At 41.9% G+C, this 64,885-nt stretch overlaps 1 protein-coding gene, 1 long non-coding RNA gene, 13 other non-coding genes and 1 pseudogene across 15 annotated transcripts; 1 reads left to right on the forward strand and 15 right to left on the reverse strand.

Annotated features, from left to right (window-relative positions):
• Positions 1–3,670: 3,670 nt before the first annotated feature.
• Positions 3,671–3,861, reverse strand: LOC118561562. Its single transcript, XR_004930132.1, has one exon. It is a non-coding gene; the product is annotated as a U2 spliceosomal RNA (small nuclear RNA).
• Positions 3,862–4,887: 1,026 nt separating this feature from the next.
• Positions 4,888–5,078, reverse strand: LOC118561556. The gene has a single exon (XR_004930126.1). It is a non-coding gene; the product is annotated as a U2 spliceosomal RNA (small nuclear RNA).
• Positions 5,079–6,105: 1,027 nt separating this feature from the next.
• Positions 6,106–6,296, reverse strand: LOC118561566. The gene has a single exon (XR_004930135.1). It is a non-coding gene; the product is annotated as a U2 spliceosomal RNA (small nuclear RNA).
• Positions 6,297–7,320: 1,024 nt separating this feature from the next.
• LOC118561567 lies at positions 7,321–7,511 on the reverse strand. The gene has a single exon (XR_004930136.1). It is a non-coding gene; the product is annotated as a U2 spliceosomal RNA (small nuclear RNA).
• Positions 7,512–8,539: 1,028 nt separating this feature from the next.
• Positions 8,540–8,730, reverse strand: LOC118561557. The gene has a single exon (XR_004930127.1). It is a non-coding gene; the product is annotated as a U2 spliceosomal RNA (small nuclear RNA).
• Positions 8,731–9,759: 1,029 nt separating this feature from the next.
• LOC118561565 lies at positions 9,760–9,937 on the reverse strand (annotated as a pseudogene).
• A 6,421-nt stretch (positions 9,938–16,358) lies between these two features.
• LOC118561561 lies at positions 16,359–16,549 on the reverse strand. The gene has a single exon (XR_004930131.1). It is a non-coding gene; the product is annotated as a U2 spliceosomal RNA (small nuclear RNA).
• Positions 16,550–17,579: 1,030 nt separating this feature from the next.
• Positions 17,580–17,770, reverse strand: LOC118561560. The gene has a single exon (XR_004930130.1). It is a non-coding gene; the product is annotated as a U2 spliceosomal RNA (small nuclear RNA).
• Positions 17,771–18,803: 1,033 nt separating this feature from the next.
• Positions 18,804–18,994, reverse strand: LOC118561568. The gene has a single exon (XR_004930137.1). It is a non-coding gene; the product is annotated as a U2 spliceosomal RNA (small nuclear RNA).
• Positions 18,995–20,026: 1,032 nt separating this feature from the next.
• LOC118561569 lies at positions 20,027–20,217 on the reverse strand. The gene has a single exon (XR_004930138.1). It is a non-coding gene; the product is annotated as a U2 spliceosomal RNA (small nuclear RNA).
• Positions 20,218–21,248: 1,031 nt separating this feature from the next.
• On the reverse strand, positions 21,249–21,439 carry LOC118561558. The gene has a single exon (XR_004930128.1). It is a non-coding gene; the product is annotated as a U2 spliceosomal RNA (small nuclear RNA).
• Positions 21,440–22,331: 892 nt separating this feature from the next.
• LOC118561564 lies at positions 22,332–22,519 on the reverse strand. Its single transcript, XR_004930134.1, has one exon. It is a non-coding gene; the product is annotated as a U2 spliceosomal RNA (small nuclear RNA).
• Positions 22,520–26,186: 3,667 nt separating this feature from the next.
• LOC118561559 lies at positions 26,187–26,377 on the reverse strand. Its single transcript, XR_004930129.1, has one exon. It is a non-coding gene; the product is annotated as a U2 spliceosomal RNA (small nuclear RNA).
• A 1,032-nt stretch (positions 26,378–27,409) lies between these two features.
• Positions 27,410–27,591, reverse strand: LOC118561563. The gene has a single exon (XR_004930133.1). It is a non-coding gene; the product is annotated as a U2 spliceosomal RNA (small nuclear RNA).
• A 13,305-nt stretch (positions 27,592–40,896) lies between these two features.
• LOC105918859 (hydroperoxide isomerase ALOXE3) lies at positions 40,897–54,455 on the forward strand. The gene is made up of 15 exons (XM_036133723.1): positions 40,897–40,916; positions 41,010–41,183; positions 42,005–42,209; positions 42,336–42,417; positions 42,537–42,659; positions 42,743–42,846; positions 44,289–44,452; positions 44,535–44,678; positions 46,807–47,010; positions 47,203–47,289; positions 47,378–47,547; positions 50,676–50,797; positions 50,896–50,996; positions 52,772–52,942; positions 54,054–54,455. The coding sequence occupies exons 2-15, from the start codon at positions 41,034–41,036 to the stop codon at positions 54,231–54,233; spliced, it is 2,007 nt and encodes a 668-aa protein (XP_035989616.1). The 5' UTR covers positions 40,897–40,916; positions 41,010–41,033; the 3' UTR covers positions 54,234–54,455.
• Positions 44,361–51,970, reverse strand: LOC110367054. Its single transcript, XR_002427190.2, has 3 exons — positions 51,812–51,970; positions 44,613–44,762; positions 44,361–44,434 (listed from the first exon to the last, which is right to left on the reverse strand). It is a non-coding gene; the product is annotated as an uncharacterized LOC110367054 (long non-coding RNA).
• Positions 54,456–64,885: the final 10,430 nt, after the last annotated feature.

Here is a 64,885-nt window from a genome sequence, read left to right on the forward strand (position 1 = left end):
TTTCTTTGTTAAAATCCATACCTTGTTGATTTAAAAAATAATATCTTTGTAATCTTTTCTGCCCCCATCATGCGACTCTGTTCTTTTTCTTCTTATTTTTCCCGGCTTGTCTGAAGAAAGTCTGGGTCCTACCATTCACCATCTCCCACCACTGTGCTCGTGTTTTCGTACAGGTCCTTGGAGGGTCTGCCACTTCCTGGACCGCTCTCCCGTACTGGCTGACCAAAGCCGTCCTCCAGCAGGGAGCGTTGAGTTTCCACAGACCTCTCCGGTCGTCGCACCTAAAGGAGTGAAAGAGTGCAGGCAACTGAGGAGTGGTCGGAAAAGAAAACTGGTGACAATCTAGCATCAGTTAGGGTGCAATCTCTGATGAAAAGTAGTCAATGCTATGGCTTTAGAGCTATCATCACTGACCCGGTGAAGCCCTCCTCTCTAGGATGCATGGTTTTAAAACAGTCCATTAGTTTAAATCCCTGACTATCCTCTGTAATAAAAGTGATGTCGGTCTACCTTATATATTTGTCCTATTCTTTTCCTGTCTTTTCTGGTTAAAACACAATTAAATCCCCCCCAATTATTACGGTTTTCTTCCTAACATGTGGGGCTGCAGTTCCTTTCAAAAGTCATAACCTGTCGTTTATTCAGTAAAACCATAAATATTTAAGAGTTAAAATCCTGCCCATTAAAAGTCAGATTTGCTAAAAGTGCTCTTCCCTCTTTCACCACGGTGCTTTCCCTTAACCAAGATGTGAGGATTATTTATTAAAATGGCCACACCGTCGTTTCTATTTCGTTGAGCGTCCGCTCCATATTGACGGTCTCGGCCATAAATCTTGCCACCCGGGTGTAATTCTTTAAAACGGAAGTGCACATTCTTGCAATAAAAACACGTCTGACTGTACGGTGCTTAAAAAGGATAAAATACTCTGGGCTCTAACTAAAGACTTCACACTTCTAATTTTAAGTTGAGAAGGTGAGAGTCAAAAAATTGGTTAAGAACAGGCAATACATTTTAAAGGATTAAGTACATTTTAAAGGTGTGACAAGTAGGTCCTATAAAACATTATATAACGAGAGCACTTTCAAAAGTTAATTATTTCCACTGGTGCATTTCTTGCTTCACTTCACCTGGTGAAGGAGGAGGGGTGGAGCTCCATCGCCCTTCCTCCTTCTAGGCGTTGGCCTCTGTCGCAATGTTTTGTTCAACATGATTTCTTTTGGGGTTGATTGGATCGCTATATTTAAAAAGGAGACCTCATTTGGGTGAATCAATTGGGAATACTCTGGTTCCTCCTCAGATGAGCCCTCTGAGAGGTTTGCCCAGCCTTCCCCTCTTTTCTAACCCATATATATATGTCTGGGGATACTCTGATGCCGGTCTCCTTACTTGCCAGCTGGGCGTCGGGGGGTGGCATCATCGCTACTTTCAATCTGAGTTTCCTCTAATCTACTCCGCCTTCTGTTTGCGTCTCCTCCCCCTTACCAGTGCTTTGGTTTGGGGTGGAGCCTCCGTCCCCTCCCCGCTTCCCCCATCTCCTCCTCCTCTCCTCCAATCGGAGGGGTTGGGAGGAGATTTGAATTTTCTGTCCCAGCTTGCATCCACTTGCTCATTAACTTTTTCAACTGTCGTCTCTTCCCTTTTTTTAATTATTTGCAAATGATTTCGGACAGTCTCTAAACAGGTGGTCCTGTCCACCACCAATTGCATTTCCGCCCGTTTGTACATTCTTCAAAAGTGTGTCCCACCGTCCCTACATTTTCCACAAAAAATCTTATTGCATGCCTCAGCCAGATGACCGTATTCGCCACACTTTCTACATAGCTTCGGTTGTCCTTGGTAATGAATGTAGCCTCTTGTTTTCCCCCAGGACTATCATGGATGGAGATGTTTCAGGCCCTGGAAGCCTTGGGGATCTTCCCACTGTTTAATGGGGACCCGCCAAGCGCATTTCCAGATGCCGTCGGCATCCCGCACCTTCATAGCCTGGCCTTTCACAGTGCAGTATTCTACCCAGCCTACACATATGTCTTCAGCACTGACAGTCTCATTGAACATCCTGACAATCACCGTTTTCAGGGAGTTGTCAGTCAGTTTCTCAACGTCAAATGCTGAAAACTGGTTTTTCGCGCGTTTTCAAACCGAGTCCAAAAGTCTTTCGAAGTGCGGCGGAACAAAAACTCACGTCATATCCCTTGTTGAAAGGCAGGGAGAGGGATACAGTTCAGGTCTCCGGCTTAAACTTTAACGTTGCTGCAACAATTTTCTTGAAAAATCTAGCCTTGACATTACTTTCTCTTGATCATTAAAAGGAAGCGGACGCTGTGGTGCCTTCGCATGCCGGCATGGCTAGCCGCCATGGTGAAGGCACCACCCGATAAATAACTAAAACCTTTTAATAAAACCCAATAAATAACTAAAACAGTTAATAAACCACAACAATAACTAAGTAGACCAAAAATACAATAAACTTTTAAAAGGGAAGAGATATTTACACAACTTTGCGATCAATATCTCAACTAGAGACAAAAATAATCTTAACTCAAGTACAGGGGTAACAGCCAAGTCCAATGACTACCGCTATCACCACCCAGTGGAGTTGATCGCTGTCTTAGCCAAAGGCCGAGAAGCGATACCAGAAAAGGGTGGAGGAGACCGGGTCATTCAGAGGCACCTCCTTTTAACTCAGGGTAGGATAACCAGCACGGAAACGTTGACTTTTTTTTTTTTTTTTTTAGCATACAATAAAGAAGGTAACCAGGGGAATGACAATTGGCCACATTTTATGCTGTTCTGCAGCAGTAAATCAACACAAATACGCCACTTGCAGGTGAAAAGGACAGCAAAAAGTAAAGCATTTTTTGCTTGTTCCTGCTCTGGTCCAATAGGGGAGCTCAAGAAGCGATAACAAGTAAAGAAATGGGGCCATTTTCTAGATATCTGCCTGTAAATGTGAACACAAGCATTTATATATAGGCATACGATGGATTTTTTATTTTTTTTTTATTTTTACGTAACCCATAAAAGTCAAGAAAGTCCTAAGGTTAAGACAAGCCTCGGGACGGCGCGGTTGAAAAGAAGGGCTGGCAGCGGCCTCTAGTGGACGGGTAGCCTCAAACTGCAGCTCTTACTCCTTCCGCACCTCCACAGACTGGAAATGAATACGCCCACGCAAGCACAACAGACACTTTGAAAGGCATCATTGGTTTTTCCAAACAACTCTCTGACGTGACGCTTTCTCTGCGCGTTTATCCTTATGCAAGACCAGCCTTGGAGGTAGAAAAAAGCACAATTATCTACGCTAACGTAGAGACAATAACGCCCTTGTTTTATTCAGCAAAAGATGTTTCCAATAAACAGCACGTTCAGTTTGAACCATGTGGTCCGCTGAGGTGGACATCTTGCATGATGAGGTATGTTTGTGAATCAAGTCAAGGAACTGCAGCAGCTTTTCTTGGTAAATGCTTTTGTGGTAACTAGCGCGTGTTTGTGCATAATTTTTAACCCAGCGTCAGTTTTCCAAACATCGCTAGCATGGAGCAGCTGCGCGTAGCGGAGGCACAGGCTGGTTAGCTGGACTGTGCAGCCTGAGCACAGCAGCTGAGCTAAACGCTTGCGACAAGCCTGAAGGAGCCCACAACTACACAGTAATTTGTCTCTGAACAAGCATGGAGGAGGTGCACCGCTCCTGGAGGTACTGCAATACCAGGCCGATGCATGGAGCGGACGGAGCAAGCCCCTATTCCATCTCCCAGTTCCAAAAATCAATTAATATATGGTCCCCGGGTAGGGGACGTATCAGATATTAAACTGATAAGAACAGATACTACACTTGATCTTAGCCAAAAGGGCCGAGAAGCGATACCAGAAAATAGGGTGGAGGAGACCGGGTCATTCAGAGGCACCTCCTTTTAACTCAGGGTAGGATAACCAGCACGGAAACGTTGACTTTTTTTTTTTTTTTTTAGCATACAATAAAGAAGGTAACCAGGGGAAATGACAATTGGGCCACATTTTATGCTGTTCTGCAGCAGTAATCAACACAAATACGCCACTTGCAGGTGAAAAGGACAGCAAAAGTAAAGCATTTTTTTGCTTGTTCCTGCTCTGGTCCAATAGGGAGCTCAGAAGCGATAACAAGTAAAGAAATTGCCATTTTTCTAGATATCTGCCTTTAAATGTGAACACAGCATTTATATATAGGCATACGATGGATTTTTTATTTTTTTATTTTTTACGTAACCCATAAAAGTCAAGAAAGTCCTAAGGTTAAGACAAGCCTCGGACGGCGCAGGTTGAAAAGAAGGGCTGCAGCGGCCTCTAGTGGACGGTAGCCTCAACTGCAGCTCTTACTCCTTCCGCACCTGCACAGACTGGAAATGAATACGCCCACGCAAGCACAACAAACACTTTGAAAGGCATGATTGGTTTTCCAAACAACTCTCTGACGTGACGCTTTCTCTGCGCGTTTATCCTTATTCAAGACCAGCCTTGGAGGTAGAAAAAGCACAATTATCTACGCTAACGTAGAGACAATAACGCCCTTGTTTTATTTCAGCAAAAGATGTTTCCAATAAACAGCACGTTCAGTTTGACCATGTGTCCGCTGAGGTGGACATCTTGCATGATGAGGTATGTTTGTGAATCAAGTCAAGGAACTGCAGCAGCTTTTCTTTGTAAATGCTTTTGTGGTAACTACGCGTGTTTGTGCATAATTTTTAACCCAGCGTCAGTTTCCAAACATCGCCTAGCATGGAGCAGCTGCGCTTAGCGGGAGGCACAGGCTGGTTAGCTGGACTGTGCAGCCTGAGCACAGCAGCTGAGCTAACGCTTGCGACAAGCCTGAAGGAGCCCACAACTACACAGTATTTGTCTCTGAACAAGCATGGAGGAGGTGCACCGCTCCTGGAGGTACTGCAATACCAGGCCGATGCATGGAGCGGACGGAGCAAGCCCCTATTCCATCTCCCAGTTCCAAAAATCAATTTAATATATGGTCCCCGGGTAGGGGACGTATCAGATATTAAACTGATAAGAACAGATACTACACTTGATCTTAGCCAAAAGGCCGAGAAGCGATACCAGAAAAAGGGTGGAGGAGACCGGGTCATTCAGAGGCACCTCCTTTTAACTCAGGGTAGGATAACCAGCACGGAAACGTTGACTTTTTTTTTTTTTTTTTAGCATACAATAAAGAAGGTAACCAGGGGAAATGACAATTGGCCACATTTTATGCTGTTCTGCAGCAGTAAATCAACACAAATAAGCCAGTTGCAGGTGAAAAGGACAGCAAAAGTAAAGCATTTTTTTGCTTGTTCCTGCTCTGGTCCAATAGGGAGCTCAGAAGCGATAACAAGTAAAGAAATTGCCATTTTTCTAGATATCTGCCTTTAAATGTGAACACAGCATTTATATATAGGCATACGATGGATTTTTTTATTTTTTTATTTTTTACGTAACCCATAAAAGTCAAGAAAGTCCTAAGGTTAAGACAAGCCTCGGACGGCGCAGGTTGAAAAGAAGGGCTGCAGCGGCCTCTAGTGGACGGTAGCCTCAACTGCAGCTCTTACTCCTTCCGCACCTGCACAGACTGGAAATGAATACGCCCACGCAAGCACAACAAACACTTTGAAAGGCATGATTGGTTTTCCAAACAACTCTCTGACGTGACGCTTTCTCTGCGCGTTTATCCTTATTCAAGACCAGCCTTGGAGGTAGAAAAAGCACAATTATCTACGCTAACGTAGAGACAATAACGCCCTTGTTTTATTTCAGCAAAAGATGTTTCCAATAAACAGCACGTTCAGTTTGACCATGTGTCCGCTGAGGTGGACATCTTGCATGATGAGGTATGTTTGTGAATCAAGTCAAGGAACTGCAGCAGCTTTTCTTTGTAAATGCTTTTGTGGTAACTACGCGTGTTTGTGCATAATTTTTAACCCAGCGTCAGTTTCCAAACATCGCCTAGCATGGAGCAGCTGCGCTTAGCGGGAGGCACAGGCTGGTTAGCTGGACTGTGCAGCCTGAGCACAGCAGCTGAGCTAAACGCTTGCGACAAGCCTGAAGGAGCCCACAACTACACAGTATTTGTCTCTGAACAAGCATGGAGGAGGTGCACCGCTCCTGGAGGTACTGCAATACCAGGCCGATGCATGGAGCGGACGGAGCAAGCCCCTATTCCATCTCCCAGTTCCAAAAATCAATTTAATATATGGTCCCCGGGTAGGGGACGTATCAGATATTAAACTGATAAGAACAGATACTACACTTGATCTTAGCCAAAAGGCCGAGAAGCGATACCAGAAAAAGGGTGGAGGAGACCGGGTCATTCAGAGGCACCTCCTTTTAACTCAGGGTAGGATAACCAGCACGGAAACGTTGACTTTTTTTTTTTTTTAGCATACAATAAAGAAGGTAACCAGGGGAAATGACAATTGGCCACATTTTATGCTGTTCTGCAGCAGTAAATCAACACAAATAAGCCAGTTGCAGGTGAAAAGGACAGCAAAAGTAAAGCATTTTCTTGCTTGTTCCTGCTCTGGTCCAATAGGGAGCTCAGAAGCGATAAAAACTAAAGAAATTGCCATTTTTCTAGATATCTGCCTTTAAATGTGAACACAGCATTTATATATAGGCATACGATGGATTTTTTATTTTTTTTATTTTTTACGTAACCCATAAAAGTCAAGAAAGTCCTAAGGTTAAGACAAGCCTCGGACGGCGCAGGTTGAAAAGAAGGGCTGCAGCGGCCTCTAGTGGACGGTAGCCTCAACTGCAGCTCTTACTCCTTCCGCACCTGCACAGACTGGAAATGAATACGCCCACGCAAGCACAACAAACACTTTGAAAGGCATGATTGGTTTTCCAAACAACTCTCTGACGTGACGCTTTCTCTGCGCGTTTATCCTTATTCAAGACCAGCCTTGGAGGTAGAAAAAGCACAATTATCTACGCTAACGTAGAGACAATAACGCCCTTGTTTTATTTCAGCAAAAGATGTTTCCAATAAACAGCACGTTCAGTTTGACCATGTGTCCGCTGAGGTGGACATCTTGCATGATGAGGTATGTTTGTGAATCAAGTCAAGGAACTGCAGCAGCTTTTCTTTGTAAATGCTTTTGTGGTAACTACGCGTGTTTGTGCATAATTTTTAACCCAGCGTCAGTTTCCAAACATCGCCTAGCATGGAGCAGCTGCGCTTAGCGGGAGGCACAGGCTGGTTAGCTGGACTGTGCAGCCTGAGCACAGCAGCTGAGCTAAATGCTTGCGACAAGCCTGAAGGAGCCCACAACTACACAGTATTTGTCTCTGAACAAGCATGGAGGAGGTGCACCGCTCCTGGAGGTACTGCAATACCAGGCCGATGCATGGAGCGGACGGAGCAAGCCCCTATTCCATCTCCCAGTTCCAAAAATCAATTTAATATATGGTCCCCGGGTAGGGGACGTATCAGATATTAAACTGATAAGAACAGATACTACACTTGATCTTAGCCAAAAGGCCGAGAAGCGATACCAGAAAAAGGGTGGAGGAGACCGGGTCATTCAGAGGCACCTCCTTTTAACTCAGGGTAGGATAACCAGCACGGAAACGTTGACTTTTTTTTTTTTTTTTTTAGCATACAATAAAGAAGGTAACCAGGGGAAATGACAATTGGCCACATTTTATGCTGTTCTGCAGCAGTAAATCAACACAAATACGCCACTTGCAGGTGAAAAGGACAGCAAAAGTAAAGCATTTTTTTGCTTGTTCCTGCTCTGGTCCAATAGGGAGCTCAGAAGCGATAACAAGTAAAGAAATTGCCATTTTTCTAGATATCTGCCTTTAAATGTGAACACAGCATTTATATATAGGCATACGATGGATTTTTTATTTTTTTTATTTTTTACGTAACCCATAAAAGTCAAGAAAGTCCTAAGGTTAAGACAAGCCTCGGACGGCGCAGGTTGAAAAGAAGGGCTGCAGCGGCCTCTAGTGGACGGTAGCCTCAACTGCAGCTCTTACTCCTTCCGCACCTGCACAGACTGGAAATGAATACGCCCACGCAAGCACAACAAACACTTTGAAAGGCATGATTGGTTTTCCAAACAACTCTCTGACGTGACGCTTTCTCTGCGCGTTTATCCTTATTCAAGACCAGCCTTGGAGGTAGAAAAAGCACAATTATCTACGCTAACGTAGAGACAATAACGCCCTTGTTTTATTTCAGCAAAAGATGTTTCCAATAAACAGCACGTTCAGTTTGACCATGTGTCCGCTGAGGTGGACATCTTGCATGATGAGGTATGTTTGTGAATCAAGTCAAGGAACTGCAGCAGCTTTTCTTTGTAAATGCTTTTGTGGTAACTACGCGTGTTTGTGCATAATTTTTAACCCAGCGTCAGTTTCCAAACATCGCCTAGCATGGAGCAGCTGCGCTTAGCGGGAGGCACAGGCTGGTTAGCTGGACTGTGCAGCCTGAGCACAGCAGCTGAGCTAAACGCTTGCGACAAGCCTGAAGGAGCCCACAACTACACAGTATTTGTCTCTGAACAAGCATGGAGGAGGTGCACCGCTCCTGGAGGTACTGCAATACCAGGCCGATGCATGGAGCGGACGGAGCAAGCCCCTATTCCATCTCCCAGTTCCAAAAATCAATTTAATATATGGTCCCCGGGTAGGGGACGTATCAGATATTAAACTGATAAGAACAGATACTACACTTGATCTTAGCCAAAAGGCCGAGAAGCAATACCAGAAAAAGGGTGGAGGAGACCGGGTCATTCAGAGGCACCTCCTTTTAACTCAGGGTAGGCTAACCAGCACGGAAACGTTGACTTTTTTTTATTTTATTTTTAGCATACAATAAAGAAGGTAACCAGGGGAAATGACAATTGGCCACATTTTATGCTGTTCTGCAGCAGTAAATCAACACAAATACGCCACTTGCAGGTGAAAAGGACAGCAAAAGTAAAGCATTTTTTTGCTTGTTCCTGCTCTGGTCCAATAGGGAGCTCAGAAGCGATAACAAGTAAAGAAATTGCCATTTTTCTAGATATCTGCCTTTAAATGTGAACACAGCATTTATATATAGGCATACGATGGATTTTTTATTTTTTTTATTTTTTACGTAACCCATAAAAGTCAAGAAAGTCCTAAGGTTAAGACAAGCCTCGGACGGCGCAGGTTGAAAAGAAGGGCTGCAGCGGCCTCTAGTGGACGGTAGCCTCAACTGCAGCTCTTACTCCTTCCGCACCTGCACAGACTGGAAATGAATACGCCCACGCAAGCACAACAAACACTTTGAAAGGCATCATTGGTTTTCCAAACAACTCTCTGACGTGACGCTTTCTCTGCGCGTTTATCCTTATTCAAGACCAGCCTTGGAGGTAGAAAAAGCACAATTATCTACGCTAACGTAGAGACAATAACGCCCTTGTTTTATTTCAGCAAAAGATGTTTCCAATAAACAGCACGTTCAGTTTGACCATGTGTCCGCTGAGGTGGACATCTTGCATGATGAGGTATGTTTGTGAATCAAGTCAAGGAACTGCAGCAGCTTTTCTTTGTAAATGCTTTTGTGGTAACTACGCGTGTTTGTGCATAATTTTTAACCCAGCGTCAGTTTCCAAACATCGCCTAGCATGGAGCAGCTGCGCTTAGCGGGAGGCACAGGCTGGTTAGCTGGACTGTGCAGCCTGAGCACAGCAGCTGAGCTAAACGCTTGCGACAAGCCTGAAGGAGCCCACAACTACACAGTATTTGTCTCTGAACAAGCATGGAGGAGGTGCACCGCTCCTGGAGGTACTGCAATACCAGGCCGATGCATGGAGCGGACGGAGCAAGCCCCTATTCCATCTCCCAGTTCCAAAAATCAATTTAATATATGGTCCCCGGGTAGGGGACGTATCAGATATTAAACTGATAAGAACAGATTTTTTTTCTTTTTCAAGATTTTATTGTTACTTAATACATTTAAAACCATGGCACTCCATTATACAGAAATTTTCTTTTTACATTTAATAAATTAAATTAAAAGGAGAGAAGAAACATGATGTAAACAGCAAATCTGTATGTTAAAATTGAGCAGGACCGGGGTGACCCTCTCCTAAATTTTGAGCCATCCCGTTCTTCCAAACAGCGTTGGTACCGGTGCTGGTTCCGGTACTGGTGCTCAGAGGGGATCCCCCCCTACTGCTCCTTCCCGCCTGCCTCTCCCGGAGAGCCAGGCCGCTGCTGCCGGGACCCTCATCTGTGAAACGCCGACTCCTCTCTTCACGGAGGCGCAGACGATGCTTCTTTGAGGCTGTGTCCTTGGCGTGCCACCTGCAGCTCTTGATGTTGTTCTTCTTGCTGCCGCCATTCGGATCACAGCCTCGGGGGGAATCTGCCTGCGCCTGCTTACCAGCAAGTTTCTGGAGGTCCAGATGGCGTCTTTTATGGTGGCGAGGGTGAGCCACATCTCCTCAAAGTCCTTTTTCGTAAAGGTCCGATGGCTCACCCCATACAGCACTAGCTGTAAGTCGAGGACCTCCCTTGCTGGCAAGTGTGGGAACTGCGAGGAGCCGGCTTCCGTCCACAGGTCCCTAGCAGCACTGCACTCCCACAGCAGATGCCTCACCGACTCCGGCGCGCCACAACCGGGTCGGGGGCAGATGGACGATGCAGACATGCCGCGGGAGTGCATGACGGCTCTGACCGGGAGAATCCCATGAGCCACCATCCATGACAGGTCCTGAAGTCTGTTTGGAAGGACAGGAAGGCTCACGTTGCGCCAAACCGTGGAGGCATCTCCTCGTAGGAGGCCTCGCACTGGGGTCACTGGTTCCCGCTCCTGCACAACAGAAATGATAAAACGATGGTTGGTTAAAATCCTGCTCTCCTCTCCCTCCAATTTAAAATGTTCTAAAAATTTCTGTATAAAAGCATATGCCGGTGGGAGGTTAAAAGCAACAGGTGTTTTTAGATCACTTTGAATCAATTTTAATTTTCTCAGATAGGACCCCATCCAAAATCTGCTCATCTTGCTTGTTTTGATATCTGGGGTTGTGTTCAGTGCCAGTTTAAAATGAATGCTTGTGTAGTAGCTGCCTAAAAACAAGTAAAGATCTGGGACTCCTTTTCCTCCTTTATCCTTTGGTTTTGTCATGATTTCTCTTCTTATCCTCTCCCATTTGGAGTCCCAGATGAAGTAAAAAATGTCTCGTTGCAGCTCTAAAATCACTCTCCTGGGAGGAATAAAAACAGAACTGGTGAGTAAAAGCACTGGTAAAATCACTGCTTTGATTATAAGAATCTTTCCTTCAAGTGTTAGGTTCCTCATCCCCCAAAATCCCAGTCGTTGTTTTACTCTCTTTATTATTTTTGTCCAGTTTGTTCCTCCCTCTCCATTTTTATCAAATTTCACCCCCAATATTTTTTGTTCTCTTTAGTTATCTGGAACTGGTGTCCTATTTTTTCATTTTCTTTCCATGGTCCATAAAAAAGTGCTTTTGTTTTCTCTTTATTTAGTTTCGAGCCTAACGCTCTCCCGAACCATTCAGTTAATTGAAATACCCTGTCTACTGATAAAAGGTCTGTACATAAAATATTAAAATCATCCATATATAAGAGACATCTGGCCTCCTGCCCCCCACTCCCCTGGTATTGTGACTCCTGATATCTGTGGGTCCCTTCTCAAGATCTGCGCCAGCGGCTCGACACAGGCCACGTAGAGAAGGGCAGATAAAGGACAACCCTGACGAACACCGCAGTTCACTTTCACTGCTTTTGTCAGAAACCCGTTAACTAGAAATCTGCTGTAGATGTCTCGGTACAACAGTCCCACCCATGCTACAAACCTCCCTGGAAAACCCATTTTTTGCAGTACCTGAAAGAGGTACTGGTGCGAGACCCGATCAAAAGCTTTCTCAAAATCTAGATTTAACACTATCAGCCGAATGTTTCTGTCTCTCGCAAAACAGATGGTGTCTCGGATCAGTACGAGGCTGTCCGTGATCTTCCTTCCTGGCACGGCGCAGGCTTGATCCGGGTGGATTAGATCCCCCAACACTCGGCGCATCCTGGCTGCTAAAAGTTTACTAAAAAGTTTACAATCTAAATTTAAAAGGGTGATGGGTCTCCAATTTTTGAGATCTGTTTTATCGTTATCTTTATGTAAAAGCGTCACTATACCTGTTCTAAAACTATCGGGTAGTTTATCTAGTTTGCTAAAATCAGTAAAAACAACGATTAAATCAGGTGTTAAAATGTCCCAAAAAGTTAGATAAAATTCTACAGGGAGTCCATCTGAGCCTGGAGATTTTCCTCTTTTAAAACTCTTCAAAGAGTTTAAAAGTTCTAAAAGGGTAAAATCCTCCTCTAAAAAACTACCTTCCTTTATACTTTTTTCTAAAAAATCCAAAGTTTCTTTAATATTTCCTTCATTTACTATTTTCTCCTCATATAAATCACTGTAAAACTGTTCAATCACTTTTGTCTTTTCTTCTATAGTTGAAGCGATGTCTCCTTTTACTGATTTAAGTTCAGGGAATAGAACTTGGATTACCAATTATTTTTTTGAAAAAGTATCTACTACATTTTTCCCCTTCTTCTATTTCTCTTTCTCTGCTTCTTAAGATGACTCCCTTGCTCTTTATTTCTGCTAAAATGTTCATTTCTTTTTTAATTTCTCTTATTTCTTTGTTAAAATCCATACCTTGTTGATTTAAAAAATAATATCTTTGTAATCTTTTCTGCAGCCCCATCATGCGACTCTGTTCTTTTTTCTTCTTATTTTTCCCGGCTTGCCTGAAGAAAGTCTGGGTCCTACCTTTCACCATCTCCCACCACTGTGCTCGTGTTTCGTACAGGTCTTGGAGGGTCTGCCACTCCTGGTACCGCTCCCGGTACTGGCTGACCAAAGCCTGGTCCTCCAGCAGGGAGCGGTTGAGTTTCCACAGACCTCTCCCGGTCGTCGCACCTGAAAGGAAGTGAAAGAGTGCAGGACAGAAGGAGGTGGTCGGAAAAGAAAACTGGTGACAATCTAGCATCAGTTAGGGTGCAATCTCTGATGAAAAAGTAGTCAATTCGAGAGGCTTTAGAGCTATCATCACTGACCCAGGTGAAGCCCTCCTCTCTAGGATGCATGGATTTAAAACAGTCTACTAGTTTAAAATCCCTGACTATCCTCTGTAATAAAAGTGATGTCTTGTCTACCTTATATATTTGTCCTATTCTTTTCCTGTCTTTTCTGGTTAAAACACAATTAAAATCCCCCCCAATTATTAACGGTTTTCTTCCTAACATGTGGGGCTGCAGTTCCTTTAAAAAGTCATACCTGTCGTGTTTATCAGTAAAACCATAAATATTTAAGAGGTTAAAATCCTGCCCATTAAAAGTCAGATTTGCTAAAAGTGCTCTTCCCTCTTTCACCACGGTGCTTCCCTTAACCAAGATGTGAGGATTATTTATTAAAATGGCCACACCGTCGTTTCTATTTTCGTTTGAGCCGCTCCATATTGACGGTCTCGGCCATAAATCTTGCCACCGGGTGTAATTCTTTAAAAACGGAAGTGCACATTCTTGCAATAAAAACACGTCTGACTGTACGGTGCTTAAAAAGGATAAAATACTCTGGGCTCTAACTAAAGACTTCACACTTCTAACATTTATAGTTGAGAAGGTGAGAGTCATAAAAATAGTGGTTAAGAACAGGCAAGACATTTTAAAGGATTAAGATAAACATTTTAAAGGTGTGACAATTAAGGATCCTATAAAACATTATATAAACGAGAGGCACGTTTCAAATGTTAAATTATTTCCACTGAGTGCAGTTCTTGCTTCACTTCACATGGTGAAGGAGGGAGGGGTGGAGCTCCATCGCCCTTCCTCCTTCTAGGCGTTGGCCTCTGTCGCAATGTTTTGTTCAACATGATTTCTTTTGGGGTTGATTGGATCGCTATATTTAAAAAGGAGACCTCATTTGGTGAATCAATTGGGAATACTCTGGGTTCCTCCTCAGATGAGCCCTCTGAGAGGTTGCCCAGCCTTCCCCTCTTTTCTAAAACCATAGATATGTCTGGGGATAACTCTGATGCCGGTCTCTTGGCCAGCTGGGCGTCGGGGAGGGTGGCATCATCGCTACTTTCAAACTGAGTTTCCTCTAAGCTAGCTCCGCCTTCTGTTTGCGTCTCCTCCCCCTTACCAGGTGCTTTCGGTTTGGGGTGGAGCCTCCGTCCCCTCCCCGCTTCCCGCCATCTCCTCCTCCTCTCCTCCAATCGGAGGGGTTGGCAGGAGATTTGAATTTTCTGTCCCAGCTGCATCCACTTGCTCATTAACTTTTTCAACTGTCGTCTCTTTCCCTTTTTTTAATTTATTTGCAAATGATTTCGGACAGTCTCTAAACAGGTGGTCCTGTCCACCACACAAATTGCATTTCCGCCCGTTTGTACATTCTTCAAAAGTGTGTCCCACCTCCCTACATTTTCCACAAAAAATCTTATTGCATGCCTCAGCCAGATGACCGTATTCGCCACACTTTCTACATAGCTTCGGTTGTCCTTGGTAATGAATGTAGCCTCTGTTTTCCCCCAGGACTATCATGGATGGGAGATGTTTCAGGCCCTGGAAGCCTTGGGGATCTTCCCACTGTTTAATGGGGACCCGCCAAGCGCAGTTCCAGATGCCGTCGGCATCCCGCACCTTCATAGCCTGGCCTTTCACAGTGCAGTATCTACCCAGCCATACACAGATGTCTTCAGCACTGACAGTCTCATTGAACATCCTGACAATCACCGTTTTCAGGGAGTTGTCAGTCAGTTTCTCAACGTCAAATGCTGAAAACTGGGTTTTCGCGTTTTCAAACCGAGTCCAAAAGTCTTTTAGAAGTGCGGCGGAACAAAAACTCACGTCATATCCCTTGTTGAAAGGCAGGGAGAGGATACAGTTCAGGTCATCCGGCTTAAACTTTAACGTTTGCTGCAACAATTTTCTTGAGAAATCTAGCCTTGACATTACTTTCTCTTGATCATTAAAAAGGAAGCAGACGCTGTGGTGCCTTCGCATGCCGGCATGGCTAGCCGCCATGGTGAAGGCACCACCCGATAAATAACTAAAACCTTTAATAAAACCCAATAAATAACTAAAACCGTTAATAAAACCCAATAACTAAGTAAAACCCGGTATACCAAAAATACAAAAACTTTTAAAAAGGAAGAGATATTTTACGCAACTTTGCGATCAATATCTCAACTAGGGACTAAGATTAATCTTAACTCAAATAGAGGGGTAACAGCCAAGTCACAACGACTACCGCTATCACCACCCAGTGGAGTTGATCGCTGTCTTAGCCAAAAGGCCGAGAAGCGATACCAGAAAAAGGGTGGAGGAGACCGGGTCATTCAGAGGCACCTCCTTTTAACTCAGGGTAGGATAACCAGCACGGAAACGTTGACTTTATTTTTATTTATTTTTTTAGCATACGATAAAGAAGGTAACCAGGGGAAATGACAATTGGCCACATTTTCTGCTGTTCTGCAGCAGTAAATCAACACAAATACGCCACTTGCAGGTGAAAAGGACAGCAAAAGTAAAGCATTTTTTTGCTTGTTCCTGCTCTGGTCCAACAGGGAGCTCAGAAGCGATAACAAGTAAAGAAATTGCCATTTTTCTAGATATCTGCCTTTAAATGTGAACACAGCATTTATATATAGGCATACGATGGATTTTTATTTTTTTTTATTTTTTTACGTAACCCATAAAAGTCAAGAAAGTCCTAAGGTTAAGACAAGCCTCGGACGGCGCAGGTTGAAAAGAAGGGCTGCAGCGGCCTCTAGTGGACGGTAGCCTCAACTGCAGCTCTTACTCCTTCCGCACCTGCACAGACTGGAAATGAATACGCCCACGCAAGCACAACAAACACTTTGAAAGGCATCATCGGTTTTCCAAACAACTCTCTGACGTGACGCTTTCTCTGCGCGTTTCTCCTTATTCAAGACCAGCCTTGGAGGTAGAAAATGCACAATTATCTACGCTAACGTAGAGACAATAACGCCCTTGTTTTATTTCAGCAAAAGATGTTTCCAATAAACAGCACGTTCAGTTTGACCATGTGTCCGCTGAGGTGGACATCTTGCATGATGAGGTATGTTTGTGAATCAAGTCAAGGAACTGCAGCAGCTTTTCTTTGTAAATGCTTTTGTGGTAACTACGCGTGTTTGTGCATCATTTTTAACCCAGCGTCAGTTTCCAAACATCGCCTAGCGTGGAGCAGCTGCGCTTAGCGGGAGGCACAGGCTGGTTAGCTGGACTGTGCAGCCTGAGCACAGCAGCTGAGCTAAACGCTTGCGACAAGCCTGAAGGAGCCCACAACTACACAGTATTTGTCTCTGAACAAGCATGGAGGAGGTGCACCGCTCCTGGAGGTACTGCAATACCAGGCCGATGCATGGAGCGGACAGAGCAAGCCCCTATTCCATCTCCCAGTTACAAAAATCAATTTAATATATGGTCCCCGGGTAGAGGACGTATCAGATATTAAACTGATAAGAACAGATACTACACTTGATCTTAGCCAAAAGGCCGAGAAGCGATACCAGAAAAAGGGTGGAGGAGACCGGGTCATTCAGAGGCACCTCCTTTTAACTCAGGGTAGGATAACCAGCACGGAAACGTTGACTTTATTTTTATTTATTTTTTAGCATACGATAAAGAAGGTAACCAGGGGAAATGACAATTGGCCACATTTTATGCTGTTCTGCAGCAGTAAATCAACACAAATACGCCACTTGCAGGTGAAAAGGACAGCAAAAGTAAAGCATTTTTTTGCTTGTTCCTGCTCTGGTCCAATAGGGAGCTCAGAAGCGATAACAAGTAAAGAAATTGCCATTTTTCTAGATATCTGCCTTTAAATGTGAACACAGCATTTATATATAGGCATACGATGGATTTTTATTTTTTTTTATTTTTTACGTAACCCATAAAAGTCAAGAAAGTCCTAAGGTTAAGACAAGCCTCGGACGGCGCAGGTTGAAAAGAAGGGCTGCAGCGGCCTCTAGTGGACGGTAGCCTCAACTGCAGCTCTTACTCCTTCCGCACCTGCACAGACTGGAAATGAATACGCCCACGCAAGCACAACAAACACTTTGAAAGGCATCATCGGTTTTCCAAACAACTCTCTGACGTGACGCTTTCTCTGCGCGTTTCTCCTTATTCAAGACCAGCCTTGGAGGTAGAAAAAGCACAATTATCTACGCTAACGTAGAGACAATAACGCCCTTGTTTTATTTCAGCAAAAGATGTTTCCAATAAACAGCACGTTCAGTTTGACCATGTGTCCGCTGAGGTGGACATCTTGCATGATGAGGTATGTTTGTGAATCAAGTCAAGGAACTGCAGCAGCTTTTCTTTGTAAATGCTTTTGTGGTAACTACGCGTGTTTGTGCATCATTTTTAACCCAGCGTCAGTTTCCAAACATCGCCTAGCGTGGAGCAGCTGCGCTTAGCGGGAGGCACAGGCTGGTTAGCTGGACTGTGCAGCCTGAGCACAGCAACTGAGCTAAACGCTTGCGACAAGCCTGAAGGAGCCCACAACTACACAGTATTTGTCTCTGAACAAGCATGGAGGAGGTGCACCGCTCCTGGAGGTACTGCAATACCAGGCCGATGCATGGAGCGGACGGAGCAAGCCCCTATTCGATCTCCCAGTTCCAAAAATCAATTTAATATATGGTCCCCGGGTAGGGGACGTATCAGATATTAAACTGATAAGAACAGATACTACACTTGATCTTAGCCAAAAGGCCGAGAAGCGATACCAGAAAAAGGGTGGAGGAGACCGGGTCATTCAGAGGCACCTCCTTTTAACTCAGGGTAGGATAACCAGCATGGAAACGTTGACTTTATTTTTATTTTTTTTTTAGCATACGATAAAGAAGGTAACCAGGGGAAATGACAATTGGCCACATTTTCTGCTGTTCTGCAGCAGTAAATCAACACAAATACGCCACTTGCAGGTGAAAAAGACAGCAAAAGTAAAGCATTTTTTTGCTTGTTCCTGCTCTGGTCCAATAGGGAGCTCAATGGCGATAACAAGTAAAGAAATTGCCATTTTTCTAGATATCTGCCTTTAAATGTGAACACAGCATTTATATATAGGCATACGATGGATTTTTATTTTATTTTTTTATTTTTTACGTAACCCATAAAAGTCAAGAAAGTCCTAAGGTTAAGACAAGCCTCGGACGGCGCAGGTTGAAAAGAAGGGCTGCAGCGGCCTCTAGTGGACGGTAGCCTCAACTGCAGCTCTTACTCCTTCCGCACCTGCACAGACTGGAAATGAATACGCCCACGCAAGCACAACAAACACTTTGAAAGGCATCATCGGTTTTCCAAACAACTCTCTGACGTGACGCTTTCTCTGCGCGTTTCTCCTTATTCAAGACCAGCCTTGGAGGTAGAAAATGCACAATTATCTACGCTAACGTAGAGACAATAACGCCCTTGTTTTATTTCAGCAAAAGATGTTTCCAATAAACAGCACGTTCAGTTTGACCATGTGTCCGCTGAGGTGGACATCTTGCATGATGAGGTATGTTTGTGAATCAAGTCAAGGAACTGCAGCAGCTTTTCTTTGTAAATGCTTTTGTGGTAACTATGCGTGTTTGTGCATCATTTTTAACCCAGCGTCAGTTTCCAAACACCGCCTAGCGTGGAGCAGCTGCGCTTAGCGGGAGGCACAGGCTGGTTAGCTGGACTGTGCAGCCTGAGCACAGCAGTTGAGCTAAACGCTTGCGACAAGCCTGAAGGAGCCCACAACTACACAGTATTTGTCTCTGAACAAGCATGGAGGAGGTGCACCGCTCCTGGAGGTACTGCAATACCAGGCCGATGCATGGAGCGGACGGAGCAAGCCCCTATTCCATCTCCCAGTTCCAAAAATCAATTTAATATATGGTCCCCGGGTAGGGGACGTATCAGATATTAAACTGATAAGAACAGATACTACACTTGATCTTAGCCAAAAGGCCGAGAAGCGATACCAGAAAAAGGGTGGAGGAGACCGGGTCATTCAGAGGCACCTCCTTTTAACTCAGGGTAGGATAACCAGCACGGAAACGTTGACTTTATTTTTATTTATTTTTTTAGCATACGATAAAGAAGGTAACCAGGGGAAATGACAATTGGCCACATTTTATGCTGTTCTGCAGCAGTAAATCAACACAAATACGCCACTTGCAGGTGAAAAGGACAGCAAAAGTAAAGCATTTTTTTGCTTGTTCCTGCTCTGGTCCAATAGGGAGCTCAGAAGCGATAACAAGTAAAGAAATTGCCATTTTTCTAGATATCTGCCTTTAAATGTGAACACAGCATTTATATATAGGCATACGATGGATGTTTATTTTTTTTTTATTTTTTATGTAACCCATAAAAGTCAAGAAAGTCCTAAGGTTAAGACAAGCCTCGGACGGCGCAGGTTGAAAAGAAGGGCTGCAGCGGCCTCTAGTGGACGGTAGCCTCAACTGCAGCTCTTACTCCTTCCGCACCTGCACAGACTGGAAATGAATACGCCCACGCAAGCACAACAAACACTTTGAAAGGCATCATCGGTTTTCCAAACAACTCTCTGACGTGACGCTTTCTCTGCGCGTTTCTCCTTATTCAAGACCAGCCTTGGAGGTAGAAAATGCACAATTATCTACGCTAACGTAGAGACAATAACGCCCTTGTTTTATTTCAGCAAAAGATGTTTCCAATAAACAGCACGTTCAGTTTGACCATGTGTCCGCTGAGGTGGACATCTTGCATGATGAGGTATGTTTGTGAATCAAGTCAAGGAACTGCAGCAGCTTTTCTTTGTAAATGCTTTTGTGGTAACTACGCGTGTTTGTGCATCATTTTTAACCCAGCGTCAGTTTCCAAACATCGCCTAGCGTGGAGCAGCTGCGCTTAGCGGGAGGCACAGGCTGGTTAGCTGGACTGTGCAGCCTGAGCACAGCAGCTGAGCTAAACGCTTGCGACAAGCCTGAAGGAGCCCACAACTACACAGTATTTGTCTCTGAACAAGCATGGAGGAGGTGCACCGCTCCTGGAGGTACTGCAATACCAGGCCGATGCATGGAGCGGACGGAGCAAGCCCCTATTCCATCTCCCAGTTCCAAAAATCAATTTAATATATGGTCCCCGGGTAGGGGACGTATCAGATATTAAACTGATAAGAACAGATACTACACTTGATCTTAGCCAAAAGGCCGAGAAGCGATACCAGAAAAAGGGTGGAGGAGACCCGGTCATTCAGAGGCACCTCCTTTTAACTCAGGGTAGGATAACCAGCACGGAAACGTTGACTTTATTTTTATTTATTTTTTTAGCATACGATAAAGAAGGTAACCAGGGGAAATGACAATTGGCCACATTTTATGCTGTTCTGCAGCAGTAAATCAACACAAATACGCCACTTGCAGGTGAAAAGGACAGCAAAAGTAAAGCATTTTTTTGCTTGTTCCTGCTCTGGTCCAATAGGGAGCTCAGAAGCGATAACAAGTAAAGAAATTGCCATTTTTCTAGATATCTGCCTTTAAATGTGAACACAGCATTTATATATAGGCATACGATGGATTTTTATTTTTTTTTATTTTTTACGTAACCCATAAAAGTCAAGAAAGTCCTAAGGTTAAGACAAGCCTCGGACGGCGCAGGTTGAAAAGAAGGGCTGCAGCGGCCTCTAGTGGACGGTAGCCTCAACTGCAGCTCTTACTCCTTCCGCACCTGCACAGACTGGAAATGAATACGCCCACGCAAGCACAACAAACACTTTGAAAGGCATCATCGGTTTTCCAAACAACTCTCTGACGTGACGCTTTCTCTGCGCGTTTCTCCTTATTCAAGACCAGCCTTGGAGGTAGAAAAAGCACAATTATCTACGCTAACGTAGAGACAATAACGCCCTTGTTTTATTTCAGCAAAAGATGTTTCCAATAAACAGCACGTTCAGTTTGACCATGTGTCCGCTGAGGTGGACATCTTGCATGATGAGGTATGTTTGTGAATCAAGTCAAGGAACCGCAGCAGCTTTTCTTTGTAAATGCTTTTGTGGTAACTATGCGTGTTTGTGCATCATTTTTAACCCAGCGTCAGTTTCCAAACATCACCTAGCATGGAGCAGCTGCGCTTAGCGGGAGGCACAGGCTGGTTAGCTGGACTGTGCAGCCTGAGCACAGCAGCTGAGCTAAACGCTTGCGACAAGCCTGAAGGAGCCCACAACTACACAGTATTTGTCTCTGAACAAGCATGGAGGAGGTGCACCGCTCCTGGAGGTACTGCAATACCAGGCCGATGCATGGAGCGGACGGAGCAAGCCCCTATTCCATCTCCCAGTTCCAAAAATCAATTTAATATATGGTCCCCGGGTAGGGGACGTATCAGATATTAAACTGATAAGAACAGATACTACACTTGATCTTAGCCAAAAGGCCTAGAAGCGATACCAGAAAAAGGGTGGAGGAGACCGGGTCATTCAGAGGCACCTCCTTTTAACTCAGGGTAGGATAACCAGCACGGAAACGTTGACTTTATTTTATTTATTTTTTTTAGCATACAATAAAGAAGGTAACCAGGGGAAATGACAATTGGCCACATTTTATGCTGTTCTGCAGCAGTAAATCGACACAAACACGCCACTTGCAGGTGAAAAGGACAGCAAAAGTAAAGCATTTTTTTGCTTGTTCCTGCTCTGGTCCAAGAGGGAGCTCAGAAGCGATAACAAGTAAAGAAATTGCCATTTTTCTAGATATCTGCCTTTAAATGTGAACACAGCATTTATATATAGGCATACGATGGATTTTTTTCTTTTTTTTCTTTTTTACGTAACCCATAAAAGTCAAGAAAGTCCTAAGGTTAAGACAAGCCTCGGACGGCGCAGGTTGAAAAGAAGGGCTGCAGCGGCCTCTAGTGGACGGTAGCCTCAACTGCAGCTCTTACTCCTTCCGCACCTGCACAGACTGGAAATGAATATGCCCACGCAAGCACAACAAACACTTTGAAAGGCATCATTGGTTTTCCAAACAACTCTCTGACGTGACGCTTTCTCTGCGCGTTTATCCTTATTCAAGACCAGCCTTGGAGGTAGAAAAAGCACAATTATCTACGCTAACGTAGAGACAATAACGCCCTTGTTTTATTTCAGCAAAAGATGTTTCCAATAAACAGCACGTTCAGTTTGACCATGTGTCTGCTGAGGTGGACATCTTGCATGATGAGGTATGTTTGTGAATCAAGTCAAGGAACTGCAGCAGCTTTTCTTTGTAAATGCTTTTGTGGTAACTACGCGTGTTTGTGCATAATTTTTAACCCAGTGTCAGTTTCCAAACATCGCCTAGCATGGAGCAGCTGCGCTTAGCGGGAGGCACAGGCTGGTTGCATGGAGCGGATGGAGCAAGCCCCTATTCCATCTCCCAGTTCCAAAAATCAATTTAATATATGGTCCCCGGGTAGGGGACGTATCAGATATTAAATTGATAAGAACAGATACTACACTTGATCTTAGCCAAAAGGCCGAGAAGCGATACCAGAAAAAGGGTGGAGGAGACCGGGTCATTCAGAGGCACCTCCTTTTAACTCAGGGTAGGATAACCAGCACGGAAACGTTGACTTTATTTTATTTATTTTTTTTAGCATACAATAAAGAAGGTAACCAGGGGAAATGACAATTGGCCACATTTTATGCTGTTCTGCAGCAGTAAATCAACACAAATACGCCACTTGCAAGTGAAAAGGACAGCAAAAGTAAAGCATTTTTTTGCTTGTTCCTGCTCTGGTCCAATAGGGAGCTCAGAAGCGATAACAAGTAAAGAAATTGCCATTTTTCTAGATATCTGCCTTTAAATGTGAACACAGCATTTATATATAGGCATACGATGGATTTTTTGTTTTTCTTATTTTTTACGTAACCCATAAAAGTCAAGAAAGTCCTAAGGTTAAGACAAGCCTCGGACGGCGCAGGTTGAAAAGAAGGGCTGCAGCGGCCTCTAGTGGACGGTAGCCTCAACTGCAGCTCTTACTCCTTCCGCACCTGCACACGCTGGAAATGAATACGCCCACGCAAGCACAACAAACACTTTGAAAGGCATCATTGGTTTTCCAAACAACTCTCTGACGTGACGCTTTCTCTGCGCGTTTATCCTTATTCAAGACCAGCCTTGGAGGTAGAAAAAGCACAATTATCTACGCTAACGTAGAGACAATAACGCCCTTGTTTTATTTCAGCAAAAGATGTTTCCAATAAACAGCATGTTCAGTTTGACCATGTGTCCGCTGAGGTGGACATCTTGCATGATGAGGTATGTTTGTGAATCAAGTCAAGGAACTGCAGCAGCTTTTCTTTGTAAATGCTTTTGTGGTAACTACGCATGTTTGTGCATAATTTTTAACCCAGCGTCAGTTTCCAAACATCGCCTAGCATGGAGCAGCTGCGCTTAGCGGGAGGCACAGGCTGGTTAGCTGGACTGTGCAGCCTGAGCACAGCAGCTGAGCTAAACGCTTGCGACAAGCCTGAAGGAGCCCACAACTACACAGTGGCCGTTTCTCAATATGCGTTCTTGAGCGTTCTCGTGTACTCGTGACACGTCATCAGCCTCAGCCCGAGCACTGTTCCAATGCTGAGAACGCCAAATCGAGAACGCGCCGAATTCCCCGGATGTTGTTCTCGCCCGCCCTCTTTATCGAGCATGCATCAGAGCAGACTTGTGCGTTCTTCAGACTGACCGCTTGCCCATAATGCACCGCGGCCGCAGCTTGATTTGAGACAACGCAAAGAGAGCTCACAGCGGTAAGTTAAAAATTCCCTTTTCTGCTGCTGTTGTTGTTCAAAAGTACGTTTTAAGATCGTTTGAGGCGAGAACATTATACTTTTAAGCTTCTCTATGTGGCCTGTTTACAGAGTTGGTGCGTAATTAAAAAAAAGTAGTGTGCATAATACCGCTGGTTATGATTTATTTGTTTTGTGTTTATCTGACTGACGTGTGTTGCTTTATTAACTCAATACTTGCTGGAATAAATTGTAAATGTCTCCCTAGGACGGCAGCAGCATATAAAATAAATAAATAAATACATTCTATAAATGTTTTTCCTATCTAAGTGAGTTTCTTCTGAGTCATGACACGAATAATTGAGAGGAGAAAGAGGGAAAGAAAATAATAGTAATAATAGTATATGAAAAAACAGAAATTTATTTTATACAAATGTTTTATCTTTGGAACAGAATGAAGGTGTAATATATTTAACAAATTATTAACAGTTACTAACAAGGTTTAAAACAACAAAATAACTCATTAAGATCTTATACAAACAGACAATGCCTATAAACTTACAATTAAAAATAGTTGGAATAGAAATTAATTTACACATTATTTTATGTATTTTTCCAGGTGGTTAAAAATGAAATGAAGCAGCATGTGAACATGACTAGAACTGATCTACATTAGGTCAGGTGTAGTCATGTTCACTTAAACATGCAGCCAGCTGGAGCCGCTCCCTGTCTTCAGCCGTTGGCCGTCCTCCTCTGGGTCAACCTCCTCGTCCTCCTCTGGATCAACCTCCTCGTCCTCCACGTCCAGCTGGTCCCCTGCCTCTATACTAATATTGTGGAGGATGCAGCAGGCGGCGATTACTTTTGGGGCAAACGTCAGGCGGACCTCCAGCACCTTGAAGAAGATGAAACGCCACCGTGTCTTCAGACCACCAAAGACACACTCAATGATGTTAATCAGCCTTGGCGTGGTGTCTGTTGTAGCGTGCCTCCACTTGACCTGTACCAAATATAAAATTAACTTGTAATTTAGGTAATATGCTGATCTGTCTTAATCTTCTATCCAATTAATATAATCTATGTATCAATTGTGTGTCATTGTTGGCTCTATTTAAGGACAAGAAGGTAAGAGATCTTACTGGCAAGCTGTTTTCCTATAGGATGCACCACAGGCCAGCCAGCAGAGGGTCACCAGCACCTCTATCTCCTGTGGCCATCCATGGACCTTCTGGATGGGCAGCAGCTGAAGGAGGAGGACGATGGTGGCCCTGTTTAGCCTGAAGGCTGGTTTCAGGTCCCCTTCATTAAAAAATATTTGGAGGGTTGGCACAGAAGTGTTTATCCTCACATATTTTGTTTCTGTTTCTTCCTGTAAATAAAAAATGCCAAATCTTAATTGTTTTTTGTCACGTTTTCTATGCATAAAACTATACCTGTTTAACATGCAGATTATTATAGTTCTCAAGAAAGAAAAGATAAAATGTATAGTGTTGTAAAACTAGTCAAGTATATTAAATGTAACAAATGGCTTCCCTTCTCTGGTATTTTTACCATTTCACTGAAAAAATGGGCTGAACTAACTGCACATAATTTATAGATTAATCACTGTAAAGGTGGACAGACATAAAAATGTTTTTTTTTTTCTTCCTTAATGATCAATGCTGTGAAGGTCAGGAGGTGCAATAAAGTAGCTTAACCCTACTGTTATTAATGTTAAAACTGGGTCTTCATTTTTATTAATATAGGAAAAATAGTCACAATTTCAACCTGATCACGTTTTTAATATCATCGTCAATGGTTTTTTTTTAAGATAAAAGTAGGAAATAGGCTGTCAGTCTTATGCCTACCAGTTGGCAATAGATGGGTGAGCAAAGCCTGCCTTCTGAGCCTCCTCTGCCACATCAATCTTCTCCTTGCTCGGATTTGCCTCCTCAGCTGCATCACCTCCTCTTCAGCCTGCTGGTAAAGCTGACCAACGACCGAAGCAACAGCAATATTGCTCATTTTGCTTCTACAAAGTGCTGATTTTTAAAGAAGATTCAATCGGCTCTGCAACTACAACAATTACAACTCCCCACAAAGAAATTCACGCTATTGCTGGTTTTATACCCACAGTTCTGTAATTATTTTAGATATTTTTTATACTCATACTCAGAAATTAATTTAAATAAAAAACGTTTTCAATAAGATATGATGGTGTAGTGTATAAATAGTTTTGAACGTTAAAGGAATGCTCAAGCGCTGTGGGTGTGATGACGTCACGAGTATACTTCTGTTCCAATGCACAATACGTGCTGCGTGCTCGCGTTCTCGTCAAGTCCGATCTTCCTGTGTTCTTACTGAGAACAGACTTCACGAGAACGCGAGTACGGACTCGCGTTCTTGTGAATTGAGAAACGGCCAGTATTTGTCTCTGAACAAGCATGGAGGAGGTGCACCGCCCCTGGAAGTACTGCAATACCAGGCCGATGCATGGAGCGGACGGAGCAAGCCCCTATTCCATCTCCCAGTTCCAAAAATCAATTTAATATATGGTCCCCGGGTAGGGGACGTATCAGATATTAAACTGATAAGAACAGATACTACACTTGATCTTAGCCAAAAGGCCGAGAAGCGATACCAGAAAAAGGGTGGAGGAGACCCGGTCATTCAGAGGCACCTCCTTTTAACTCAGGGTAGGATAACCAGCACGGAAACGTTGACTTTATTTTATTTATTTTTTTTAGCATACAATAAAGAAGGTAACCAGGGGAAATGACAATTGGCCACATTTTATGCTGTTCTGCAGCAGTAAATCGACACAAATACGCCACTTGCAGGTGAAAAGGACAGCAAAAGTAAAGCATTTTTTTGCTTGTTCCTGCTCTGGTCCAATAGGGAGCTCAGAAGCGATAACAAGTAAAGAAATTGCCATTTTTCTAGATATCTGCCTTTAAATGTGAACACAGCATTTATATATAGGCATACGATGGATTTTTTTCTTTTTTTTCTTTTTTACGTAACCCATAAAAGTCAAGAAAGTCCTAAGGTTAAGACAAGCCTCGGACGGCGCAGGTTGAAAAGAAGGGCTGCAGCGGCCTCTAGTGGACGGTAGCCTCAACTGCAGCTCTTACTCCTTCCGCACCTGCACAGACTGGAAATGAATACGCCCACGCAAGCACAACAAACACTTTGAAAGGCATGATTGGTTTTCCAAACAACTCTCTGACGTGACGCTTTCTCTGCGCGTTTATCCTTATTCAAGACCAGCCTTGGAGGTAGAAAAAGCACAATTATCTACGCTAACGTAGAGACAATAACGCCCTTGTTTTATTTCAGCAAAAGATGTTTCCAATAAACAGCACGTTCAGTTTGACCATGTGTCCGCTGAGGTGGACATCTTGCATGATGAGGTATGTTTGTGAATCAAGTCAAGGAACTGCAGCAGCTTTTCTTTGTAAATGCTTTTGTGGTAACTACGCGTGTTTGTGCATAATTTTTAACCCAGCGTCAGTTTCCAAACATCGCCTAGCATGGAGCAGCTGCGCTTAGCGGGAGGCACAGGCTGGTTAGCTGGACTGTGCAGCCTGAGCACAGCAGCTGAGCTAAACGCTTGCGACAAGCCTGAAGGAGCCCACAACTACACAGTATTTGTCTCTGAACAAGCATGGAGGAGATGCACCGCTCCTGGAGGTACTGCAATACCAGGCCGATGTATGGAGCAAGCCCCTATTTCATCTCCCAGTTCCAAAAATCAATTTAATATATGGTCCCCAGGTAGGGAACATATCAGATATTAAACTGATAAGAACAGATACTACACTTGATCTTAGCCAAAAGACCGAGGAGCGATACCAGAAACACGCTGGAGGAGACAACCTGATTCTCACATACTACGGTTTCACTCCTGGTTTGGAAATCTTTGACATTTACAAACCCATAAAACAAATTGTGGAAACATAAAATGGCGATTAACTGCTACTATTGTTGTTCTGTCGTGTTAAATAACGATAAACGATCCAAATTAAACTACAAACGTCAATGAAAAAACAAGCCGAGCTGTTTATTTCTGGTCACGCTCTCCTCCAATAGGACGCCTAAAGGCTAAAACAATGTTTAAAAATGTACTATCCATACATAAACGTTTAAATGTGAACGTAGCTATTATATATGCATGTAAAATTAAATATTTTTGCGTTTGATCGGTTTGAATAAATCTGTACGGCTGAAATTCAGGAAACCTTTGACGGTATTGATTCTGCACAGAAAGTCTGCAGCGGTCTCTAGTGGCGACTCGGTGTTACTGCACTTACTGCATGTTCTACACCAGCGATAAAACAGAACGGCGCTGTTCTGCACAAACTAAACGTTTAAAAATGTACTTTCCATACATAAACGTTTAAATGTGAACTTAACTATTATATATGTGTGTAAAATTAAATATGTTTGCGTTTGATCGGTTTGAATTAAGCTGTACGGCTGAAATTGATGAAACCTTTGACAGTATTGATTCTGCACAGAAAGTCTGCAGCGGTCTCTAGTGGCAACTCGGTGTTACTGCAGTTACCGCATGTTCACACACTGATAAAACAGAACGGCGCTGTTCTGCACAAACTAACGTTAAATTTGGGGAGTCAATTTTCGAGACACAATTCCTAACTTTTAAATTTTGTTTTAACAGTTTACAAAATAAAGACTTTAGAGTAAATATTAAAAAATGCTTTATAAGTTGTCGTTATTAATGTAACCGAGGCCTGCACAGCACACCGCGACCACCACCCCGACCTTGCGACATCATGAGTCAGAAAAGTTTACATTTGCATTCTGCTCACATTTCAAGTAAACTAGTTAAAAACAGTTAAAATACAGAAAATGCGAGAGAAGAACTTGAAACCGTCAAAAATACAAACTGTCAAACTAAGAAACGTCTGTAAATGGCGTTTGTTAAAAATGTTAACCAGTCATGCGTTAGCGGTAAAATAAAATTACTTTTTAACTATTTATTCCAGCAACTTATTCTATTCTATTCCAAATACTTATAAGGTGAGCCTGAAATAATATAACAGACAATTGTATGATAAAGAAAAAAAACTCACAAATTTGTGGCGTTGTCCCGTATTGTTCGTGAGCTACCAAGTTCGTCTGCCAGTGCCTTCGTCTTGCGCATGCTCTGATGACGTCATATTTTAAGTGTCGGCTGTTTGGTAAATATATTTCGACAAATCAATATTAAACAATAACGTATTTGAATAGCACATTTTTTTTTACTCATTACAGGAAAACAAAATCACCAAACATTAAGTTTTGGCTTTAATGCAAAAAAAAGTTACAACTGCTCATCATACCAAAATCAGTCAACATCAGTATTACCATCCACATCAAGAAGAGCACACAGGGAGAGGATATCACAGCCATTTAACAAACACATGTTGAGTTCAGGCAGAGGGAGTAAAAACAGACTCAAGATTTAAAAAACTGAAGTAAAGTCATCTGAAGCATCAGATGCTGCTGCTCATGAGAATCATCAACAACGTATTAAACCATTAAAGTTCAAAGTACAAAACTCAACAACTAAATGCTACCAAACAAAAAAAATCAAGAAAATCCAAAGAGCCAATCACACATTCAGTTCATATATTCAAATATAAACAATATTTTTCTCCTGTGAGGTTTTCCCATCTTCAGAAGAATCTGTCACAGGCTTTAGAGATGCAGCTGAAGCACTTTAGGTCAGAAATGAGAAATTAAATCTGCAGCACAGATTTAAACAATCAGCTAAAGTCCGAATAACGGTCGTATTCAAGCCCAGCAGCTGAGCTCACTAAAAGAATCTGTAAACCGTCAGAGATCAACATGTAAACTCAGAGAGGATCTGATTTCAAGCCATATTCTTCAGCTCTTCTGTCAGTGCAGAACTGACAGAAGGTGGCGCAGTGGGTAGCGCAACCCATGTATGTAGGCCTTAGTCCTCGACGTGGCTGACCCGGGTTCGACTCCCAAAGAAATTCAGTAAAACGCTGGTTTTGGTCTTTTGGCATCAGTTTCAGGTTATTTCTCCCAAAAAGAAAAATCAGCTCCATGTTGAGCAGAAAGGTATAGGGCAGCGGTTCACAAACTTTTTTAGCTGCGCACCCCCTTCTGTGTCCTAACCAGGTTCCGAGTTTAACTCCCACAGACTGCCACTCTGGGTCCCTGAGCAAGACTTTTATCCCCAGACTGCTCCCGGGTGCCGTACAGTGGCAGCCCACTGCTCCCCAAGGGGATGGGTTAAATGCAGAAGTGAATTTCTCCATTGTGAGATCAATAAAGTTCAATTATTATTATTTTTATTATTATTATTATTATTATTATTATTATTATTATTATTATTATTATTATTATTATTATTATTATTATTATTATCTTTAAAAAGAAAAAATGCAGTTGCAGTTGCAACACAACCATCATAACAAAGGTTATGGAAATAAAATTAGAACATAATTAATTAAACTGCAATAAAATTACACACAACATTCACAACAAAATCCATCAGTGGCTCAGAGAAAGAAAGAGACGCTCAGATCAGTCAAACCTCCACAGACAACGTGAAACGTCTCTGTAGTGCCATTAAAGCTCACCCATCCATTTTCTGACCTGCTTAATCCCTCATGGGGTCACAGGGGTTGCTGGTTCCTATCTCCAGCATTCACTGGGCGAGAGGCGGGGTTCACCTGGACAGGTCACCAGTCTGTCGCAGGGCAACACAGAGACAAACAGGACAAACAACCTTTCACACATACACTCACACCTAAGGACAATTTAGAGAAGCCAATTAACCTAACAGTCATGTTTTTGGACTGTGGGAGGAAGCCAGAGTACCCAGAGAGAACCCACACATGCACAGGGAGAACATGCAAACTCCATGCAGAAAGACCCAGGGTTGGAACCCAGAACCTTCTTGCTGCAAGGCAACAGTGCTACACACTGCACCACTGTGCAGCTGCCATTCGGTGAGAAATGGCAACATGTCCCATGGGTCAGGAACCAAGGCGAATTTCACCCATCAAAGCAGAGACAGTCTCACAGTAGGGGTGCCCCTGCTGTTGAGCCAGACCTCTCCCCACAGACGATCCCTTCAGACTAAACCAGTTTCTATCTTCATCTGGGGATCTGAAGGAGAGGTTGGCTGGTGCCAGCCACCCATACTGGCCAGCCATGCATGGGGGCACATGGGCATCGAAAGACCAACAAGCCAGCACAGGGGGGAAATCTCTCCTCGTCTGGAGGTCTGCTGACTAGAATCAGAGCTAAGTTTGCAGTCTAACTTCTGCGCAACCAGCTACTGAAGTAAAGAATGCCAAAACCAGCCTTGTTTATTCTTCTCAGCTGTTGCAGGAAGCTGATTCCAGAAAACATGGAGCGACCGAAAGGTCGGCACAGGACCCACTTTCCCAAACTGAGAGCAAAAAGGAGCTGAAATCGCGACTACAACCAGGTCAGAGACTGCGTGCAGGACCTCGGAGCTGCCCGCTACAACCACGTTTCGGCTAGCTCATGGCCGCATGTCTGCTGCTGAAATGACCAACGTTTTCCTCTTTCCACTGCTCTCCCTTGGATGGCCAAAGTGAACCGAAGTCACACGAGGCATGTAACCAAAGGGAAAGTTACATGGTTGTTTGGAAGATTTGTGTAATGCGCTTACATGGTGTGTTTTTAAACACATGCCGCTACCGAGTAGCTTCCCGCTAGCATTGTGATACCACGTCATTACCGATGTGATTTGAGTGTGTTTTTATGGTTATAACAATCGTTTTCTCCACAAGGGTTACATACATTTATGGGATATTAATGTTTATGTTATCCGGGCCACTCATTATGACTAGAAATAAAGTCGAAGCCCTTAAAGTTTGTTAAAGTTAGCAAAATGCTATTAAGCTCCCGGTGACTTCCTGTTTCCGGATATTCAGTTATGGTTGTTTCAAGCATAAGGTTTGATGTTTCACTCCTCCATCGTTCAATAGTGCTATGAGTGTTATTACAGCATTAATATGGAATATTAATACCAATTTAAAGGTGTTTTTTTAATAACTTTAGGATTAGCAGATTTTAGCAGCTGATCAATACAGCTGCTAAAATATTTTCAAATTGAATTACATACTTTTACTACGATACATTTTCAATGTTTGGTTTAGTTACTCGTTACAAAGAAAGCGAGAGAGAGAGACAGAGAGAGAGAGAGAGAGAGAGAGAGAGACACGCATGCAATTTGTATAGCACTGACCTTACTTGAAGAAGAAAGACTAAAAGCTTACAAAAAGGTTGTATTTTCTGTCTAAACTTGGTCTATATTTCTCCTGCACTTGGTTGTATATATTATTTTAAGTGAATTTGACCTTCAAAGGTGACCAAAATCTAAAAAATGACATTCAAACTACATTTGCTTTGTTTTACTTTTTACTTATACTTTTCATTACATTAATTGAGTACATCGATTTTTACAGTAATTTTCATACTTAAGTACAAGACATTTCAGATACTTTAAGACTTTAACTCAAGTAACATTTCAGTCAGTGACTTAGGATTTTATCAAAGTCATTTTGGAGAGGTACCTAAACTTTTACTTGACTCTGAGATTTCAGTACTTTATACAACACTGGGTAAACCAGCTGCAACTGCGCCAAGCTTACTGGAATAATAAGCCACAGGTTGCAATTCGTCACCATGAGATTGCAACAAAACAGATGACATGAAACCAGATTTTTCATCCACCATTTGAATAAATGGTTTGTCAGTTTGGCAAAGCCAGCACCGGTGCAGAGGACAAGGCTGCTTTCAGAGCAGAGAAAGCCAGTTCTGCCTCTGACGGGTTTTCTTTAGCAGCTGCTAAGGCAAGGCAGGGCAAATTTATTTGTATTGCACATTTCAGTACAAAGAAAATGCAAAGTGCTTTACATGATTAAAATATAGGAAAATAAAAATAAAAACAGAATAACAGCACAGAGATTATTTCTTCCCGGAATCAAACTTCACTTTGACTGGAGCAATGCAGTCAATGATATCTGAGACTTTAGACTGAAACTTATCTACTAGTTCATATACTGAGTTGCAGCACAAGGTTGAAGTAGCTGAGTAAGCTTGGATAAAAGTTTCTGTGGAATTGTCCTTAAAGGTGTGTTTTCTTACGATGTCCCTTTGGCTAAATGAGTCACTGGTAATTATGCTTTCAAAGGTAATAGAAAAGTGATCAGATATGGCAACATCAGTTACATTTACCTTGGAAATGATTAGACCCTTAGTGATGATTAAGTCTAAAATATGTCCCTGTTTGTGTGTTGGCTGTTTAACATGTTGAGTTAAACCAAAGTTCTAAACGTATCACACAGTTCTTTCCACCTCTGCCTTCAGGGTTGTCAACGTAAAAGTTGAAGTCTCCCACAATAATGAAACAGTCATAATTAACACATATCACAAATAAGAGGTCACTAAGATCCTTTAAAAAGTTCTGATCTGTAAACATTTAAGAACATAGTTCGTACCGGGCTCTTTACCTGGAGAGCCAGGTATTCAAGAGTCAAAATTTCCCAAAAACACCTTTTTACACTTTAGTGAATCATTAAACAAAGTTGCTACTCCTCCACCTTTGCTTTGCTGTCTGCTCTCACAAAGAAAATTATAGTTTGGAGGAGTCGACTCTATCAGAGTAGCTGCTTCATTAAATTCATGTATGTGTGTGTGTGTATCACAGAGAAGTTATCTGAAAGTCCTGAGCACAGGCATGTTCCTTGATACGTAGAGGAGGAGGATCTGGAGCTCTGCTGCTTTTGGAAGACATTGGTTTTGTCACAGAAATAGGCTCATCAGAATAGCTATGTGGAGAGGATGTCAACAGTAGGACACATCTTGAAAACCTTTTTCATGTTGTGTGTGTGAATTCCAAAAAGGGTCATCTGGGCTTAGCGGTGTAAAAGGGGAGGCGGGTGCAGCCTGGACCGGTGTTCATGGGGATGGAGGTTTTGGGTTCTCTGTGGGAGTTAAAGGGGAGTACTCATTTTGTCCTTTTGAGATCTGGGGTGAATCCTCTTGTAATGTCTCTCTCTGTGTCATCTTTCTGGTATCTTTTTCTTGACTTGTTCGGGCTGTACTGGGCTTATCATTTGTTTTTGTACTTGCTGTATTTTGTCTTGGAACAACACTGATGGGGCATGGTTCACAGAATAGAAAATGTTTGAAATCAGGCATTTTGCACCTGACCCATTTAGAACAACACAATATCTGTTGAACAGATGTCTCCTCTCCCAAAAGATTTTAAAGTTGTCTATAAAGGTTACAGCTGTATGCACGCCCGCCGACAGGGGGGGACAAACAGGTCAGTTGTCCCGGGCCCACGATAGAGGGGGGGCCCAAAACGGACCCTCTGATCATTAAAATGGTCAGTGTCAGTCAGCGCGCGCGCTGCAGCAGCAGTCTGTGTGTCACGGCTCTCTGCTGCTCCCCCTCAGTGGCGCCAGCCAATCAGCACGCAGGCTCACTCTGGCCCGCCCACTCAGCTTCTCTTCACTCAACACACAAACAACCGCGCGGCCAGTGTTGCCAACTCAGCGACTTTGTCGCTATATTTAGCGACTTTTCAGACCCCTCCAGCGACTCTTTTTCACAAAAGCGACTAGCGACAAATCTAGCGACTTCTGGAGACTCTGACGTGAAAGCACGTATCGTTCATACTCTTGTCCTCCAGCGGCAGGTACTGCCGTGGGGCGCCTCCCCCGTTCTCCCCCTCCCGCATGAGTCCCTCTCAGCGCTGCAGTCAGAGCCACAGCATGTTTACCCTCAGCGTCCAGACTGCAAATAAAGCTAACATGCGCCGGGATTGACGGCGCATGTTGATCATAAATAACTGAATTTGAAATATTTTATCTTAAATAAAAAACGGCATTTGATTCACACAGCCACATGTTCATGTTTTACCGTGATTTGTAGGCTCCTTAGTGGACCACAAGAGAAAAAAGAAAATGTTGAAAGGAAAAAATTTGTAACTCCGCCATAGTTTCTCTTTATGGTTCATTTTGCCGGTCTCAAACCCGGGTAAAGGAGGAGGGTTAGTATTGTAATAAAATAAACATTAATAAAAAATAAATAAAAAAATAAAATAATAATAATAATAATAATAATAATAATAATAATAATAATAATAATAATAATAATAATAATAAATAAACATTAATGGACAGAAAAAAGTAGCTCTATATATATTCTGAGTGTTTTTTCTCACTTTTTGTCTCTCTCTAACGACGTTATTTCTCACACAGCGTCAATAATATGCACATCACATCGTGTGGCAGATTATGCAAATTAGGCGATGACGTCATTCAGCGACTTCTAGTGACTTTTAGACCAGCCAATAGCTACTTTCCTTACTGAGGAGTTGGCAGTCCTATTCAGACTGGGAGAGAGACCGCACAGAGGAAAAGCAAGAAGAGGGGAATAAGCGGCGTTTGGCTTTATTTTAATACCGTACATGAAATCAAGCAGCCGGTTAAATGCAGTGGAAACACAACAAATTTATCTAAGCACGTGAAAAACTATGAGCAAGAAAACATCGAGAAACAGAAAAGGAGACGAAACTTCTCTCACTGCCTCGACAGACCCACAGACTGACGTCACTGACTGAGGCGTTTCAGTCCTCCAGAATACATCCAGGTAGATAAGAGTGGTCATCTTCAGCAGCACTTCATGTTAACTTTCAAAGTAGATATTATCTATCATATGCTACTGGAGCCCACAGAGAAAATATAATTAAGACCTTTTAAGAACCTTTTAAAAAGTGTTATTTAGCTAATCCTTTATTTATCTCACTACGGGGAAATTTATAGGATTAAAGCAACAGGCAGGTGGATATGGAGGACCAAGTCTTCCATAATTAAAAATAAATACAGAAATAAATAAATGCTCAATAAATAAATATGCATACAATTATGTGCAACCAAAAATATAATAAACAAATAAATGTAGGTAGAAAATAAATTATACAGTGAGACAAAATGTATATATCTCCTTTAATTAGCCACTTTATTTATTAATTACTTATTTTTTTTAAGTATTTATTTATGTGCATGTTATAATATTTTTGTCTGTTTTATTCTTTCTTTGTATTTTTTCGCCCTATTTATTTCTCCGATGCTATTTATTTCTGCCTGTCCTTTTTACATTTCTGTTTGTCTTTTTTACATTTCTGTCTGTCCTTTTTACATTTCTGTTTGTTGTTTTTACGGAGATATATACATTTTGTCTCACTGTATAATTTATTTTCTACCTACATTTATTTGTTTATTATATTTTTGGTGGCACATAATTGTATGCATATTTATTTATTGAGCATTTATTTATTTCTGTATTTATTTTTAATTATGGAAGACTTGGTTCTCCATAGGTGGACACAACACAGACAAAATTACATAAGGATTGAAAGGTATATGAGGTGGATTAGGAAGACAAAAAACAAACATAAAATTATTATTATTATTATATAATTGTAATATTAGAATAAAAATCACAAAACCCGAAAGGTCAACAGTTTCATGATACTTCAAGCTAAAATGTCAAAAGTATCTGTGAATGTTGTGCGTTTAATGTCAAAAAGAAAGCCTTTCTCAGAGATTCAGCGGGCAGAGAATTCACAAAGTATCTAACATATTCTACTTCCTGCAATGGAAGGGAAAAATTTGTTAGGGACTGGCTAATATACAGCAGATCAAAAAAGGCCATATTTTGGTTGCAGTGCTTGTTGTTCTCTTATGAAGAAAAGATCAACTAGTGCACTAAATTCAATAGATGGGTTGAGAATATCCAGTATAAAATACAGAGATTTCCAGGGCATGAAGTATGCAGTTAAGTAGACTTTGTGTGTGTGTGTGTGTGGTGGCGGCAGGTGTAGGGGGGGCAAAAAGACTGTGTTGTCCCGTGCCCTAGCAAAGCTGTCAGCTGGCCTGGCTGTATGTGTGCTCTTATTAGGTGAGCAGAATACAATTAGTTGATCTCATCGCAGACACTTTGTGTCCGTCAGTAATTATTAAGAGTTCCCTTTCACCCCTCCATCATCTGGTATTCTTTTCGCGTTCCAGTCCCTGACAAGGCCAGAACACATTGACCTAGCCGCAAAATCACATTCAGATGTTTACGTCATGGTTAGATTTGTTTTATCATATATTTTTTGTCTCTTTTCACGTTAAACTGTCCCTCTGAGGTTCGCCTCAGCTTAGCGTAACCAGATGGCATCAAATGATTGTGCAATAGATGACGTGTTTAATTTAGCCTTTTGATATCTTGAAGCTCCTCAAAATTCCTCTTTTAGCTGCATTAACATTCTAGTCAAAAATCTCCTTTAGAACAGCCATCATATCCAATTCAATTTCATATAGTTTTGATGAGAGCCAAAGCAAATATACCACCTGTTTTTTTATACATCTAATAAAATCAAAGACCTTGGGCCTTGCACTTAATTTCTCATATTCTCCTCATATATTTTCTCATATATTGCTTCTCAAAGTATATTAAAAGCCTTCTTTCAAATGGACTGGTTTGTGATGAATCATTATTGTATTTCATAATCACAGTTTTATATTACCTAGGCTAAAACAAGTGATTTGTTGCTGTTTGCCCTTCTATTAATATTCTATAATCATATTAAAAGAGCCTCTAATATGGTATTTCTACAGCTGTCATGAATGCATTGTCATACATAAGCTCAGTGCAATTTTATAGTGAAATACCCTGAACACAGCCCCAACGCCTCAGGAGCTTAATTTTGTTGTACAATAAACCAAACAAGTCCTTGTGTACAGCTTATCCTCAGTTCCAATTATTTCTAACAAACCTGAATTATATCTTGTTGATGGTGAAGATTCTCAGTCATCCAGGTCATGGTCATTCCAAAAAAAGGTAAAAAACAAAGCAACTGGACTTGTTTTCCGTAGTTGAAGACGTTTCGCTTCCTCTCCAGGAAGCTTTCTCAATTCAAAAAGTCTGGAGTAACATTACTCCACATACTGACATCAAAGCATGGGTCATTAATCCTGTGATTTGACAGACGGGCCCCAACCATTCTTTAGGGATGTCATGGCATCTTTAACAGCTAAGTAGAAAATCCAATCAGTTTCAGTTTCCTGAAGATCAGTGTGGTTGAATGTGCAATTACATTACATTCACAACAATGTTAGACAAGTCCAATAAAATTGAAGAATATTTGAGCCACCTTGCTGCTGATAAATGAGAAGCCTTGTGTTCCAGGAGGATGATTGAAACAGATTGTGGAATAAAAACTGTCCGAGTTGTAACACTGGTTTCTCAGCTGCAGCCATGGTGGACAAACAACAAGGTAAACCAGCTGCAGCTGCGTCAAGCTTACTGGAATAATAAGCCACAGGTTGCAATTTGTCACCATGAGATTGCAACAAAACAGATGAGATGAAACCAGATTTTTCATCCACCATTTGAATAAATGGTTTGTCAGTTTGGCAAAGCCAGCACCGGTGTAGAGGACAAGGCTGCTTTCAGAGCAGAGAAAGCCAGTTCTGCCTCAGACGGGTTTTCTTTAGCAGCTGCTAAGGCAAGGCAGGGCAAATTTATTTGTATTGCACATTTCAGTACAAAGAAAATGCAAAGTGCTTTACATGATTAAAATATAGGAACATAAAAATAAAAACAGAATAACAGCACAGAGATTATTTCTTCCCGGAATCAAACTTCACTTTGACTGGAGCAATGCAGTCAATGATATCTGAGACTTTAGACTGAAACTTATCTACTAGTTCATATACTGAGTTGCAGCACAAGGTTGAAGTAGCAGAGTAAGCTTGGATAAAAGTTTCTGTGGAATTGTCCTTAAAGGTGTGTTTTCTTATGATGTCCCTTTGGCTAAATGAGTCACAAGAAATTATGCTTTTAAAGATAACATAAGTGATCAGATATGGCAACATCAGTTACATTTACCTTGGAAATGATTAGACCCTTAGTGATGATTAAGTCTAAAATATGTCCCTGTTTGTGCCTTGGCTGTTTAACATGTTGAGTTAAACCAAAGTTCTAAATGTATCACACAGTTCTTTCCACCTCTGCCTTCAGGGTTGTCAACGTAAAAGTTGAAGTCTCCCACAATAATGAAACAGTCATAATTAACACATTTCACAAATAAGAGGTCACTAAGATCATTTAAAAAGTTAGATTTTAAATTAGGAGATCTGTAAACATTTAGGAACATAGTTCGTACCGGGCTCTTTACCTGGAGAGCCAGGTATTCAAAAGAGTCAAATTTTCCTAAAAACACCTTTTTACACTTTAGTGAATCATTAAACAAAGTTGCCACTCCTCCACCTTTCCTTTGCTGTCTGCTCTCACAAAGAAAATTATAGTTTGGAGGAGTCTACTCTATCAGAGTAGCTGCTTCATTAAATTCAATTCAATTCAATTCAATTCAATTTTATTTATATAGCGCCAAATCATGAAACATGTCATCTCAAGGCACTTTACAAAGTCAAGTTCAATCATATTATACAGATTGGGTCAGATTATACAGATTGGTCAAAAATTTCCTATATAAGGAAACCAGTTGATTGCATCAAAGTCCCGACAAGCAGCATTCACTCCTGGGGAACCGTAGAGCCACAGGAAGAGTCATCTGCATTGTACATGGCTTTGCTGCAATCCCTCATACTGAGCAAGCATGAAGCGACAGTGGGAAGAAAAACCACCCATTAACGGGAAAAAAAACCTCCGGCAGAACCGGGCTCAGTATGAACGGTCATCTGCCTCGACCGACTGGGGTTACAGAAGACAGAACAGAGACACAACAAGAGAAACAAAAAAGCACAGAAGCACACATTGATCTAGTAATCTGTTCTACATTAGATGGTAGTAGCAGGTGAGCCGTCTTCTCTGGATGATGTCACAGTTAACAGAACGCCAGACCAGGTGTACCTACTATGAAGAGAAAAGAGAGAGAACAGAAAGTTAAAGCAGAAATGACAACACATAATGCATAATTGAAGAACAGTAGAACTCAATATAGTGAGAAAATTAGATCCTGATATACTCCAGTAACCTAAGCCTATAGCAGTAAAACTATAAAGGTAGCTGAGAGTAACATGAGTCACTAGTTATAATTTTTGTCAAAAAGAAAAGTTTTAAGCCTAGTCTTAAAAGTAGACAGGGTGTCTGCCTCACGGACCAAAACTGGGAGTTGGTTCCACAGGAGAGGAGCCTGATAGCTAAAGGATCTGCCTCCCATTCTACTTTTAGAGACTCTAGGAACCACCAGCAGACCTGCAGTCTGAGAGCGAAGTGCTCTGTTAGGAACATACGGGGTAATCAGAGCTCTGATATATGATGGAGCTTGATTATTAAGGGCTTTATACGTTAGAAGAAGAATTTTAAATTCTATTCTTGATTTAACAGGAAGCCAATGAAGGGAAGCTAAAATTGGAGAAATATGATCCCTCTTGTTGATTTTCATCAGAACTCTTGCTGCAGCATTTTGGATCAGCTGAAGGCTTTGAACTGCATTTTGTGGACTTCCTGATAGTAAAGAATTACAATAGTCCAGCCTTGAAGTAACAAATGCATGGACCAGTTTTTCAGCATCACTCCTGGACAGAATGTTTCTAATTTTGGCGATATTCCGGAGGTGAAAAAAGGAAACTCTGGAAACCTGTTTAATATGTGATTTAAATGACATGTCTTGGTCAAAAATAACACCAAGATTTTTTACTTTATTACCAGAGGCCAGGTTAATGCCACCCAGATTAAGTGATTGGTTAAGAAGTTTATTTTTTGAGGACTCTGGCCCAAAGATTAAAACTTCGGTCTTGTCAGAATTTAGATGCAAATTCATGTAACCATGTTTCTGTTAAAAACATACCATCAAGATTATTGATGGTATCCAGTCCTTATCTAACACAACTCCTCTCTGTGTCCTTGGATAAGGAAACAGAGTAGTAAATCTGTAACCATGTGAGCTTCTTTCACAAGGGGAAATAATGCAGGTGCATCCAGACCAGATATGATCAGAGTTACATATGTCAATAAAACACCATCCACAACCTCTCATCTACCTATGTGACAAACAGTCCACTCCCACAAGAACTGAGTATATAAAAAGGCATATCCACCTCCTGGTCCGTACAGATCACCTTGGTCCAGTTGATGCAGGTAAGAAGAATCTGTTGGTTAAACAGGCAACTTTTTACAGAAGCTGTGGTTTTACCTGAGGTTTGTGTTGCTTCTTGGTTGTTTCCCTGTCAGGATCGTTCTGCCCTCTAGGAAAAGATGTCGGTGGTTTACGAAGTGACCGTGTACACTGGAGATGTCGCTCATGCCAGCACTTTCCACAATGTCTACATCACCCTGGTGGGCACAGATGGTCAGAGCGAATCCGTGGAGCTCACAAGCTGGTTTCCATTCTTCTACAAAGGAAGTGTAAGGCACAAGTCTAAGTTGTGAACATTAGGTTTGCATAATTCTATGAACTTAATCATTTTGAGTAGACTTAACATACTCACAGTAAGCGCTTTTTTGGAACTCAGCCTTTAGAATTCATCTGCTTACAGGGAGCAATGATGTGTATCTCAAGTTACTTTTCATAGTACCTTATTAGGTTTTCATGTTGTTATCCGTGCAGTCGCAGGACACTGGGACTCTATCTGTGTAACGCACAGCATCAGATCACAATGTTCACCTTTTTAGAAAAGCCTGTCTTCTCTGATGTTGAATACATCCCATCAATTGTAACAGCTACTTCGCTCATGGTTTTGTTTGGCCACATCTACCAGCAAAAAAAATCTGCCAAGAGGTTAAAGTGATCTGCACAAGTCTCCTCCTCTTTCAAATACTTCATTTTTATGTAACAATTCACAGCGCTTATTTAAAAAAAGGTTGATGAGAATTTAATTCTGTTCACTTGAAGTTTTTAATAAAACTGAATGTTACATTTTACAGTGTAAGAACTCTTACAAAAAGGTGCAGCCTTCCCCCGCGTTAAATCAAGGAATGTGGAGCATCTTGTAAATTTATACTTACTAATCGGTTTCACAAAAAGCGGAAATACTAAATCTATTTTGCACATCAGCATCAAATCATCTTGCGACACCCCAGGGGTCCTGACCTCCACTTTGGGAACCCCTGCATTTTATTGATACAAAGCTGCAATGATAAATAAAGATTATATATTAGATTATTATATTAAAAATCTTGGTAAATTTCATGCTGATTTGGGATCTGAGATTTCCTTGTTGTTTCAGGTTGCAAAGTTCGAGGTGAAATGCTACAAGCCACTCGGTGAGCTTTCAGTGATCATCCTTAGGAAAGAGCACCACATCCTCTTCCCAAACAGCCCATGGTTTGTTGCTAAAGTAGAGGTGAAATCTCCGATGGGAGATATCTACCCCTTCCCCATCTACAAATGGATCACTGACTGCGAGGAGCACTACTTCAGAGAAGGATCCGGTTTGTCCATCTTAAACACATTTACTAAGCAGAGAAAGAATAGACTGAGAGGAAGCTAGAGCACGTTTCCAACAGACTGAAATGAATCAGATTCTGTTCAACTTCTTATGTTGTATACCTTTTTAGCTGTGCTTCTTAGTCAAGAAAAACATCACATCGGCAAACTATGCTGGACAAAAGATATCGTTGAACAACAGAGACTCTATAAGTGAGTATAAGTAAAACCGTCCATCCACCCATTCATTGTTTATACCTGCTACCAATGCATGGTCCCGGGTTGGTAGGGTGGGTTTTCTGCTTTGCTAACATCTCTTCTGTGTCTCTTAGCTGGGCTCAGTATAAACCTGGATTACCACAAAACATGGAAGCAGAGACCTGTAGTGCATTGCCTCTTGATGTGCGTTTCTTCTTCACAAAGAAAATAGAGATGGCCTACACTGCAGTTAAAGCGTAAGAATTACTCTTCCTGTTTTTACTTCCCATGTAAAATGACTTTTGCACGATGAATTTACTGTTTATTTTCTATTACTTAGACTTGCGGAGCTGAAATTGGTAGAATTGGCTGAGTGCAAGGAGAAGTGGACAAACATTGAAGATATTCAACGTCTGTACAGCTGCCACCGCACTGAAATATCTGGTACGGGCACGCCCGCCGACAGGGGGGGACAAACGGGTCAGTTGTCCTGGGCCCAGGACAGAGGGGGGGCAAAACTGACACTGACAAATGGTCAGAGTGTCAGTCAGCGCGCGTGTCACTGCGGCAGCTTCACCAGTCTCCCAGTCGTCACGGCACATTGCCTCCCCTCTCGTACATGACTCAGTGGCGGCAGCCAATCAGCACGCAGGCTCAGCCTGGCCCGCCCACTCAGCTCCTCACAAACTCAACACACAAACAACCGCATGGTGCGCTGCTGCTCAGAGACTCAGACAGAGAGAGACACCACAGCAGCGAAAAAACATGAACAGGGGAAGTAGCACCGTTTGGCTTTATTTTCATACCGTAAATGAAATCAAGCTGTATGTTTTGTAAAAAGCCGGTTAAATTCAGTGGAAACACAACAATTTTATATAAGCACGTGAAAAACCATGAGCAAGAAAACATCGAGCCACAGAAACGGAGAGAGGAGACGAAACATCTCTGATTGCCCCGACAGACCCACAGACAGATGTCACTGACTAAGGCGTTTCAGTCCTCCAGAGAACATCCAGGTAGATCAGAGTGGTCATCTTCAGCAGCAGTTCATGTTAACTTTTAAAGTAGATATTATCTATCATATGTTACTGGAGCCCACACAGAAAATGTAATTAAGACCTTGAAAGAACCCAGTACATATATCCTATTAAAAAGTGTTATTTAAGATAAGTTAACATTAGCTAATCGTTTATTCATCCCACGACAGGGAAATAATTAGGATTAAAGCAATAAGCAGGTGAAATATCCAGTATAAAATACACAGATTTCCAGGGCATGAAGTATACAGTTAGGTTGACTTTGTTTTGGTGTGTGTGTGTGTGTGTGTGGTGGTGGCAGATGAAGGGGTGGGGGGGGGGGGGGGGGGGGGGGGGGGCAAAAAGACTGCGTTGTCCCGGGCCCTGGCAAAGCTGTCAGCTGGCCTGGGTACGGGATTATCACTAATAAAAAAACCTCAGATTTAACACTGCTCGTATGATTGCTCCCATTCTCAGCTGATCTCTTAATGGCCTGTTAGATGCCAGAAAGCATCGCCTTGCTTGGATGTTGGTGCTGAATCTATCCAATCCAATCCAACTTTATTTGTAAACCACATTAAATGACTAAAGGGATCAAAATGCTGTAAAAAAATACATAAAAAAGATTTGAAACGTTTAAATGCTACAGTAAAGAAACAAAAATAAAACACATAAATGGGATGTAATTAAAATGCATTAGCAGCCATGCAATAAAAGCTTAATAATTTAAGCAGAAGCTAACATCAACTTCTCACATGGTGTCAAAGGCAAAGAAATTAGTTTTAGGAAGAGATTTAAAATCAGTGAAACACCAGACAGTGATGTAGACAGCAGTGGAGGATATTTGCTGAGATCGTCAATGTTTTCCAGATTATGTCCATGACCACTGGAAGGAGGATTCCTTCTTTGGCTACCAGTTCCTGAATGGAGTAAACCCCATGATCCGCCGCTGTCGAGCTCTGCCTCAAAACTTTCCTGTCACTGATGAGATGGTCTTCAAGGGCAGTAAACAGCGTCTGAAAGATGAGATGAAGGTGATCATCAGACATCATATGGCAATTCCTGAATATTTAAACATCCCAGTAACATTGACTTCCTCCTGATATTTTCATACAGAAAGGCAACATCTTCCTGTGTGACTACAAGATCCTGGATGGAGTGAAAGCAAACATCATAAATGGGAAGCAGCAGTACCTGGTGGCTCCTCTTGTTCTGCTGCACAAAACTCCTGATGACCAACTGATGCCGATTGCAATCCAGGTGAGATCGGCAGTTAATGGCAGCGTCCTCCGATAGTCTCTCCTGATATTTTGGACATCCCCCAACAGGGTAGCACCAAGTCTTCTGTAGGTGGGTTAAAACATTCAGAGGGAGAGATTTCAGGCAAGCCCAACTTCTCTGGATGGTTCCTGGTCCCTTTAATTTGGATGCTATCTACGGGATTTGGGTCTGGAGACCGCAATGGCCATTGAAGAAGCTTGATTTAGTTTCTCCTCAACCATTTCTTTTAGCCTCCTGCTGAAAGACCCAATGAAACCCAATGTTATTTTCTGGCAAAGGCCACCTGATTTTGACTTTAAATGTTCTGGTTTCTGAAACTCTAAACTGGTCCCCAGGAAGAGAAACAGGCCCAAAACATCTCAGCGGAGTGACAGGCTTTTCTACAGCTCTTGATGAAACTTCCATCCGTCTCAGTTATTTCTAGTTAATCTCCCAGCAGAGCTGAGCACTTTGGGGTGTAGGACAGAAAAGGATTTTTCTAGCATCATTGCTAAACAACCAACTGGCCTGTAGATAACTTGACACTTGAGGGCTGAAGAACCCCAGGATTTTGTCTTTGCTGCAGTTCTCCATCAGCAAGTCTCAGAGATGGTTTTACCTCTCTCATCATCTTCCTCCCTTGGTATACTGGAAGTTAAACTTGGGTTCTGGTCCAACCTGGTCTGTTTCTGTTTCATTTTTGCGCTGACTAGACAAGAAGATCAACATTTTGAGCTGCACTGATTTCATTGTTAGGGGCAGTAAGCTTTGCAACTGTAATGCTTTAAAGGGAAGGGAAGCACAAGGAACAGATACACATCAAAGATGCCCTCCAAACCTGTGGGTACCCTAACTGGGCTTTTGTCAAATCAGCAAGAAAATCCAAAAGACCCACTGCAGAACATAATGGTGAGAAGAATAAACAAAAAAACATTGTCATCCCATATGTTGCTGAAGTCTCTGAAAAACTCAAGAGGATTTTCTTCAAACACAAAATCCCAGTACATTTCAAACCAAACAGGACCCTCAGACAGAGGCTGGTGCATCCCAAGGACAAAACCCCCAAACCTAAGATGAGCGGAGTGATGTATGCAGTTCAGTCAGTGAGGAATGTTCTGATCTTTATATTGGAGAAACCAAACAACCTCTCCACAGACGCATGGCTCAACACAGGAGAGCTACCTCCTCAGGACAAGACTCTGCTGTCCACCTACACCTTAAGGAAGAAGGACACTCTTTTGAGGACCAAAATGTTCACATTTTGGACAAAGAAGACAGATGGTTTGAAAGGGGTGTGAAGGAAGCCATCTACGTTAAGAGAGAAAAAACAACCTTAAACAGAGGAGGAGGCCTTAGGTTCCAACTCTTAAAAACTTACAATACAGTTATCGGATTAATTCCGGCCAACCATCACCTTAACTCTCACCCTCATTCGGGTGATCATAACATTGTTCCTTTAAGCCATGCCAATAACAACCCTAACAACTCCTCGTTACAGAGGAGTGGACCAGTTTCGGTTCAATCTGCTGGCTTAATGGCTTTAAGACAGCCCATTACTAAGGGGTGGACCTGTTTCGGTTGAATTTGCATGTTATCTAAGCCATTACAAGGCCTTTGTTTGGCAGCAGTATAAAGCTTGGTACTGCACATTACTCCAGACTTTTTGAATTGAGAAAGCTTCCTGGAGAGGAAGCGAAACGTCTTCAACTACGGAAAACAAGTCCAGTTGCTTTGTTTTTTACTTTTTTTGGGAATAATGCTTTAAAGACACAATAATTTCTTTACTGGGGACAGTAGTCGCTGCTGGATCCATGTATTTAAATTAAAGGGCAGACTTTCTAACATTTTCAGTGAGAGATTCTTCGGCTGCGATAAAACAGCTTTTAACTGGGCATTATTACCAGAGGAGGGGGAAAGCCACTGTGGAAGCGCTGTATTTCTGGTAACTGAGGTCAGATGTAAAGTTTTCTTTGAATGGGGCTCCTGTGTCTAGACCGCAGTTTGATGGATTTCTAGCTATATCTGTCTGGCTCTTTGCTCTCTTCAACACTAGTTCATCGTGCTTTTAACACACATCTTCTGCACCATCATCAATTAGTCTGGCTCATTTCCTGTTCTACTCCTGCAGCTCAAGCAGACTCCGGCAGAGGACAATCCCATCTTCCTTCCTACTGACTCGGAGTGGGACTGGTTGTTGGCCAAGACGTTTGTGAGGAATGCTGATTTTAACCTGCATCAACTAAGTTCTCACCTGCTGCGCACCCACCTGCTTGCTGAGGTGTTCACAGTGGCTCTGCTGCGCCACCTGCCCATGATGCACCCTCTCTACAAGGTACCTGAAGCTCAATGGTTACATTTATACCTGTGCTATCCCCATTACTTCTAAATCATGTTTAAGTTCTAACTTTGAACCATTAAGACCTCTGTCAGGCTTTCTTTACACAGGATTTAAAGATAAATTCAGTAAACATGATGTGTTGCTAAATAGTGAGCTGCTACGTTACTAACAGGACATCGGTTTCAGCTTCTCATGCCTCACACTCGCTACACTCTGATGATCAACTTTTTGGCACGAAAGCTCCTCATATCTGATACAGGCGTTTTCACCAGGGTATGTAAAGGAAGAGAAAACACAGAATCAGGAACCATGTCCACTTTTTCCTCATCAGCTTACACCACTCTCACTGTCTCCTCCCTAGTTTGCATCCTCTGGTGGAGAAGGTATGCTCACCATCCTGAGGAAGGCGCTGTCCTCTGTGACGTACAGATCCCTCTGTTTACCAGACGACATCTCTGACCGTGGGATGAAAGATGTGCCCAACTTCTACTACAGAGATGATGGACTGGAACTGTGGAACATCATCTACAGGTTCTACAGACTGATTGCTTTTAACCATGTGGTAGAAAACATCCAGGTTAGGGTTATGCTCTCTATTGGGGAGTGATGACCTAGTTGTTAGAGAGCAGGCACTTGTGTCCCGGAGAGGTTTTGGGTTGGATCCCACAGACTGGGTCCTTGGAAAACACTGAAGAACTTCACTGCAATGTGTGTTGCAATGACCATTATTATTATGACTGTTTATTATTATTATTATTATTATTATTACATCCCTAAGTAATATTATTTTGTTAAAAATTCAATTCAATTCAATTTTATTTATATAGCACCAAATCATGAAACATGTCATCTCAAGGCACTTTACAAAGTCAAGTTCAATCATATTATACAGATTGGTCAAAAATGTCCTATATAAGGGAACCAGTTGATTGCATCAAAGTCCCGACAAGCAGCATTCACTCCTGGGGAAGCGTAGAGCCACAGGGAGAGTCGTCTGCATTGTACATGGCTTTGCTGCAATCCCTCATACTGAGCAAGCATGAAGCGACAGTGGGAAGAAAAACTCCCCATTAACGGGAAGGAAAACCTCCGGCAGAACCGGGCTCAGTATGAACGGTCATCTGCCTCGACCGACTGGGGGTTACAGAAGACAGAACAGAGACACAACTAGAGAGACAAAAAAGCACAGAAGCAAACATTGATCTAGTAATCTGTTCTACATTAGATGGCAGTAGCGGGTGAGCCGTCTTCTCTGGATGATGTCACAATTAACAAAACGCCAGACCAGGTGTACCTACTATGAAGATAAAAGAGAGAGAACAGAAAGTTAAAGCAGAAATGACAACACATAATGCATAATTGAAGAACAGTAGAACTCTATGTAGTGAGAAAATTAGATCCTGATGTCCTCCAGTAGCCTAAGCCTATAGCAGTAAAACTATAAAGGTAGCTCAGAGTAACATGAGCCACTCTAGTTATAAGCTTTGTCACAAAGGAAAGTTTTAAGATTAGTCTTAAAAGTAGACGGGGTGTCTGCCTCACGGACCAAAACTGGGAGTTGGTTCCACAGGAGAGGAGCCTGATAGCTAAAGGATCTGCCTCCCATTCTACTTTTAGCGACTCTAGGAACCACCAGAAGACCTGCAGTCTGAGAGCAAAGTGCTCTGTTAGGAACATACGGGGTAATCAGAGCTCTGATATATGATGGAGCTTGATTATTAAGGGCTTTATACGTTAGAAGAAGAATTTTAAATTCTATTCTTGATTTAACAGGAAGCCAATGAAGGGAAGCTAAAATGGGAGAAAAATTATCCCGCTTGTTTATTTTCATCAGAACTCTTGCTGCAGCATTTTGGATCAGCTGAAGGCTTTGAACTGCATTTTGTGGACTTCCTGATAGTAAAGAATTACAATAGTCCAGCCTTGAAGTAACAAATGCATGGACTAGTTTTTCAGCATCACTCCTGGACAGAATGTTTCTAATTTTGGCGATTTTCCGGAGGTGAAAAAAGGAAACTCTGGAAACCTGTTTAATATGGGATTTAAATGACATGTCTTGGTCAAAAATAACACCAAGATGTTTTACTCTATTACCAAAGGCCAAGTTAATGCCACCCAGATTAAGTGATTGATTAAGAAGTTTATTTTTTGAGGACTCTGGCCCAAAGATTACAACTTCGGTCTTGTCAGAATTTAGATGCAGGAAATTTAAAGTCATCCAGATTTTGATGTCGTCAAGACATGACTGCAGTCGAAGTAACTGATTGGATTCATCAGGATGAATCCAATAAAATTACCTATATGCTCCCCTTAAAACTCTAGGACAGATTTCTGGGCCATACCAAACATGTTCATTACATTTTCTGCACAAAATCATTCTCTCCTCCCCAGTTTAGACTATTTTGAGCTCAGTTTAGAATGTGCTGTTTTTAATGTATGCAAATAACCTGCAGCTGGCCACGCACCTAACTCAATGTTTTCACTCAGACTTTATACACCACAAAATGGCCGCCAGTAGATGCACAACAGTACAGGAATTCATCTGAGTCAGACCCAGAAGCAGAGCCTCCTTCAGAAGCAGCAAAGATCAGCCCTGTCAGAACAAAATTGATTAATTCAGACAGACCATAATATCTCAGCACAGTTCCCTGTTGGTCATGACAAGCTCGCGCTCTGCTCTTTTATTTATCATTTAAAGACGGCCGGCACTCTGCCCTCTTTCAACAGCCCCATAGCAACCATAAAGGCTGTTGTTGTGCACCACATGCTAACTTAGCCTGTCTACTCACCTACCGTAATAACACTCTACACAGGACATTTTTTAATCATTCTTCAAACACTAAAATGGGGGACACAGAAAATGGGAAACAGAGACCTTTCCTGAAAATCAGGAATGTCTGCCAGGGTATCCTTAGGCTATCAGTGGGCTAATGTTAGCGTTAGCTTGTGCTAAATGGCTAATTGTGTTCTTGCTGAACAGCAACGTAAAACTGTACAGCGGGATCCATTGTACAGCGCACCGGGAAAACCAGCCAAAGTTGCTCCTCTTCTAAAATTGGAGGAGGTACACTTGGGTTGCTAGTTGAGGGATAGCATCTGCAGCAATTGTGACGTAAGAATTGTGAGGTTTTTGAAACGGTGTGTTTTATAGAAACCAACTAAATATTGACAGAGACCCAGTTGGAAGTAAAGCAATATGCAAAGATGAATTTTCATAATAGGCCACCTGTAAGCAATAACAGATACATCCATGGGGTTGAGCCATGCTCAGGGGTTTTGGACTCCGGTTCCATCTGTCAGGCTGCTCTTTGGACAGATCACCAGAAAACTGGCACACAGAACCTCAACAGACTTTGAACCCAGGACTTATAGAGCACCATCCTCAGGTCCGATCAAGTCCATTAGATTTTCTTTAGCTGAATATGTTATAGAAGAAAGTTGTTCTGTGCAGGTTAGTAAACAGTACTGTGGTTGAGGGAGTTTCAGTCGACTGCAAACGGTTCTTTCTTCCCTTTCAATACTTTTTCTGATTAATTCCCAGGTAGAGAGGAAATTAAAAGTGCTGCTCTTGCTTTTCTGTATAACATCAGCCAGGCTTTTAACTGCCATGTAGATTGACTGTAAACTGCAACATGACTGAATCCTGAATCTTCCTTAAGGTTTGTGGAGGGAACACTCAGCTGCTACTACAAGGATGATAAGATGGTCCAGCATGACCAGGCTCTGCAGGAGTGGATCTATGCAATATATTCAAACGGATTCACTTGTGAGAAAAAGACAGGTGGGCAGATGTTTTATTACCAGCTAGAAAGGTCCACATTCTGTCAAATAGTGAACATTTTCACCTGAAGGACTTTAAATACTTTTTCTCATTTTCAGATATTCCAATGCAATTGAACACTGTGAATGAGCTGCTGAAGTTTGTCACCATGGTGATCTTCACCTGCTCTGCACAGCACTCTGCTGTGAACGCTGGACAGGTAAGCTGCTCTAACGTAGATGTATGAAGAGGGCTTGGGTTCAAGGAGGACAATGGTCCAAGCCCTTAGGAGTGCATGTAGTCAAAAAGCTCCCTGGTGTCTAAGTTAGCACGCCTCTCCAGTTTTCACAGAGTGCTGGGACCGGGGCTCCTAGTTTAAAGAGACCATCCAAATATGGATATTACTCTAGCTGTTCAAACGGAGTACTATGGAAGCTTTGGCCATTGCTTAATATAATTTTCTCAGCAGACAAAGGTGGACTCCATTAGGGATGCCCCTTGGCCCCAGTCCAGTTTATGGTGATCTTGAGATGTAGTCTTGGGTTCTGGTTTGGCTCTTCTTAGACTAAGGCCATGCTCTGTACTAGAAAAAGGTGAACTCCTCCTTGTGGTTCTGGAGTCTGGCACTGGCGGAAGTGGAGGACTAAACGAAACCTGGAGATCCAAGGCAAAAACCAGAAATAGCTTAATGGACAATATATGCCTTCTGGTCCAGAAACACATTAGGATCCTTTAGAATGAGATGGTGAGGGATGTGTGGGTATCCCTCTGGGAAACTTGATGGGGTATACAGTCTTTAATGTCGGAGCACTTTTCATACAATGTGAGGGAAACAGATATTTTCATGAGATCAAAACAGGCCAAGGAAACAAATAAGAACTAAAAATAAAACCAGAGCTGAATAAGGAGAAGTGTGCTTAGAGAAAACGGGAAAGAGAGAAATGCGCAGATCACAGCGTGACGAGGACTCTTGTGGTTGCTTTGGCAGTTTCAATGTTGATTGATATTGAATTGTGTGGGGGAATTACAGCCCACCTTGGGATTGAGGACGTTTCTGCAGTCAGCTGTGGTCCTTTAATTTCTCCACATCAATGTCCGGAAGAGTTTGTTGCTCAGCACATCGGAAGAGGGGGGAAGAGTGATGCCTCCGGCATCTCAGCTCTTTACTCTTTTGGCCGGTCTGGACGGTCCCACTGCTATCATCCTAAAACAGGAGATGGCAGCAAGACGCAACATTTGCAATAAAACCGTTTGAGCTAGAAATAAGACATTTTAGCAGGTTTTCTAGTAGTGGATATTAATTATGTGTGGTCTGTTTTCTATGAATCCAGCATAGAGAAACATTAACAGTGTTCAGTTATTGACTGCAAATCACATCATTATCGTAGCATTCAACAGTAATATGGGATGTTTTGTTGAGCTCATGCACCCCTAAGCTACTGTTGAGGAAAATAAATATCTTAGTTGTATTGATACAGAAGAACTGAGAATGCATGGTTTTTGTCTGTGTCTTCTTTTCAGGGTAAAGTAACATGCATCTCAGTTTTATAGCTGTTAGGTCATTTGGCTTGACCCCTTACCGGGAAGAACAGCCTCTTTGTTTGAGATACAGCCCACAGACTCCTCCCTCCCGAACTCAGCGGAGGAGGGCAGACAGTGTATTAAAAGGATGTCTTTGCAAAACTTAGATCAGACAAAAGCTGCAATACCTGGGAGAAGGACGTAGGTAACTATGGTGTGTAACTCTTGTCTCCGTTGGGAATTCCTAATGAATTAATTACAACGTTTACCTCTGATCATTGAGTCCTCATTTATTGTCAAATTTTAAACAGGAGTAAAAATGGGCCTTCAGAGCTAAGCAGGATTAGGCCAGTACTTCAAAATGAACACTACACACATCCTTTCTTTCATTGATGCCCTGGAAAATCCACCGATCAATAGATTGTAAAATATTAGCTGGGATCATTTTTCCTGCTAACAACTGATTTTCCGCAGTACGACTTCATCGGCTGGATGCCCAACACCCCAGTCTCCCTGGAGCGTCCTCCACCTTCCAGAAAGGGAGAAGCTACTGAGGCCACAATGTTGGACACCTTTCCCTCTATTGACGTTACAGTACATGGGATGGCAACAGTCTGGCTGCTCAGCAAGCAGTCCTCAGATTCAGTAAGTGACCATGGCTTTGTTAACTGCTCACAACTCTGCTCTAAAGTCTCTGAGTATTGAGCCCCTATCTACACTATCACGTAAAAGCACACATTTTTCTTCTGTGTTTGAAACCAGCATCTATGCTGCTTGGGGGGTTGATGTCAGAAACACTGATTCTAGGAGGCGGTGATGACATTGACACAATAACAAGGAGAAGATCCTGAGTGCAACTAATGCAGCATTAGGCTAAAGAGAAGAGCTTTTACTCTGAGTCTGATCAGTCTTTAATGTCTTCTTCTCATGTTGGGAGTTCAGGGGAGACAGATGACGAAAAACGGCTCCTCTCTTGCTTTCCAGCATATTAATTAAAACACATGAAGTTCAGTTTGTTGTCCTTCCCTGTTTCCATACATCTAATTCACATATTTAACATCAAACACAGTTTAGGGCCCATTAATGTTCATTAATTCTAACCTGGCCAGTCAGATTGACAATGTGTAGCACTCTAGTTGTGCACAATCAATCTGGGACTGCTCCATTTTAATCAATTTGGGGAAAGGAGAGAATTTCAGTAGAACATTCTAAGCTTATTGGAAGAAGCAGCACCTAGTGCCCACTTACCAAAGGTTGGTTTTAGCCAATCACGGTATCAAATTAAATTGTGAGCAGCAAGCATCATGAGGAACCCCAAAAGGGTAAGCTAGTCAAGGCACTTCTTGGTGTTCTTCTATTTAAGAACAATCATGGATTCTTACAAATCATATGTGATAGCAGCAGCTACACATGCGTCCTCCTGCGCTGCCATGTTTATTATGGGTCGGCTCGGGGCTCAGCCGCTCTTGCTTTCATTCGGCCTGAACCGTTTTTGGCTCGGACACAAACGGTTGAAGCAGGAGCGGTACAAGATGGATTCTTGTGTGTTTGTGAACGCACAAATACCACAAGAATTCATCTTGCAGGCAAGGATACAATAATACAGCAGCTATTAGCATCTCTCACCATCATCTTAACATTTTAAAGCAGCATTTTGAAGCCTTGACTTTTAGAAATAACCAATTTATCCGAGGAACGTAAATAATGATTGAAACAGTGATGGAAACCAGACTGACTGTGCCTCTGATGTCAACAGGAGTTTCTTGGTAACTACCCAGAGCAGCGTTTCACCGACAAGGTTCCCCTGGAGAAAATAAAGACCTTCAAAGAGCAGCTTAAAAAGCTACATCTGCAAATCCAAGAGAGAAACAAACATCTAGAGCTACCTTACACATATCTGGACCCGAAGGTTGTGGAGAACAGTGTGAGCCTTTAAGCGTTGCTTCCTTCCAGGTTTCTTCCTGAATGAGAAAGCCTGGTTAAGGCTAGGCTGTGGTTCTTAGGGGGTGGAGGGAAACTATTGCTTCATATCTTAGATCCTGAGCTTATATCTTAAAAAATGTCTATGACTTTTGTTTGAAATAAAATCCAATTGTTTCTGAATCTGTACCTGAGTTCTTTGAAGCTTTTGCAATGAAATAAAAACCAATAAAAATTATTCTTGGTGCTAGAATTATTTCTCCTCTGCTGGGGGTTTAAATGGTGATTGGGATTATGACTCCATGGAGAAAAACCCCATTAGTGAGATGTGAAAGAAAACTTTAATGTGGGGCTGAATGGCCTAAAACTTAACTTCACCTTCATTATGAAATCTACAAAGAGACTGCAAAGTAGTTGTAGCGCCCCCTTGCCTACATTACTGGCAAAACATCCGAAAACCTATGACTCAACTAAATATGGGGCGCCCTGAGTTCCTATCATTAAAAGGTGATAAAACTGCAGTCGTTATTATCGGATTTGTTATGAGTACCCTAGTAAATATTCTGTAGAAATATATACACCTGTTTTAACCCTGTAAGAATATCACAATAAAATAATGAACTGCAAGAGAAAATGTCTTTTTACTTTTTACTAAAAATAAGGGTTAAATGAAATTACAGAATTTAAATAAATGCAGAACACACTCCGCTGTGTTTCTCAATGAATCAAAATGCTCACTCAACAGAGTGATGTCAAAGCTCAAATAAATTCACAGTGCTCCTAAAGCACTGCACATTTGAAATTAATGTATCTAAACACAAATACCCTTAAAACTGAAAAAATACCCTTTAGTGCTTCCAATTCAAACACTCAGTGTCCATCAGTCACGTTCAATGACATGAGCAAACATTCAATTCAAATACAATAACAAAATCATCATTAAATGTCAGAGCTATGCCGGCTTTCAATATAAATAAACCCCAGGCACAATATTTGTTAAGGTCACCCAGTCATCTCCCCATTTTGCTTCGAATCCGATCAAACTGGGCTACTTTTTTTTAGTGCTTCGTTTGTGCAGGTTTGTGCCGTTAAAATTATCGTTTGTGCTGCTTTGGTTTCGAATATATTATGAATTTTAATTTCAGCCGATGACGTCATCCCAGCCCGCCGCTTCAAAATAAAGCGCTACGGTAAATCATGTTATTACCAACAAAAAAAACAACCCCGTAAGTCTTTTTAATATATTTCTACTGATAAATCAGTAACATTACTATGAAGTTGTGTCATTTACCGAGCCCTCGTACAGCATTCTTATTAAATTATTTATATATTCCTGCTTATTGGCAAAGACCTCTTGGGAAACTTGTTTTTTTAGTTTCCACTGTTATAAGTATGCTTATTTTATACGGTGGCTTGGTTGCCACATGAAAAGAAAAGTGATTATCCAACAACAGCAAGCCATGAAGTCGACACATGAAGGCAGTTTCACCACGAGTCCCATCTCATGGATCTCAGCTTCCTGACTGAGGGGAGAGGCTGGAATAGTCTCTGTGCAGGATGGCTGGCGTCCTTAATGATGTTCTTCACTTGTGTAAGAAGATGTGGTCAGATCTACCGTTTGGTCTCAACACTTTTCTCAAAAAAGCAGTTATCCGTCCGTCCGTCCGTTGTCTTCCGCTTATCCGGGGTCGGGTCGCGGGGGTAGCAGCTTCAGTAGGGAGGCCCAGACGTCCCTCTCCCCAGCCACTTGGGCCAGCTCCTCAGGAGGAATCCCAAGGCGTTCCCAGCAGAGAGACATAGTCCCTCCAGCGTGTCCTGGGTCTTCCCCTGGGCCTCCTCCCGGTGGGACGTGCCCGGAACACCTCACCAGGGAGGCGTCCAGGAGGCATCCTGACCAGATGCCCGAGCCACCTCAACTGGCTCCTCTCGACGTGGAGGAGCAGCGGCTCTACTCTGAGTCCTCCCCGGATGACTGAGCTCCTCACCCTATCTCTAAGGGAGAGCCCAGACACACTACGGAGAAAACTCATTTCAGCCGCTTGTATCCGGGATCTCGTTCTTTCGGTCACGACCCAAAGCTCGTGACCATAGATGAGGGTAGGAACGTAGATCGACCGGTAAATCGAGAGCTTCGCCTTTTGGCTCAGCTCTCTCTTCACCACAACGGATCGGTACAGCAGTTATTAATTTCATATTTTTCTTTTATCATGCAAGTTGTTTTAGCCACTATTGTAAAATGTGTGTGTTATATTGTTTTATACTTTATTCCTAAATAAATATTACGATTTATTTTGTCTCATTTAAAGAACTTTACTTTAGATGGCAATGTCAAGTGAGCCCCCAAAAAAGGCATTTAATTTATTAGAATGTTCAACTGTTTCATAAAGTTCATTTTTCCTAATCAGAAGTGTTTATTCTTCTTCAAGAGTATAATGTTTCTAACATTTTCAAACAGTAACTTGGTTATAGTTGATCTTAGAAGTCAAAGTTCATTACTCCTCTGAATTAATTAGAATAGAAAACCTTTATTGCTCCACAATAGGGAGATTTGGGGGTGTCTGCACCAAACAATAAGGCAATTAGAGTATACAGGCTTATATAACGCAGAAAACATACCCAAACTAAAATCAATAACAAAAAAATTATTAAAATAAAATAAATCACACTGGTCAGCCTATAAAGTATAACAAAACTGTAAGGAACGATCTCCTAAAACATTCCTTTCCACCTAAGCTAAACCTTTAATTAGGCTCAAGGCCCACTCCACTTTTTATTAGCTTTATACATGAACTGGGAAATATTGTTTAACTGTGAATGTATTGACTGTGTTATCAGCTGAAAGTATAAAGCATATAGATGGCAATTAGAAATGCCTAAAAATATAGACCAATTTGGTTTGTTTTGTATTGAGCTCAGCACAAAATATTAAAAACTTAACGCTCCGCAAAAACTATTGGGCTTCAAATCTTAATGAAAACTTTATTTTTTTTTATTCCAAGGCTGTTGTTGCGCAAACAAAGCACTGAAAATGTAGCCCACTGTGATTTGCTTTGGATCCAGCTCAGCACCAGCAAAGAAAGAAAAACGTAGCACTTTATTTTGAAGCGGCGGGCCATGATGACGTCATCGGCTGAAATTAAAACTTATATTATCTGCGAACCAAAGCAGCACAAACGCTAATTTTAACGGCACAAACCTGCACAAACGAAGCACTAAAAAGTTGACCAGTTTGGTTGGATTCAAAGCAAAATGGGGGGGGGGGGGGGGGGTGAAATATTCTTTAATATCTTCAAAACCAAAACAGCACAAACGCTAATTTTAACGGCACAAACTTGCACAAACGAAGCACTAACCATTCCGTCTATTTAACTGAGTTTTTTCTGTGGGTGGGGTGTCAGCTTCACGCAGCTGTCGAGTAGCTCACCAGCACTGTAGCCATATGGCAAGCCGTTTTAACATAAATTCGGTTTTACCGCCCTTACGTTCGAGATATCTCAAATTGTTTTATGACTAGACGTTTTAGCAATTTAAGATATCTCTAATTGTATTTTGACTAGTCAAAATACCTATTCGAGATATCTCTAATTACATTCTGACTAGTCGAAATGACATCAGATTTTCCATTGAGTTGTATGGAGGACGTCAATTCAAGATATCTCGAATGAATTACTGACTATCTGAAATACCCATTTCAGATATCTACAATTAAATTACGACTAGTCAAATTACAATTCAAGATATCTTAAATTGAGTTTTGACTAGTCATAATTCTAATTAAAGATATCTCAAATGCCACCATAATTCAAGATATCTTAAATGTATTTTTGGATAGGCGAAATGCAGTTTTGACTAGTAAAAAATAAATTTAAGATATCTTGAATTGTAATTTTGACTAGTCAAAATTCCTTTTAAGATATCTTCTAAATGAATTAGAGATATCTTGAATTATTCAGCTTTTCCATTTAAGATATCTTAAATTGACATTCTGACTAGTCAAAATGACGTTACTGATATCTTGAATTACGAAACGGCTTGCCATATATCATCACACAGGAACCGGAGGCATGCGCTTTTGTTTTCAGAGAAGCTAAAGGAGGGTGCTGTAATGCTTTGTGCCGTCTCGCATGTGAAAATCAAGAGCTAGCTGGCTTTACCATAATTCCCAAGAGGCAGATGCTTACCACAGTATAAAAACTGCATCTGGTTATTAACAGAACTGGTCCGGGCAGAGGAATTCCTTATTTCCAGCTGGACAGAGTTGACAGTAACGCTTTCAGCTAGCCGTTTTTCAGTGCATTGTGTGCGTCGGCAGCAAGTAAATCCGAAATTCTTTGTAATTTCTTAAGCATTCTGCAAGTTACTATTTTCGCCCTCTCTGCATATCCCATACTTAAAAAGCTCTTTCTATATGTGGCATTTTCTTACAATTTTGTCGAAAACAGGCAGCGCCATTGAATGTTCAGGCAGCTTTGGGCAGCTTACAGCCAATAAGGGGCTTACACGCAATGTCTATTTCAGATATCTTAAATTGTAATTCTGACTAGTCATAATTACGTTCGAGATATCTTAAATTACATCCTACGGATGTGTGGACGCTTTCAATGACGAATCCGGTGACGTAATTTGAGATATCTTGAAAGGAATTTTGACTAGTCAAAATGTAATTGAAGAGATATCTTGAATTATTATTCTTCCTAGTCAGAATGTAAATAAAGATATCTTAAATTACCATTCCGGATAGTCCAAAATTAGTTTTGTCTAGTCAAAATGCATTCTTTAAGATATCTGGAATGTAATTACGGATAGTCAGACGAAACCGAATTTATGTTAAACGGCTTGCCATAGTAGCCAACTACTCCTCACTGTCTCGGAACCTGGCGCGCTCTCGCGCTGGTCGCATGCAGTTTTTTCACACAGGTCTAAACTTGTAGCTTCTCAAACAGACGATAACAAATGTCCCGGAGCACCTTACTAAAGTCCACTGCAATATAGTGTCCTAGCCGAACGCTTGGCTGCAAGCTGCTTTCCCATAGCCTGGAAAAGTATATATTTAGCTTATGCTACCTGGGAAGAAACAACCGAGCTGACTCTCCTTCACCATCTCCGACCAACTCTCTCCTCTTCTCTCTCTTTCCTCTTCTTCTTCTGCCGCAATTCTGTGGTCGGTATTCTTCTTGACCAATATCAGAAATGAATCAAATAATCCAGCAATATTTGCAAACAAAAATAAAATACAAACATGTATAAAACAAAAGCATTAAACATAAGAATATTACTACTGCTTAGAAATTGCTTTTAAATTTTTTTTAAAACATTTTCAACTTATTTAAACTATTAAACCTTAATGAACTAAAACCATCCCATTTATTAACATGAATCCAAATATAGCACAGGGCTACACATCTAATAAAGCTTCTTACATATATAATCAAGCAGAACACTATGGTGAAAGCAGTAAGGCTCCACTGGTGAAAGTAAAATCTGTGGGCTCTTTCAAGCTGGATGTGCCTGGAACGCAGACTGGCTTCAGTGGTTGAACTCAAAGGGAGATGGGATATAATCTGGATGTGAAAACGCAGATCAAAGACCAACAAATTGGAATATTTGGATTCGCCACGTGGAGCCAGCGACGGAAAAGTTGGTCCAGCTTGTTCTCATAACAAATTGTGTATTTGGATTATGCCTCCCTTATTAATAAAACTCCCCCGGATGTTATGGTGAGAGAGCTCATGCTACCCCGCTCCCCCGCGGACATCTGTGGATGCGTTCTGAACTGTGGCGCCAGTTGATAACTTTTCCATCATATCAAGGACAATGGCCCTTCTGGACAGCGTTCATGAAAAAAAATGTCACCCACACAAACACACATAACTGATGCCCACAACAACATACGAGCTTCATGCCACTATTCTCCAAGGTTAACCCCCCTGCATAAATGTTATCTTGTAATATGTGCTTTTCTCATGGGAGTTTTTTTTTTTTTGATATCTCAAACTGTATCCTGGAATAGGATAAAGTGTGAAATATGTATTTTTTTTCCTCTCCCTCCCCAAATGTGGCTCCTATCTTTCCACAGAGTTAAAGGCAACGCCCTGTGGTAACCGCGTCAGGCGGGGTCCTTGGCAGCAAGTCCTCAGTGAATTGTTCCCCCGAAATGTTTGTGATGTATGTGATGGATGGTTTGTACTGGAACTGTAATTTCCCTCTGGGATTATTAAAGTATTTCTGATTCTGATTTAGCATTAAGATAATAATTATTAATGCTACATTGCCAGACAGGACACACACACACACACACCAGTGACGTGCAGTCAGGGGAGGCAAGTGAGGCCAGGCCTCACTTGTCATCGTGGAAAGAAAGAAAATATATAATGATGACACCATAATATAAATTGTGATTCACTCAGTCATTTGTAATAAAAGTTCTTTTTTTATCTAATTTCCTCATTTTTGATCATATTCTATTCAAAATCACAGACTTTTCGCTGTTTTTCATGTAAATCCTTGGTGGCGCTTGATAGCGAAGCCGGTGAGGCCGCAGCGAGCTTGGCCTCCTCTGAGATTGCGCAATCCCCATTTAACTGTGCTGGCTTCCATTCTGTGAATGCATCTTCCAGTCTCTAGATCATAAATTCAATTGTTCAAACAGTTATGAACTGATTTTCAACAAATTTAATATATGTGGATAGCTTATTGACAACACACAGACAGTTACACACAATTATTAGCGCTGAGAAAAGAAGAGAACAAGAAACAAGAGCAAAGCGGTCCAAACTAAAGTTAGCTCTATAGAAACACCAAGAGTAGAAGAAAAGCATAAATACCAGAGTAAATATTGAACAAAGGAAAAACTATTTGACAGTTGAAAAAACTCCAGCCTATTTATATTTTTTTAACCGGCTCTCTGCCTGCTTGGACGCTTTTTTCTCTGCTCCCTGCTTCCTTGCATTTTCCTGCCTTTCACTTTTTATCTCCTTTTTATCTCTTAGCCAAAACTACAGAAAGTTGGATTTAGTTATTTTATTCATGTTCTATTATTTATTTTAGATTTTTATGGTTTCCCCCTTTGTGGACTATTTTAGTTTTCAGCTAATCTACACAAGATGCCTCTTTTCACCCCAGAGGAATCAGTTCATGGGAAAAACGTTCTTATGGAAAGAATTCAACATGAAGTGGATATGAAGAAGAACCACTTGATTATGCCTACCTTCACCACAGAGGACTTTGACACGCTTCTACAGAAAATAGCCATTATGGAGCTGAAAATCCGCCGACTCGAAGTGAATTATGATGTCAACGCCGTGTTTGGAAATGAAACAACCCTGCTGTGATTCCAAACGGTGACCATCAGCCCAGCGACTCAGCGAATAAACATTTCCCTGAGGAAAATGAGAATCCCTGGACCACTCTGGGTGTAAGGCCAAAGGATCAACGAACCCCACACCTAGACAAAGAAAACTGGCTGATAATACAGAGAAGTGTCCCAACAAAAGTGAAACAACGGGCTGTTCTCACAACAAATGATAGGAGTAAACCTGCTGGAAACATTGAAATTCTGTTACTAAACAGATTCGCTCCACTCCAACATTAGACCCAGAAGGATCACGACAACAATCAAAGGTATGTCAACAATCTTCAATCTAAGCTACCAGAGGAATAACAAGCCACAGGGCCAAGGACCCTGATATTATGCAATGGATCTGTAAGTGGGATTAAACATTTCTGTAACAAGAAAAACACAGAGGTGTTGATTTATAACTCTTTGAACAATACCCTGGTGTCTAATGTCTCAGACATCCTTCCAAGGATCTTGAAAGAACGCCCGACCCTGGAAAAACTCATAGTACAAGCTGCCCTGGGCGACGCCACCCAGATAAGAAAATCAGAAGTACTGAAAGAGGATTATATTTGTCTGCTAAATCTAGTTGATGGCCTTAATGTCAAGTTGTTTCTCAGCGGCCCTTACGTGCCCGTTAATTGTGGAGATGAGATTTTTTTCCAGAGTTCTGATGCTAAACAAATGGCTGAAAAAAACATGCAATGAAACAACTGTAACCTTCATAGATAACTTTAACATCTTTTGTAAGAGGAGACATCTGTTCAACTAAATAGGTCAGGTGCAAAACAGCTGATTTCAAACATCTTCTAATCTGTGAAGCATGCACCATCAGCTTTATCCCAAAACAAAGTTCAACCTGTGCCAAAACAAATGATAAGCCCAGTACAGCCCGAATAAGCCAAGATAAAGATAGCCAGAAAGATGACACAGAGAGAGGCTACGTCAGTGTCAGGTCTAATTACCTAAAACATCATACAACACAGGGAAAGAAAGGCACAAAGACAATTAGTTTGGTTTGGCTCGCGAGGAGAGTAGGAAGAGACCGTACAGTTACAATCTCCAACCCACTCTGCCGGTCTCAGCGTTCTCCTCGGTTTTATTAGGTTTGGGGCGTTTCCCTAGTTACACGACTGAGGCTGTACTGAAGAGTGGGGGAACAGGTAGTTTACAGCCTCAGTTGTCAACAAAGATACACATTACTTTTTCTGCATGGAGTGCATGATAAATGTAATCTTCTGGTTTACCACTCGCCATGCTTATGTAATGTTGATTTATCCATTGCTGTATTGCGTTACTTGAACCTGCATGCAGAGCGTTCTTTAACTGCTGCTGATAGGGACTTGGGCGTTTTGTTCCTCATTCAGACCTGAATGTATTTTGAACACAGCGGTCATCCCTACTCTGTATTCATCAAAACTTCCATCTGTTTTTTGTTTGGTTCTTCCTATTTTCTATTTTATTTTAACATGACCTTGGTCTACAGGCCCTGTTTCATTATCCTCCTGCCTACAAAACATTGTTCTGCCTTTCTCCTTTTCTTATTTCTTTGCCCTTTTTCTCTGGATTTTGCTACTTTTTCCCACCATTCTAAATCCTCCCATCCTTCTTTTGAAATTTTGTTTTTATAATTTTTGCACCTTTTTATTTTGTCTTTTAATTCTGCAATTTTTTGGGAATTGAGGCGTCCCTCAAATCCGTATTTTTCTATCCATTTGTCTAAGTGTTTAATTTTAATTGGGATCCCTGGCTTGCACAAATTTCCAGTCGCTGCATTATAATCCTTCCCTTAATTTGCTTGAGCATTTTCCCATTTTGAATCAATTTGGTCCAGTGTATTAACACCTAGGGCAGAGGTCACGGATTAGCGGACCGCGGTCCGGATCCGGACCCACCTGCTGGCTAATCCGGACCCAACCTGATTTAAAACATTTATATATTACTGCATGTTGTCCGACGACAGTGTCTAACTCAGGGGTTAAAGTTCTCCGTCGCTGCGACGGATTTCCGTCATTTGGAAACTGAGCGCAAATAGTCCCGTCTAGACTTTTTATTCAAGGTTTTAATCTGAAACTGCTCTCAACCAATCAAACATGGCAGAGCCGGGACATTAGCCAATCAGAATGAGAGCAGGGCGGGTCTTTCCAAAGTGGACATTGCCAGTCTGTGGTTTATCGGTGTTCATCATTTTAACTTTGGGAGAGCGTTTTAAACTGGCCACAGATGGTATGAATGAAGATGAAAGTAGCGGTGGTCAAAGGTTTTCTTTGGATTTATGCGAACCAGCAGGTCAGAAAGTTCAGCACCTGACAACAACTTCCCTCGGTAAGCGTCAATCTGCTCCGGCAGTTAATTAATGAATTATTTCCACCTGTGGCCATGTCGTCTGTCAGCGTTTATTCCCTCGCTGATAAACGCGGCGACCAACCAGGGATCTCCTCGTGATTCGCTATTCTGTTTTATTTAAACACAAAGAAGAGTACCGCGCTAGCTCAGGCTAATTTAGCATGACCCTTGAAGAAGAAGGGTTGGCATTTGACTGGGTTCGATTGGGAAAAAGTAAAAAAAAAAACAAAAAAAAACTGCGCTGTTCTGAAACAAAGAAGGCAGAGCTGCATCTGCTGTCAGTCAGTATGCAACAGTGATCACCTGATGAGCAGCTGCGCTCCAGGACACTAAATAAAATGACAAGGATTTTGATGCTTACAGATTGTTAAGAAAATTACATCAAAAAGATAAAACAAATAAACTGCAGCTACAACATGGACTGGAGAACGGGTTCTAACTGGGTGAGGCCAGAGAAAGGCGATTTCTCAGAGAGTTTTTTTATGAAGTTAAAGTGGAGCGCGGACGTAGGGTTCATCCAGGACAGGTCTCCAGTCACTGGGCTAAAATATAACCATTTTATTAAACTTAAAAAAGGTAAATTGTGCCTTTTTATAAACTGTAATGATAATTGGTGAACAATAACAGGCAAAGCAGAGACTGATTATTGTCATGTGCAATCTGTGTCAAATTAAAATGTATGACGTCATCATAGTGTTGGTGATGCGTCTGCATGTTTGGCCTTGTATGATCATAGAATTGGTTTATATTGAATGTGACAGGGAGCCAGTGGAGTTGATGTATAGGTGTGAAGTAGATGATGTAATGATGAAGCTGCTGTCCTCTGAATCAGCTGCAGTTTCTGGAGGGTTTCTGGAGGACAGGAGGGAAGGAAGCTGGGATTGTAAAGTGGACTGTAGACCAGTTTGTCAACAGTGTGAAGGAAGAACTTGATGCTGCAGAGATGAAAGTAACCCGATGATGATGTGGAGTGGAAAGTGATGGAG

The sequence above is a fragment of the Fundulus heteroclitus genome, unplaced genomic scaffold, assembly GCF_011125445.2.
Source record: "Fundulus heteroclitus isolate FHET01 unplaced genomic scaffold, MU-UCD_Fhet_4.1 scaffold_668, whole genome shotgun sequence".
NCBI lineage: Eukaryota > Metazoa > Chordata > Actinopteri > Cyprinodontiformes > Fundulidae > Fundulus > Fundulus heteroclitus.

What these genes read in the sequence shown, in the direction of transcription:
- LOC105918859 (XM_036133723.1), top strand. Translation starts at nt 41,034, where the DNA reads ATGTCGGTGGTTTACGAAGTGACCGTGTACACTGGAGATGTCGCTCAT. An exon ending in CCACCGCACTGAAATATCTG is followed by an intron (nt 42,847 to 44,288) that starts GTACGGGCACGC and finishes AATGTTTTCCAG; the next exon opens with ATTATGTCCATGACCACTGG. An exon ending in CTGTGGAACATCATCTACAG is followed by an intron (nt 47,548 to 50,675) that starts GTTCTACAGACT and finishes ATCTTCCTTAAG; the next exon opens with GTTTGTGGAGGGAACACTCA.